A 60,948-nucleotide genomic window follows, 5' to 3' on the forward strand; every position below is an offset into this window, starting at 1 on the left:
TTTGTGCAAACTAGAGGAGGTAAAAAGTATTTCATTACTTTTATCGATGACTGCACGAAGTTATGTTATGTATTTCTTTTAAGAAGTAAAGACGAAGCCTTAGAGGCGTTCAGAACCTATAAAATAGAAGTTGAAAATCAACTTGACAAACGAATTAAAATCATTCGTAGCGATAGAGGTGGAGAATATGGTGCACCGTTTGATGAATTTTGTTCAGATTCTGGCATTATCCATCAAACAACGGCACCTTACTCACCTCAATCAAATGGTGTTGCTGAACGTAAAAATCGAACACTAAAAGAGATGATGAATGCCTTGTTGATAAATTCAGGCTTATCTCAAAACTTGTGGGGGGAAGCAATATTATCGGCAAATCACATTCTCAACAAAATCCCTCATAAGAAAAGTGATAAAACTCCATACGAACTATAGAAAGGCCGCAAGCGATCGTACAAATACCTAAAAGTGTGGGGGTGCTTGGCAAAGGTCGAAGTACCTAAACCAAAGCAAGTAAAAATCGGACCTAAAACATTCGATGCGGTATTTATCGGATATGCCCATAATAGTAGTGCATATCGTTTCCTAGTTCACAAATTAGACATTCCTGATATTCATGTGGGAACAACCTTAGAATCTCAGAATGCGATATTCTTTGAAAACGAATTCCCAAATAAGAAGGAAAACGTTGAAAATAATAACAACGGAAGTTCAAACGAAAATGACGTTACCGAACTTAGCTGTTATAAAAGGACTATTGACGATCAAAGCGAAGGGCCACGTCGTAGCAAACGGGCTAGAGCTGAGAAATCGTTCGGGCCAGATTTCATGATTTTCATGTCGGAAATGGACCCAAGAACATTAAGTGAAGCTCTCTTTAGTCCCGATGCTCCAATGTGGAAAGAAGTTGTCGACAGTGAAATCGAAGCCATCATGAATAATCATACTTGGGAATTAGTAGATCTTCCTTCTGTTAATAAACCATTAGGTTGTAAGTGGATACTAAAACACAAGTATAAAGCTGATGGATCAATTGACAAGTATAAGGCTAGACTTGTAGCCAAGGGGTACAAGCAAGAGGAAGGCCTTGATTACTTCGATACCTACTCACCGGTGACAAGGATTACGTCCATACGAGTGCTAATAGCCATTGAAGCACTGTATGACCTTGAAATACATCAAATTGATGTTAAGACTGCGTTCTTAAATGGTGAGTTGGAAGAAGAAATTTATATGGAGCAACCCGAGGGGTTCGTGGCTCCAGGAAATGAGAAAAAAGTGTGTCGACTTGTTAAGTCATTATACGGACTTAAGCAAGCGCCTAAACAATGGCACGAAAAATTTGACAAAGTAATGCTGTCAAACAAATTCAGAATAAATGAATGTGACAAATGCATTTATGTCAAAGACACACCTAAAGGTTATGCAATCATCTGTCTATACGTAGACGACATGCTAATAATGGGCAGTAATCATGATATAATCATGACTACAAAGAAAATGTTGACCAAAAATTTTGATATGAAAGATATGGGTCAAGCAGATGTTATATTGGGAATTAAAATTCTCAGGACATCAGAAGGGATAGTTCTGACACAATCCCATTATGTAGAGTCAGTATTGAAAAGATTCAATGCGTACGATCTCTCTACAGTAAAAATACCTATGGAGCTAAGTCAACACTTAGCGAAAAACCATTGTGAGACCTTATCGCAGTTGGAATATTCTCGGATAATAGGCAGTTTGATGTATCTCACAAACTGCACACGTCCGGATATTGCCTGTGTGGTCAACAAGCTGAGTCGTTTTACGAGTAATCCAAACGACACCCATTGGAAAGCATTGATGCGAGTTCTTAGATATTTGAAATATACTATAAACTATGGATTACATTATGGAAAATATCCCGCTGTGCTGGAGGGATATTGTGATGCTAATTGGATATCAGATACAAAAGACTCCAAATCCACTAGTGGATATGTTTTCACGATCGGTGGGGGAGTAGTATCTTGGAAATCCACTAAGCAGATGTGCATTGCTTGGCCAACTATGGAATCCGAGTTTATAGCACTAGACAAAGCAGCTGAGGAAGCTGAATGGCTGCGGAATTTCTTGGAAGATATTTCGAGCTGGACGAAACCTGTGTCTGCCGTACTGATCCACTGTGATAGTCAATCAGCAATTGGAAGGGCACAGAGTAATATGTACAATGGGAAGTCACGACATATACGTCGTAGACATAATACCATTAGACAGTTGATCTCGAATGGAGTGATTGCAATCGACTATGTTAAGTCCAAAGATAATTTGGCAGATCCTCTTACGAAAGGGTTGAGTCGAGATCAAGTATACTGCTCGTCAAGAGGAGTGAGATTAAAAATCTACAACTAAAAAACGACTATAGTGGTAACCCAACCTTGTTGATTGGAGATCCCAAGATCTTGGTTCAATGGGACAATGAAGTTACAGAAGTTGTGTTACAGCACATGAGATATTTTATCTCTATCCAAATCCTAGGATGAATTTGTGTTGTCCTACCTCATGTAGTGAGGTTAAGCTTATGCTTTTAGTGACTTCTATACCTTATAAGGTGGAGTATGGTAGGATACTTCTGATAGAAGTGTCACCTATATGAGTGTGAAGACAGGTCGCTTCAATGAAATACTCATGAATCCAAGATGGTGTCCATGGCTGAAACGGAACCAACCATGAGAACCTAAAGTAGGTAAGATAGGTCTCTGTGTGGGTGTTATTGTCTCAGTATACACCAACAGCTGAGCAGTTCAAGACATCACGTTCACTACGCAGCCTAGTATACACGATAGCATTCCATTACGAAAGGTTCAAAACCACAAGCTACCTCCCGATGCAGTGACTTATCGATTAGACTCTTGTAAACTGTCAGCATGCATACACGCATTGCATTAATTTCCATTCATGTGGGGGATTGTTGGATATTGGGGTCTTAATAGACCAATATGGTTTTGTGGAAAAATCGGAATGTCATCAATAGATAAAAGTCGTAATTGACTTCAAAATTGAAATCTACATTTCGCGTAGATAAATTTAGACTATTAATTTGCTCAAAACCGATTAAAGGTGAATGAGAAATTAATTGTTTAAAGTTGGCCCAAATAAATATTAATTATTCATTAATGATATATATATAAGGAAATACATGGGAGAATAGTCCCACATCGAAAATTTTCGATGTGCATTCTTTGCTTATTAATGATGCTGTGTTAATGGAGTTAACTCAGAAAAAAGACCAGGTGCTCTCTTCTCAGGGGCGAGCAGGTGCTCGCACCTGTGAGCCCGCCACCCGCCACATGCGCAATGGGCGCTTTGTGGCACTCGGGTAATGTATCAGGCTCGTATCTGACATGGCAATGCCTATGTGGCATCCACGTGGGCAATAAGAGATGACTGGACTATTGATTGGGAAAACAGATGGCAACCGTTGATCAAAGAGGTGTGATGGATCACTTGTGATGCGATCTAGAGTGTTGGATCGCGAAGAGTCACGATCTGACCGCTTAGGATGAGACTTACTCTGAAGCGTCAGATCGAATGGATCAATAGATCCAGATCTGATGGCTGATGACAATAGGCGAGATCTGAGGGTCACAACTCTTCAGATCTGATGGATGAGATTAAAGTGGGATATGTGAAGGGTTATAACTCTTCAGAATGGACGATCCAGATTGATCCAGCCCAAAGAACACATCCTCTCACCCAAAAAGGCATTCAACCTCTTCATTTGGTATAAATAGAACCCTCTAGATGCTGGAAATATCAATCGAATCATCGAATTCATCTATTCTACTCTCTCTTGAGCATTCATCTCATCTTGTGCATTTAAGAGTCCAAAAAGCCTACGAGAAGGTTCGCTGGTCTCGGAATTCGGAGTGCTAAGATTCTGAGACGTTCATCGTTGTATCTTGGGAACGAATTGCTGTTATCCGTTAGCACCGTAGCGGAGCAATATCGTTTACGGAGATAGTGTTGAGCACTAGCCTCGACGATCAGTATCAGTTTGCGCACTCCGGGAGATACCGGTTCCAAGAAGTTCAACAAATTCAAAGACTTCATCAAAGGCTCAACTTTAAATGGAATTCCAAGATGGACTTAGATACGATACAAGGGTGCCTCGACCATTCACAATGACAAGCTTCGATTCTTGGAAATCAAGAATCAAAAATTTCTTCATGATGGAGATAGAGCAATGGTTTTCTCTAATAGAAGGTTTTGAAACTCCAAGAGATTAAAAAGACAAAATTCTCAAGAAAAGCAAATGGAGCCAAGAGAAAATTCAAAGAAGCGAGGCGAATGACAAGGTAACCAAATTATTGGTTAGTCTATTGCCAAGCACAATCATTTGCAAACTTAGAGAATACAAGGATGCAAATGAACTATGGAGAAAATTAGCCAAGCTTCATGAAGAACCCTCCACTGCACCAAACTAAGAGAAATCCAAAGAGGACGACTCATTAGAGCAAGACCAAGAGGAAGAGGACTCCAAAGTTGAGAGATGCTCAACTTCCGAAGAAGAAGTCCAAGAATCTTCATCCTCAAAGGAGTGCAACCAAAAGAGCAAAGAAGGAGTATACTCTTTGTTTCATGTGCAAGAGGATGAAGATGAAGAGACCTCCACCTCTAGGATTGAGGGAGAGCATTATTCACTAACACCGGAGCAAGAAGAGGCTTCCATCTCCGGGTCAAATGAAGAAGAAGAAGATGGTGCCACCTCCATAAATCAAGAAAAATCAAATAGAGGATTATGTGTCACCCCTACAAGCAAAGAAGGCATAACTATTTCAATTTTAAATAATAAAAGTCACATTATATGCTTTGAGTGTAGGGGAAAAGGGCACTACAAGAGTAAGTGTCCCAAATTGGCTAAGAAGAAGAGCCAAGTGGTACCAAAGGGCAAGGAGAAGCCCAAAGAGATCACTCCCGTCACAAAGAAAGCAAAGAGCACATAGTGTGCTTCTTGTGCAATCAAAGAGGGCATTACCGGAGTCAATGTCATAAGGGAAAGAAATGGGTCAAAGTCAAAGTCAAAGGATGAAGCTTAAGTCAAGGGGATGCTTCTAAAAGGAAACTTAAGGTATCATTTGTTAAACCAATTTCTTTGACACATGATAAAAAGCATGCTAGGTCTAGTTTATATCACTTTAATGCTATTTATTATGAAAATAGAAGGCATGATAGAATTAATGAAAATCATGTGGCTTATCATGCTAAAACAACTCAACTTAGGGCTAGGAGGGTAGAAAACAATTTGTTGGTGTGGGAAGCATCCGACGATCGATCGTTATTTTGATAAGGGCAAAGGAATTCAAAGTTGAGTTGTTTTCTGATCTAATGCACTTAATTGAGTGTTTCAAGAAAGTCCTAGTTGCGGTTAGGCAGGTGGAAAATCCTAGGGGGTGGTAACCCTAGGTCATAGGAGGTGGTAACCCTATGCAGAAAGTCTTGGCGGGTCGAGAGCTTCAGGCAAAAGTCCTAGGGGGTAACCCTAGGACGAAAGTCTTGGTGTCACGAACTAGGTGAAAGACTGGACCAGCCGGGAAGCAGAAGTCCAGCAGAAAGTCCGAAAGCTTCGAACGCTGAGCAAAAGTCTAGTCGATCTGGAGGATCGCACTGCATCAGGTAAATCTCCTGAGTGGAGTAGGTGAGGACGCGTTTCCCGTAGAGGGAACAATAAGCGTCGGGTCGACCTAGGGTTTCCGGTTGGAAATCCGAAGTTAGACCCGGACAGTCCGACTACTGTCAAGTATGTCTATCATATTGTTTCTATGCTAACTTTGTTTTGCAGGGTTTGTGTTTGGAACTAATACATTTTGCAGGAATAAAGGAGCAACTTAGACCTCGGATGAATAGTGTCTGAAGCGCCTCCATGGGGCTTGGAGGCACCTCGGGTGCTAGCCGAAGTCAGTTGTCCAGAGACGTTGGAGGCGCCTCGGAGGTCACTGGAGGCGCCTTGGACCAGGCGTTGGAGGCGCCTTGGAGCAGCTTGGTGGTGCCTTCAGTGGGATAAGGCGCGACCAGAACAGAGCTGATCCACGCGTGCGACTCAGCGGCCTGGAGGCACCTCGGACAGGCTTGGAGGCACCTCCAGCACTGTTTAAAAGGGGACTTCGAGCAGCAGCTTAGCACAAGAATTAACAAGAGATCCTTCTGCGTTCAACTGCTAACGAGTTCATCCCGAAGTGCTGTGACGACATCCCGACGACCCGGAACTCCAGATTTTGATATTCTTACTGTCGGTATTGTTTTCTTTTATAGTTCTAATTGTAATAATCTTGTAACAATCTTTCAAGCTTATAGTTGTTGCCCACCGAAAGCGGTCAACGACCGCGGGCCTTGGAGTAGGAGTCGCCACAGGCTCCGAACCAAGTAAACGATCGTATTATTGTGTTGTTCCTTTTTCTTTATTTCCGCTGCGTGTTTCACTCCGATAGTTTTATGAAAAGAACGAAATAGCCACGAGCGTTATTCACCCCCCCCCCCCTCTGGCGCTTTCGATCCAACACAATTTAGACAATAACTCTAAGGATTCTAGATATTTTCCTAAGAAAAAGAAAAATCAAGGCTTTAGTGAAAAATCTAAGGTTGAGGTGTTATGGAAGGAAAATCAAGTCTTGAGGTCAAGACTTGATAAATTAGAGAGACCCCTTAGAAAAATCACACTTGAAAAACAAGGGTCCAAAAATAATAACTTAAGTTTAGAACAAGGGGCATCCAATGGTCATAGAGGTTTGGGATACAAATCTAAAACCAAGAAGGATGTAGCCTCTTATCATAAGGTTCCATATAGTTATGGAATCAACCCTAGGTCTGGCAGTCAAGTCAAAAATACAAGGGAAGTTATCCTTAGGAGTATTTTTGGAAAGACTAGTGTGACTAAGATTTCTAAGAAGTCCAAGAAAGTCACTAAGAAGGTCACAAGGGAAGCAATCCTTAGAGTTGACCTAAAGGAAGTGACCAAGGCTTCTAAGAAACCTAGAAAGATCATTAGGAAAATAACTAGAGAAGTATCCCTAATGAGTACCTAGAGCATCTAAGGAGCACCAATAGGTTTTGGGTTCCGAGGAGCATATTCTCTACACCTTAGATGAGTTTAGAAAGTGTCAACTCTAAATGAGTAGGGTGGTTAACCCAACCTTGATAAAGTTGGCACTTGGAGGCATTTTCAAGGTCTTTGTTAAAATTTGAAAATGAAAATGATTAATTGATTACTCTTTGGAAGAGTAAAATGTGTCAAAATTTGAGGAATTGGACTTAATTTTAATTGACACAACTAAGAAAAGGTAAAAGAAATGTCAAGTTCTATGATCATCTTTAGTTTAGCTAAGGATTTAAGATACTTAGATAGATTATCTAAGTATATTTTATTTATGCTAATTGCCATGATTATTTGCCCATTATATGCAATGACATCATATTTTGCATTCATGCCTGTTATGAAAACAAACAAAAATACCATGTCATATCATACATACATCAGGTTAGCTATAATATATTTTCTTTTTAAAATTACTCATTTTAATGTATGTCATAAATCATCATGCATCATTTTAACTTCCTTGTAATTAAGGACAATGGCATTTACTAACAAGTAATATTCTAGATAGATGTTCATAATTCCTAAAATGCCTAGATAGATGTGCATGATCCTTAGTTTAGGGCAAAACCAAAATCAACATCTCACAAAGACTATAAGTTGACTTGTATATGTTTTAGTGCACATTAGATACAAGTGAGATATTAGGATGATGAACAAGACTCAAGATGCTGATTTAGTGCATGTATTTGAGTTTTGATTTCATCAAAACAGAGTGATGTATACTCCAATCATTGGGAAAGCTAATGTACAAGTCATATGTATTGAGCCCAAAGAAGATGATTGGAAATTAATTTTGAAAATCATTTTAAATATACTTTGGAAAACATTGGCGAAGGCTATCTTTTGATAGTAATTATCATTGAAAAGTTAAACACAAACTTGGAAGAAACATTGAAGGTTTTACAAGTTTCCAATTTTATGTCAATCTTTGAAAATAAGATGTATTTTCTTAGAAAACTATTTTTCTGTGATAGTATATACCCTAAATAATGTCTACAAGAGTTTTCATAATTTTTAGAATTTTGTAAAATTTTTAGGGTATTTCTAAATTTTGCTAAAATTCACTTTCAGAAAAACAGAACCCCAATCGATCGGTCGGTCGATTGGAGGGCCCCAATCGATCAATGGATCGATTAGGATGTGTTTCCCGTGAGCAAAAGCTCACTGAATCGATCAGCCGATCAATTCATTTATGCCTGGATCGATCGAGCAATCGATTTAGAGGCATTTTCTATGAACAGAACCTCGTTGAATCGATCAGTGGATCGATTGAGCAAGTGGCAATCGATTGAGCCCCAACCCAATCGGTTGAAAAGGCTGATTTTGGCTGGAAAAGTATGTTTTCCGTACTTTAAGCCATTTTTAGTCCCTTTAACCACTCATAGCCCCTTAGAATATATTTATATACATTTAAGGGTGGTTTTCATGATGAAAATAAGGAGAATTGGTTAAAGAACATTAGATTGAAGTTTAGGATGAGGTTGGTTTTAATATTGAATCTTTTAAATCTCAAAACTTCACGTTTTTGGGTTTCCTAAAGGTTTAGGGATTTCAAATCATTGTTGGTGCAATAACAGAAGTTTGGAACATGTCTTTAGGGGGAGTCACTCTTTAAGGACATGAAAATTATCTTTTTAAACCATGGAAGATGGTTTACCTTCTTTAGAGAAAATGCTCTAGGATGAGCATTATGAAATACTCAAGGTTAAGCATTGGACATAATGAAGGGTATGCGACCTTTATTGTGGTGTTGTAAATAATGAGTGAAGTTGTGAACAACGTATGAGTAACTCTTCAGGGGGAGAGTTTTTTATGTGTGCCACAAGGGAAGAATGTAGGGTTTAAGTTAGGCCGTCATTACCTTAAGAGGGAGTTTGTCCTCTAGGAAAGGGAGAGAATGAAGGAAACCCTCATTTATGATTTGGCATGAAGAGAAGTTGAGACTATAGGATTAGCCTAACTTAAGGGTATTGTCAAACATCAAAAAGGGAGAGATTGTTGGTGCAATATCCCCTAGGTCAAGGTTGACTAGGTTAACTAAGCTTGAGCAAGGTTTGAGTCTCGATGTTTGAGTTTCGATATTTGATAATATATGGAGATTGCATGAGCAATTGTCCGATTGAGGAGATTGTTAATACAATTCCCCTCTAGTCTAAGACTGATCAGTTAGATGTGAAGGAGAGTCAAGTAGGTCAAAGACTTGATTGGATACTTGACTGGGAAAGTCCTAACTGGAGGTTAGGCAGGTGAAAGACCTAGTGAGTGAAGCTAAGCAGTTGGAAAATCCTGGCGAGTGAAGCCAGGTGAAAGACCTAGTGAGTGAAGCTAGGCAGGTGAAAGTCCCGGTGAGTGAAGTCGGGTAGTGAAAATATCCTAGTGAGTGAAACTAGTTGAAAGCCCTGGTGAGTGAAGTTGGGCAGTGGGAAAGTCCTAGTGAGTGAAGCCAGATAGTGGCAAAATTCTAGTGAGTGAAGCTAGGTGAAAGTCCTAGTGAGTGAAACAGACAGTGGAAAGTCCTGGTGAGTGAAGCCAGGCAGATGAAAAGTCCTAATGAGTGAAGCCAGGCACGTGGAAATCCAGGTGGATTAAGTTTAACTAGACACCTGGTGTTGGGAAGTCCAAGTAGGTCAAAGGTGTGACCGGATACTTGGCACAAGAAAATCTAGATGGGTCAAGGGTGACCGGACATCTAGTGGAAGGAAGTCCAAGTGGGTCATGGAAGATCGGACACTTGGCACGAGACGGTAAGTCCAAGTGGGTCAATGTTGACCGGACACTTGGCACGAGGAGAAAAGTCCAAGTGGGTCAAAGGGTTAACTGGACACTTGGTGAAGAAATCCCAACAGGTCACGGTTGACCGGATGTTGGATTTGGAAACCTTGGACTTGAGTTAAGCAAGTTAAAGGAAGGTCAATCGATCAGCCGATTGATTGAATTGTGATTCAATCGATCAGCCGATAGATTGAAGGTGGGTTACGATTGAAGGTTGGCCCAATCAATCGATCGATCAATTGGGAAGCAAAATCGTGAGCACAGTATGTTACCCAATCGATCAGTCGGTTGATTGGGCACTGCCAATTGATCGGTCGATCGATTGGGGGCTGGTTTTCTCGCGCAATCGCGAGAAAATTTGAATCGATCAGTCGATCGATTCTGACATTTTCCAGCAGAGCACAGAGACGCTCTGAATCATTCAGCCGATCGATTCAAGTCTTCCCAATCGATTGGTCAATCGATTGGGATGTGACCGTTGCAAAGGAAGCGTCGAGTTTAAAGTCGTCTTCCTCACAGCGACTCGACATCTCTTGAAGCTCTCCTCTCTTATGATTCTCACAGGTTCTCATTAGTTCTTGAAGTTTCTTGGAGCAAAGTGTTGTTGCACTTCCAAGGTCAAGAGGTGTTCCACACAAGAAGAAGAAGGTAGCTAGGGTTTCATTTGTGTAAAATCTTATAAGATTTTCTTTGTATTTGCTTTTTCATTTCTTCTTGTTGTATTGTGAGCTTGTATGAAGCTTCTCCGCCTCCGGTAGTTACCAAGAAGGAGTTATTTCATAATAGATGAGTGAGTGAGGGTCGGATCCTTGGATTAGTCACATCTTCTTGAGGTGAATGTCAAGTAATCCCTTGTGTTAGCGTTGTGAGAGTTGCTTGAGTGTTTTCCGCTGCAACAATATCATCAAAGCAAGCAACTGAAGCACGACGAGCTATTCACCCCCCTCTAGCTACAAATTGACCCTAACAGTTAGATCAGAGGACTCAGAGTACATCCTGCAGGAAGTGCACCAAGGATCCTGTGGAAACCATCCGGGTGGTCGTTCATTGACTCTAAAGATTCTCTTGGTTGAATACTTTTGGCCAACTCACCAAGAGGATGTCGCTCGGACAGTAGCCACCTGCCTGTCCTACCAAAGGTATCACAACATCCCACATCAAGCAACCGAGAAGATGAAGACATCCATAGTGTCTTGCCCGTTCGACCAATGGGGCATGGATATCGTAGGACTGTTTCCCATGGCGACCGGTCAGCCGAGGTTCCTGCTTGTCATGGTGGACTACTTCTCAAAGTGAGTGGAGGTCGAGCCGATAGCAAGGATAAGTGAGCAAATGGTCATCAAATTCATCTGGCAAAATATCTTGTGTCGATTCGGCATCCCCCACTGGCTCTTCTCGGATAACAGGAGGCAATTCGTGGGCCGGAGGCTCAAGTGGTGCGAAGGCTATGACATCCAACAGGCCTTCACCTCAGTAGCCTACCCCCGAGCAACGGCCATGCGGAAGTCACAAACCGAGAGATCCTTAGAGGCTTACGAGTTCGACTCGATCACGTAGGAGGCAGCTGGATCGACAAGCTCCAAGTGTCTTATGGGCACTTCTTACGACTCCAAAAGAAGTGACTGGCGTAACACCATTCCAGCTGGTGTATGGAGGGAAAGCAGTGATCCCTGTGGAGGTTGGAGTAGAATTCGACCGGGTGCAACTCTACGACGAGGGAAACACCGAGCAGAGGTTAATGGAACTTGACTTGGTGGATGAATCGCTGGATAAAGCCGCCATCCGACTAACGACATACCGACAACGGATGAGGCAGAACTACAACCGAAGGGTGATCCCGAGGTCTTTCTAGGTCAAAGATCTGGTGTGTAAGAAAATCAAGCTGGTCGACGATGTCACCAAACTCGAGGCGCCATGGAGAGGACCTTACAAGGTCGTATAAAAACTACGCTCAGGGGCCTACTACTTGGAGGACGAAAACGAAAGGTGGTTCGAGCGGCCATGGAGCACGAATCATCTCCAACCCTATAGGGTTGGGTGAGAGGTGCGTGAGCAAATACGAATGTACTTGTGTATATGCCTTTTGGGTGTAGGATAAACATGAATAAACGATGAAAGTTTTACATACTCTTGAGCTTATCGTCCAAGTTAAAAGTCTAGCGGCGACTATAAATCCTTGACGCCATCAACGGTTGAGCGGCGATCTTAAACCCTTGTCTCCGTCAGTGGTTGAGCGACGACCTTAAATCCTGGTCTCCGTCAGCGGTCAAGCGGCGACCTTAAACCCTCATTTTCGTCAGCGGTCGAGCGGCGACCTTAAACCCTTGCCTCCATCAGTGGTCGAGCGGTGACTATAAATCCTTGTCACCGTCAACGGTCGAGCGACGACCTTAACCCCTTGTTTCCGTCAGTGGTCGAGCGGCAACCTTAAACCCTTGTCACCGTTAGCGGTCGAGCGACGACGTTAAACTATTGTCTCAGTTAGATGTTGAGTGATAACCATGATTTTACTGCATTATTTTGATTCATTTATGCATGGTTTTGATGTTGGTTTCATAGTTTAAATCATGGTTACATTACATTTTTATGCATTGCATAGATTTTGGACTTAATTGCAAATTATATTATTTTTCGTGTTATTTGATGCTAATATTTGATTCTTATTTTGTAGGCATCAAAGGATCTTAGATTTGGATCTATTTGGACCGGAATTGGGCTCGAATCGGAGTTCAAAAGACATGATCAAGCTTTGGGTCGATTTGGGCTGTTTATCAAGAATAGGAGAGATCTAAACCATCTGTTGAAGATCTGGCCGATCCAACCTAATGGAGAGCAGATCTAAGCCATTGATGAAGATCCAGAAGTTTTGATCCAGATCTGAGTTCATCCAGCCGGATTAATCTGGACCGTTCAATGAAGACTAGGCGGATCTGGGCCATCCAGTGATGATCTGATCGATCCGACCTAAGGGAGAGTAGATCAAGATCAGTACCTTCAGATATGATTTTGAGCAAGCTTTTACCGTTGATTTAGCTCCAAATTGATCCCAGCCGTTGGTTCAAATCTGAGATCTGTTTAAAACAGAGAAGCTACAGTGCCCAGCTTCTTCGTCGATCCCCTTCACGCAGCTCAGTTCCGGCGCGTGTCTTCCAGCGGATTTCGACCACCTTTCCTTCTCCTTTCAACCTCTCGAACTTCAATCTCGGTGGAGGGCTTCTCGGCAGCGTCATCCCGATTCTCTGGAGCCGTCTTTGGGTGTTTCCTCCGGCGGAATTCAGCTCCCGGAAGTTCTCTGTTTTCTCCAGATTTGGAGGTGGTCTTCCAAATCTGCGCTCCGATTCCATTCAGTGACGCTTGGAGGTGGTCCGCCGGCGTTATTGAGCTTCATCCGATGCCATCCGCGGTCCGCTACATCATATCAGATTCAGAGAGCTCCGGTAGCAGATTTCTAGTATTTTCGGCCGTTCTTGGGGTTTTGGCTTGTTCTAGCTCGTCGGGGGTGGTCCGTCGGCGTTCTTGAGCAATCCTGGAACTGATACGCTGTAGAGAGTCTCCACTGAGGTCCAGAGTTGGGTGGTCTCGACTTTGGCACTCTTGTGTGACGGCTTGAGTGTGAAGTTTGATGAGATTGGTTGCGAGTTGGATTGGTTAGGGTTTAGTTCACTTTTATTATTGTTTTGTAACTTAGAACATATTACTTTTATGTTTTGCTATATTTTTATGCAAGTAGTTAGCATTTCTTTCCTTGTTGAAGCTTAGTTTAATTTTAATTTGTTGCTTGGTTAAGTGTTTAGAGTTTAAATTCAAGCTAGGGTTTAATTGGTGTTGTAGATCAGATTTATTTGTGTGTCAATGATTTAATCTCAACGTAGGAGTGACAATGCGTTAAGGTTTGATTGTTGGCACATAGGTAGGTTTTAGTTATGCTTTAGATTAATTTCTTTACTGCTGTGTTTTCCTTTGTAGATTTATATTCAAAGCTTTAAAACTCCCAACTCCATTTTTATATCGTAAACCCCAAAAATAGGAATAAAAAGACAATCTTAAATTACATTCTACCGTTGGTTCCTCGGATCGATCCTGGGCTCGTTACTACAACGTTATTGTTTAATTAAGGGGTTCAGTGGAAAAATACATTTGTACAATTTGATTAGCGGATGTGACAGATTCGCTACACCATCGAGCGACAACCTTAAACCTTTGTCTCTGTCAACGGTCGAGCGACAATTTTAAACTCATGTCTACGCCATTAAACAGAGCAGCAGCGACTTGAAACCCGGAACTAATCGATCGGCTAAGAAAATAGATAGCCAGTTGTCGATCGGAAGAGCACGAGGCCATACAGGTATCAGCAACTCAGTTTCGATCAAGTTTTTGCGACAACGCGTAAACTAAAATGCAAGTCGAAAATCGAAAATGTCGAATGGTGAGAAGGGATATAAGGGTTCACCGAACGAACAAGCATTCATTGATACTTCAAAAATTTACAGAAGCAAAACTCACATGAACAGGCTCACTCTAAAAATCCAAAACATCGTCGGGCAGCGACTCAGTCAACTTGTCCCAACTGATGACCTTGCTTGTCAGAGCAGAGGGGAGGTAGTCATCTTCCTTCAATTGATCGAGTGCCCCATCGATGGTAAGGTTGAATAGAGGGAGTGCCCGATAGGCGACCTTATCGTTAAAAGCGATCGAGCGGATGTAGGCCTACTTTATGAGATCAAACCTACTCGACTGAGCTCCCTGATAAGTCTCTAAGGTCACACAGGAGACCTTCAGCTCTTCCTTCAACTTGGCAAGTTCTTCATCTTTAGCGTCGAGCCGAATCTTCACTGTGGTCTGCTTGGTCGATCGTTCATCTCGTTCGGCCTTCAATGTGGCCTCAACCTCCTTTAGGTTTTGGGCCAACACTCGAGACTCTTTATTTTTGATCTCCAAGTCCTCAATGGCCCAGAGCTTCCTGGTGTTGGCCAAATTGAGTTTGGACTCAAAGGAGCTGACTTGTTTATCAAGCAGAGCCAATTGTGCAGCTTACTCGGCGCCTTTGCTTTTCTCCACCCCTAGCTACTCGGAGCTCTTATTCAGATCGGCTCATAATTGGGTGATCTCAGCATTCATCTGCTCCAGTTGCACTTGAGAAGCAGATGATTAGCCACTCGGACCACGAAGCTACTGGACTTCATGATTCAGGTAAGTAAGCCTGTGGCACATGGTCAGACTTTCCACCCAATATTGTAAAAAATGCTAAGCATTATACAAACCGAGCGAACAAGAAAAGGGAAAAAGGTATACATACCCCAGTAGACATCTGGTGTAGCTATTAACCAGTTCCCCTGGAGCTACAATCGCCACACGGGCTCGGGCATTAGCCCATATCTGTGTGAGCAGCCCTTGTATTCTTATTTGATGTTCGGGGAGGAGGGACGTTGGGTCGTCCGAATGGCGATACTCGTCGGTTAGCAAGTTGATGATTATTGTTATTGATCTCTGATCGCTTGGGACAGAAGGTGTAGAAGTTGTCCTGTTGGTGGGCTGTGAAGAGACTGGCCGGATGCGGGACACCTGTGCCGACGGCAAAGGAGGGGACATGAAGGCGGCCGACAGTGCGCAGATCATCCCTTGATGCAACCCAGACAATGAAGGTGTCCGGTTGGAGGATAGGGACTTAGGGAGTTCCCCAAGGCCCTACTTGAGAAGTGGAAGAAGAGTATCACCCCGCTCGGATGGGGGTCAAGAGTTGACCGTGGTAGGAGTCTGTAGGGCTGAAGTGGCAGTTCAGGAGGAACTTTTCGCTTGACGCCTTTTGCGGTGTTGCAGTGGCACGTTGAAAGTTGTTGACTCCTAAACAACAACGATCGGGACCATGGACGACTGTTTAGGCAGAAGGTCTGCTCTGGCATCCACTGTATCACTCGCGGCTGTCTGACTTCCTCCAACGCCTCTCCCTAGCACTGGAGTTCCCTCCTCCTCGCCGAGCGGATCCTCGTGGGAACCGACCAACTGCAGACCACGGCTCTCCAATTTGGCCACGATCGTGGCGTTAATGTCTGCATCCACAAGCTTACACTTGCAGGCCAAACACACTCGTAACATGATTCGAGTTACACAAAAGGAAGAAAAATCAGTTAGATTCAAAGGTTGAGGAAAAAAAAGAGCATACCTAGGCTGGACGGAAGCCTTGTGTGGATCGGGCTCAGGCCAAACACGTAGAGGACACCCTCTAGCGGTAACTTGTGTATATGATATTTCTGACCGACCAAGCTGGAAGCTGCATGAAGGTAATCCGAGCGGCTCTTATATTTCTTGAGCTTGGGAGGGTTCGACACCTCTAATTGCCACCTGGTCGGAAAATTCGGTCGCTTGGGAAAGCGGACAAAGAAGTAGTAGTCCTTCCAATGCTTGTTGGAGGACGACATCTTATCAAAGAAAACTAGGCCCACTCGGGCTTAGAAGAGAAAAGTCCCCGGCTCGGACAATTTAGGATAATAGAAATAGTGGAAGAGATGAGGAGTAAGAGGAATGTCGCGCAGGCGGAACAGAACGACGACCCTGCACAGCAGTCGAAAGGAGTTCGGCACTAGTTGATGGAGAGAAATACACAAATATTTACAAACGATAGAGAAGAAAGTGTGGGTCGGGAACCGCATACCGATGGTAAATTGGTCCATAAAAAAACAAACAAAACCTGGAGGTGGTTCATTCGGGTGGTCAAAGGCCGAAGGAAGACTGATTTGATAATCGGAAGGAATTTCAAAGGCAACTCTCAAACTCTCAGCATCACTTCCATCGAACCTGGACTTGATGAACATGTACCAGAGCCCAGGGACGGAGACAGGAGGTTGAGAAAAGCTTACCATTGAAAATAAACGTCGACAAGAAACAACAAAGTTGTTCGATTGAAAGGACGCTAAGAACAACGAACAGAGTCGATTGAAGGGTACAAAAAACATACTAGAGAGATCACTACGGCTGCCAGAAAAGAAGAGGAACGCAATGTCACCGGAAAGTTCGAAGATGAAGACGAAGACGAAGACACAAAGTGAGGGAGACGAAAACGCAGAGTGAGGAAGACGACGACGCACGTGAGGTTTATAAACCTCCCGACCGATCAACCTCAACCGTCTGATCCAAATCCACATAAACCTAAAAGTAGATCCCATCGTTGATTTTGCAAAGGTGCACACCTTGTTACAAGGGAATACTCGCCTGTCACGTCGAGCGTGCGGTGGCAGGGAAGGACACGTGTCCTTCAGTCATCGGGTAGCATTTAATGAGCTTAATTAAAAAGGTATGGTTGCGTGCTCGGTCATAATTATCAGGGATTTGCACGGTCTTCAAGAAATTTGGATGATGTCAGTCACGATCGAGCTCGCCTGAGGACGCGTAGGGAAAAAGAAAAACATGTGCCAAGTGTTGTTGTGCATCGTCCCGATCGGCCCAAAGAACGGGTCAAAGGGCTGAACCCGACAATGACAGAATGAAGCTAAAGTGGCATGGGCTTGTAGGTCGATCAGTGATTACAGACCAAGAACAAGCCGATCGGCATATGTGCCGAATGGACCTTGAAATCGCTGAAGACATATCTTCTTGTCCAGTTAGTCGGACTTGCAACCTCCTTCAACTAGACTTAAAGGGGAGGCTTGTGATGCAACGATAAGGAGGAGCCTACCTAGCACGAGTCAATTGCCAATGTGTAGGTCAAAGTTAAGGCGCTCAACGTCAGGGCATAAGCAAGACACAGCCGCACCTGGGCTGGAAGCGGTTCATCTGACAATCGGAGGGATCATCGTCTGGTCGGCCACCTGAGTAAACCAGTGTCTGGTCAACCCGGTCGACAGGAGAGCAAACTGAGTGAGACAGGAGCCCAAGCCGAGTGGGCCACCAGTCTGGTTCGAGGTATGGCGTTGGAATTGTACACATAATGAACCGATAAAATAATAAAAGAAAAAAAGACAGATAATTAATAAGGGAAAAAGAAAACAAAAGAAAACACTTCATCTATCATTAAATGAGAAGAAGTCAAGATAAAGATGTCTTCCGTCGGTAATTAATATTATCATTAAATAGGGGAAGATGGAGGGTCACTGAGAAAGATATAAAAGAGTATGTCAGGTATGAAGAAAGACAAGATGAATCTCTGTCCCTAGAACTTTCACTCTCTTCTTCTTCAATTTCTAACTTGAGCGTCAGAGGGCCAACGTCAGGAACTCCTTCCCTGGCTTTGGTTTTGTTTTGTAGAGAGAAGCGAGGTCTTCATCCAATCAGCGGAACTGTCACCTCTCCGGCTTTCCATCTTCGCACCTTCGGACAAGACCAAATTATTTTTTTAGAAAATGTATTAAAAGGAAACTTAAAATTAAAATGATTATAATTATACTCATAATTACTAATAAATATGTGTTGTAATTACTAGTACTCTAAACATAAATTATAAGTATAAAATCTAATTATGAATAAATAATAGTTTATTATGTGAGTTTTTTTTTAAGTTTATGAGTCAAGATATGTATGATTATTTATTTATTTATTAGAATGACACCCAATCTTAATATTGGTTTTGGATCTTATAATAGTCATTATCAAATATTATTACAAAATTAGTCATCTAATTCTGAATATCTTTCATTAACTTAATCTAATAAATATCTATATGGACAATTTAATACTAACTTATATAGACACTCATATGTTGAAAATCAATTTAATCAATATTCAAGAACAATGTAATCAAGATTTAGTTCTTCCCATCCCTCTTCGTGATATTAGTTCTAATAAATAAAGTATAATTTTTTATTATATTTTTTCTTATTATATTATTATTGTATGATAATTACATCAGGATGTATCAATTTTTTATGACTTGTATTTTATTTATTTTTTATTACTAATGTAATATTTAAATTTATGTATTATGTGAAATGACATTGAAATTGAAACGGTAGAGTCTGCCACAACAATTCTATTCTTCCAAACTCTAGGAGAGATTCAAGAAATACTCATCGACATATCTAGGCTGATGTGAGATTCATTTGAAGACATCGGCAAGCTTGATGCTAGTAAAGTGGATGGAGAGATTTTGATGAGGTTCAAAAATGAGATGACCAATGGTTTTGGTGTTCTTAGAGAGTGGATTTGTTTGTTATGTGTCTGTTATGCAGAGAAATTTTTAATCCAAAGTACCCATTTTTCCGGCCATGCCCACACGATCAACGGCGATTCTTTCCCAATCCCTGTAAGTTGATCCACTCTACATTTCCAAATCTTAAATGAATCTAAAGGTTCAGTAAACAAGGAATGAAACATAATATCAGAGCATTAACCTTAAGCTATGTTTCACTAACTGATTCCTAGGCTATGATGAATAAACGTTTTAGGAGAAAAAGCACAGTCCAAAGCAAAAAAAAAAAAACCTTCTAAAATATGAAGAACGATCATGAACACACTAAGTCAGATCCATACATGTTATCGAGCAAGTCTTCCTTGTTCCTAAAGTGGATTTGTGAAATTATATGTAAAAGTGATATGAAGAATGTTGATGTCCTATTCTTCCCTGAATTGAAGAAAATGAATTCTATCATCTTGTTCTATGTATCAGTCTGATTCTGAAATGCTTGTGGTAGAAACTTTCAAGAACTTGTTTACTAGCAAGGAGTAGATAATATGAACTACATTTGTCATCCATTCTTTTTTCTTTCTTTCTTTCTTTCTATTTTGTTTGTTGTTCTCCAGTTAATGCATAAGCAATACTTTTTGTTATAGTTATTGTTGTATGTGTCATGCAGCATCTGCAGATAAATTTCAAGTCCTTATGATCAGTTGATCCTTAGCTCCCCAAAGTGAACCTTCACTTCGATCGTTTGTAGATCGTTTGCCTGCTGATGGATTTCCTGGCTTGTTTTCCAAATTGTCCATATGCAAATCATCAAGATCCCAAGGGTCTCTGCCGACATCACAAACAAGTTTCTACCGACTTAACCTGCCTGCGTATCAAACTAAAGCCATTATATGAAAGAGACGCCTCAGCTGATCGCCCAAGAACATCTTAGCTGCAGTTTCGGTAGCAATTAGGTCATAGATAAAGGCAATCTAGGGGCTGTACAGAAGTGTCCCTGCTAAAGTTTGCTGATACTAGGGTGCAAAACATGCATTAGAACTCAGTTTTCCTTTTGTTTTGATTGAAGTGGAAAATGGGAGTATAGAAAGATGTCCATAAGATGTTTCTATAACTAAACTTGTCCCCGGGGCTATGATGCTGCGATAGGATATCCAAATTATCACTGATAGCCACGATCTGATTCTCAACTATGATATATTTGTAAAAAAAACTTCTCCAAATAGAGGCGCAGTCAAAAGATGCTGAACTTCTGGACTGGTTGTCATGTGCACTTCTCGATTTATCCTGATAATCAATGAAAAACTTTCATAAAATCAAATCGATCATCCAGAAATAATCAATGAGACTAATTAAAATTATTATTATTATTTTTTTTTTTTGTTCTTCCTTTGTTTTTCTTCGTTTCTTCTGCTGCCTTTCTACACTCACAGGTTGGCACTGGCAAAACTGATTAAAAAACTGCTATTTTAAACCATGTCCGAAAGAATCATTCCTGTTTCCTCGTTTCTCCTCCTCCTTCCTCTTCACACTACTTCAGGTCGACACTCAAAAACTGATCCAATCTGTAAACAAAACTGATAGTTTGAAGTTTGAACAATGACCAAAGGAACCCAAAAACAGCAGTTTTTTTCTAACAAAGGTAAGATCCATTACATCTATCGTTACAAAACTCTAAATAATACACACCATCTTTCAAGTGCGGGTGGAAGCCATATTAGATCAATTAACACAGCTAGAGAAAGAAAGATTTCTCCGGCGACTGGGTGAATGACAATATGCCTTCTCCAAACAACTGAAACAGTGACGATAGGAGGTTTCCTGCATCAAGATCCTCCTTCCAAGCTTGGGCCAGGACCACCGATCCCTTGGGTGCTCCGCTGCCGCCCTTCTCTCTTCTACTGCCAATTGAATCAATCGATACCTGACCTGGGGCAGAAGATTGTGCTGTACCAGCACCAGATGATTGCGGAGCAAACCCATCCTCTGCTCCTTGCAGGTTGGCTGTTGTTGTAGCAATAGCCTGTATTGTGCCTGCTGGTCCATCAACTGCCATCTTCTTGAAGGGTGGCTGCTGTGATGAGTTATTGGTGCTCAACTTCCGCTTGACTGATTTGAGGAAAAATGTATCAGAAACTATAACCTGACATTTGCTGATATACATGTGCAGTGACATTTCTCTAGTTTAATGAGTCAGAAGTATCAGTGTGCTAAATCAAGAACCCGACGCATTTTCTTTGACTTAATTTTATGTTACTTGGACTTGAAAATGTGTATCCAACATAAGTATGGATCCAAATGCCAGGCACAACTATTTAAAAAAAAATGTCAGGCACAATATAAGTATGGCTCCAAATGCTCCAATTATTAGACTATATATTTATTGCTAAAACAGAAGGAAATGACAATGAGATTTCCACAAGAAGATTGTTTCAAATGATTCCAGAAATATTAAATGGAAAACTGGTGAAAAGACTTGAATTGGGGCTTACTCCTGCTTATTGCAATCCTTGGGTTAATCCTCCAGACACCATGTTTTGGTGGAGATAACAAGGTAGGCATCATCTTCAGCCGTTCATACAAACATTTACCAGTGGCACACTAAATATGCAACCAAGGTAAGTGATTATTTATGAAACAATTTTGATTTGAGTAAATGAACAAGAAATACCTGTAAAGCACCATACACTCGCCACGCTTCTTTCCTTTTCATCTCATTCTTCTGCTTTTCTAGTTGCATCTCGGGCTCTAAAAGTTGCAAATACGGTTCAAGATTTGGCAGAACAAGAAGACGTATCTAGCAAAGTGGTATAAAAGTCAGACTAAAGGGAGAAAAGTGACATGAATGACAGAGAAATAGGGTGTTAAGAATTACCACACTTGGTCCCAGTGCAGCAAGCCCTTGAATGGCACCATAATGTTGTGTGAGTGCTTTAGATGGATCAAGAAAAGCATTAATTAATGTCTTCGTCAATCGCGACTGAAGATTGTGGTACACGTGACCGTATCTGTTGAAAAAAATTATCCAGTAATTATAAACATCAAGCATAAAAATAAAAAACACCACTGTTCAAACCCCAAGTAGATGTCACTTATTGATATAAGAATTTTCTCAAGCAAAATGAAACTGGAAACTGTTATGCATGCAGCGTGAGATAATCGTCGCAATGATAAAGGAGGAGTTTGAATAGAATTTCTTATTTACTTTTCTAGAAAAGAAGCAAGCTTTTAAAGAATGAAGTTTTATATTTACAGCACGATTTCTAACCTTCTACACACTGATGCAGCTAGATTTGCTGAGAAATCACGGAGTTCCCAGTGGTTATCTGCTATTCTACTCCCCAACCTTTTGGCAACGACGCATGTAATAATTGATGGCATCAGCTGATGCAACTGAAGATGATAAATTTTTTAGTTAGAAGAAATGTGAATGGCTGTACAAAATTTTCTGTAATATCTTGTGTATTATTGAATAGAAAAATGACTCACATAAGGTTCTATGTGAATGTGCGGATTTTGGAGAAGGCTTCGAACCACACGCATTAAAGCAAACAAGATAGGAAGATCATTTAAGCTCCGAGCAACCTGTGATGGGAAACTGTCAATAGGTATGGGAACTAAGAAGAATTATTCAATTAATAAGATTGACAAACTTAACCTCATCTGCAATGAAGTAGGAAAAGTATGGAACCAACGGATGAATTCCTGAATCCATTGCTAAACTCACTAAAGCTTCTTTGAAAAGGTTGGATTCAGGTCTTGTAACTGTAAGCTCAGTAATTTTGTCGAAGTAGAGCTGCAATGATCAGTAATAAAAACTAACTACATGGGCAATTTCTCATAGAAGCTCAACAACTTGGGCAGCAAAACCAAGAAAGTTCATGAAGGGACTGTTGGGGAAAAACCTGTAGCTCCCTAGATAATACGTGCTTAACAGGCAGTTTGAGATCAACAAGCAGTCCATCTTCCTTGGTGTTCTCAGATTTCTTATTTTCAGACGGGGATACAATTGCTGGAAAAAAATATTCATGTAAATCAATTTCTCTCAATAAGTTAACATTACTAACAAATGATTAAACCAAAACCAGAGTATACACCAACATAATGGTTTCGAGCCTATAGAAGTTGTGACGCCAATAACACAAAAAAACACAATTGACATATCTCAAATGACTTTGATGAATTAACTAAGAGCACCAAATAGAAATTCATAGTCTTATTCACACCACACCACAAAAGTTTCTTATTTAGAAATAAATAAGTAGCAATTTTACACCCTTTCTGTCTCAGTATATACCAAAATACACATTATCATGTATTGGCACACAGGAGTAGTTTTGGTTTTGAGAAGGCATAAAAATTTAGAATATTTAATGATAACTGCACAATTGAAGTTCATAGACAAAAGGAGACATATCATATCCTATTTCAGGAACTATATTGTACGTCTATAGATTGTGAATAAGATATATTCTTGGTACATGTAGTAATGCACTTATATCCCCATAGCCATTATCAATTGGAACACAGAAGACCTACAGCATATCTCAGTTAGAAATATGGTATGTGCCAAAACACCTTTCTGATTTGTGTGCTATCCAACCAAGAATTACTTATTTGGAAGGTTTCATTTATTCTTATGAAGAACGGCAGTCTACTCCAATAAAGATAGAACAAATTAATTGTCACATAAATAAAACCTTCAACAGGAGAATTTTCAGGAATTGCAGGTTGCACCCCTTCAATAGCAAGCCAGTGAGCCACAACAGCAGTTTCAAGTGGCGCTTTGGGTAATGGTGAATCAATGACCTATATGTTGCAAACAATAGTAAATACAACCATGTTATACATCAAAGAAAATTACACCCAATAAAAACTTCACAAACCTCCTTGAAATCCAAATCTCTGTCATCAAGATAGAACAGATCCTTGTGCCCTACTGCCTTCTTGAACCGCAAGGGATCAGTTGATGCAAATCCATAAATAGGCTGAAATTATAAAACAAGCAACCAGTAATATATTGACTTGAGATAGCTGGCAACATAATGGAGAAAAGAACTATACAAGTTTCGCATGATTTTATTGTGTTTTCCAACCTAACTAGGATCTTCTTAAAGCAGTGCTTCACTCCCATATAATATAAACATAATTCATGGTTCAAGAAAAAAAACAAAATATTATGAAATATTTCTTAATTCTTCTTGAAGAAACAAAAGAAAAGACAGATATTTGAAAAGGGGCTCAAACTAATGTATAATTTTGAATTTCAGTTATGGCCCAAGTTCGTGTAATTAAAGGAAAAAAAGACTCTACCATCTCCTCCTAATTGCCCCTTTAGGATTTCATTTCTTACGTAAAATTATTGTCTTAACAATTCAAAACAGAATGAAGGCTTTTTAAAATATAAACTACATTCAAACAAACTTTTACAAGTAACAGATCTAACTCTATCAATCCTGGAAACAAATACAAGTACAAAACCAATTAAAGTTAGAAGTCGCAGACAAAGGAAACCTACCTCGACATTCCTCAGACTGAGAGCACTATCCACATCTTCTGCCGTCAAGACCGTCCTTTTAGAGTGGCGCATGCACTTTATTGCCTCCTGCACTTCCCCTTCCAAAGTCAGGGATCACGGAAACCAAAACTAACGAAGAATCAAACTTCAAAGCACCGAAACGTCTCAGCCCCGTAAAAACCCTAACCCGATAAAGAACACAAGCACCACCTGCATGATCTCCCGAAGACGGTACTCAACATCGGGGGCGAGCGCGAGAGAGACCTCAGGGGAGAGGTTAGAGATGCCAATGCTTTGCGCAACCACCTCGATCGTCTCCTTCGGGACGATACTCATCGTCGCCTCTTCCTCTTCTCCGACTACTACTCAACACCACTTCCCTTCTCTCTATCTGTCGGTCAGACGGTCACGGTAAATTTTGCTACAGTGCTTATTTTTCCATTGATGACTTGTCAAATAATAACTGATTTAAATAAATATTAATAATTGCATAAGCTAATAATTTATATAAAATTAAAATTAGTTATTAATTATCCATAAAAATTACCACATTTTAAAAATCAGAATAACTTACCACTAATATATATTGATCCGGTGGTAAGAACAGAGGACCTCATTCGATGAGGTCAATGCCACGTGGGAGTCAAAGTGAAAGGATGCCCGTCCGGAGTTGGGAGGTCCGAACGGCCGACCGGCCATTCGGTGGAGTCAACATCCGTAGAGGGCTGGGTCCGACCGGACGGCCGTCCGGCCGGTGTCGGGCTGATGGTTAAAGGTGCCCTGTAGGAAGTCAGGGTTCTGGCGCTCAGGGGGAAAGATCGCAGGGACGAGCGGACTGCACGCTCGGCCAAGGCCATAAGGTAACATACTGCTAATGGTCTCCACAAAGCACGTGATGGAGAATCTCCCCAAGTAAATCACCGCATACGTCCAGCCGGATGTTGAAGGAGCAGGCCGACCGGACGACATATCTGGAGCAAAGGGGAAAAGGTCAAGGGACGTCTTTTTCTGACAGCAGGTATGTTTCACGCGCAAGCCATGCTCCAAATCTGTAGCAGTATGGGTCAGGGAAGCTCACTGACAAGCCCTTACGGGGGTATGGGCCATGGACACGTGTACACCTCGGTAGGTGTACACCCACTTCTTCGCTGCCCTATATAAAGGCCCTCTTACTTCGCCTGAGGTACGCAACTTGAGCGTCGGAGGGTCGCCGCCGGGAACCCCTTCCCAGCCTGACTTCTGTACAGGTTCGCCGGAGCTTTGGAGGCCTACACCATCGACTAGGAGAGCGACACGTGCCCATCGTCCTTTGGTTCGGCGATTCGGACAGGATCATATATGTAAGCTCATCCCTATGTAAAAAAAAATATTCTAAACTTTTTTTTATAATAATTTGTTTCCAATGAGATATAATTTCGATATATTTGATTCTGATTTAGTTAAATTAGGTTGAATTTAGATAAATTATAATTTAAATATGCTAAAAGAATTATACCTCATTTTAATTTTTTTTTAAATATATATATATATTAGATGTATTAAGGAATTGGAAGAGAGTTAAAGTAAAGAAAAATTTATATATAGAAAGAGAATAATTTTTTCCTCAGAAACTAAACACAAAATTAAATTTGTGTGCAGGAGTCTAATCATCCACCATGATCACATGTTGATAAATCAAATTGACTATTTTTTTTTTTTTGGAGTTTAAGATTTAAGATAGATAAATTTTGCTCACTTTCAATTCTGGAAGTGAATTTAAAAAAAAATACCGAGTCAATTTGAGAGTTACCCATAGATACACAAAATCACAATTAAGTTTGGCGTTAACAATTAGTATTTGTTCAAATCGAAATTAATTTCATTTTTGTATCTCAACAACTATTGAAACACGAATCCATCAACAACTTACAAAAAGCTTCCTCATCTTTATTCAGTACCTGTTTAGTTAGCTGTAACATGAGGAGATTTACAAGCAGTATTTGCCTGTAAAATCAAATCATGTAAACGGCAGTTACATTCAAATGATAGATTTCATGCTGAGTGTTCTGGCCAATCGATCAAACTTCACACGCATCTATTGGTCGCATAGCATTTAGCAAGGGAAACAGATCGACAAACATGAGTGGCTCGATTGCGAGGAAGGAAATGATGTGATTTACGCTTCGTGAAGAAGACCTGCATCCTGATAGTACTTGATGCTGTCGACAAGGGTCTCCTCTAGCGTCCTGTGATTCCACCCTAAGTTCTTCAACTTCTCGGAACGCACCACACTACTTTCCTCTACCTCTGTAAAACTGTCATTTAACACGTTTGAATCCATAACTCATGTGTCACAAAAAATCTTGCAAAAGCATGAACTCTGTGCGAAATGAAAGAAATGGTTTTAGTTGTATTACTTTTCAATATATTTGTAGTTGGGATATAATCTCTTGAGAACATCCACCAAGTCGCGGAGTTTCAAAGAATGAGATGCACAAATGTGTCGTCCGGCTGCCTTTGACTCCTTGTACACCAGCAGCAATGCGTCGGCTACATCACGAACATCCACAAGATAGATGTCTCGATTCTCTGCAGTTCGACGAACACCTGTAACAGGGGAAAACGGTGACTTGACACATGATAATATGGAATTTGCAAAACATGGACTGACTTGACACTAATCCAATTTAGACCTTATCTTATCACAAGTATGGTATGCAGGAAAATGGAGATATAAGACCTATATAAGCAACTCAAAAAGTTGAGAGTTACATGAATTTACAATTAGAATACATGCCAGCATATTGGAGGTCACTACAATATATGGCTGGAGAAGACCAAATTTTCATCCTCTATCAGCCAGGCAGAGTAAAAACAATATGTTGTTTGTGACATACTTCGATTGAAAATGATGAACTACTAATAAACCGCACACACTAGCGAGCGGAATGTTAAATCAAGGAAACCATAACTATGAACTAAGTGAGGATTCCAAGTGTAAAGAAATTGAAAAACATGAAAATGAGCATCTGCAAGTAATGCATAAAGAAATTTCCTTGCTCATGTGCATGTGTGTGTGTATATATATATATATATAACAAAGATTCATTATCAACTATTCAAACATTTTTTTTATCAAACATGGAACTTTCATGATTTACTTCACAATTTTGTATAATGTGTCATTCTTAATACAAGAAAAAAGAAATACAGTTTCTCAACTCAATGGAAAAGCAATGCAATCTAAAGTAATGACCTTTTATGAGATTGATGAGATACAAGCTTGATGAATTCAGAGTGGAATGGAGCAATGGTCCAACAACCAGAGACGGGCCAACTGTAACGACGTCGAGTTCATGCTTCTCTGCATAATCCAGTGCCTCATGCTCCGCAAGTGTTTTTGAAAGATAATACCAATCCTAAAATTGCAGGAAGCAGTGAGAACATGAAATGCCAGGTGCACAAAAGTGAAACTCGTAAGACGCTGAAGTATAAGGATATATTTCAAAATAATAGATTATCATCGCCCAGGGATGAAATATAAAACATGCCGAGCCAAATACAAAGAAAAATTAAGAGAAAATATATGGCAAACTACCCAACTACAAACTATCAGAATTATTTGAAGAACTCTGAGAATGAACAACTATCACCCACGTAACTGATGTCCAATTGAAACCTTTATTTAAAATTTTTCTCAAGCATAGTACATTAATTACCTGAGATTTACGACAATGTTCTGCATCTGACCAGCAACTCTCATCCTTGATCTTACCACGTGGCCAATTAGGGTTGACTGTCACAGCAACAATTGATGATACCACTACAACACGCTTAACTTTGGCCTCAGAGCTTGCCTTCAGTACATTCACAGTGCCTCCGACAGCAGGAGCAATAACCTCCACCTGAAAGTTAGAATGATTCAAAAAGTTATCAACCAATAGAGTATCTATATAAGAGGGACGCACATGGGTTCTACTTCATCATATATTGACTGCAAAACAAACAAGTATAATGTTGTCGGATAATTATCTTAATACATTTGTGCTCATTTTAATGCAGTGTTCCAAAAGAACACCCTTAACAGATAAGATATAGCAGGAACAACATAAATGTAATTCATAACACAATAATTGAAGGTCGGTGTTTTCCCTCAATAAATGTAACCCCAACTTTCTCTCTACTGCTCTTGATATAGGTTAGGTTTAGTAGGTCCCCGGTGAAAAGGGGAAAAGAGATAACAGAGTTAAGCAAGTATGAATATAGGCTGGGATAATAGACTTAAGGAAAATAGGCCAATATCGGCCGAGAGAATATACTTAAAGAAAATAGGTCAATATCGATCGGGATAATATGCTTAAGGAAAATAGGCAATATCGGCCGGAATAATATGCTTAAGGAAAATAGGCAATATCGACCGAGTATAAACGTTTAAGATAGATAAACCAAGATTGTTTAGATTAGTACATCTAGATATATATTAGCATTGGGCGGGCTTATATGATCGCCTGGGTGTGAAAAGATACAAGGTCTTACAAGATCTATAATCGAACGATTAGGACATATGTTGCCCAGACATAATTTAGGTTCAATTCCATCCAATACAAATCATAGTATAAGATCGGACTGTCTATAGCATAATAAAAAACAAAGTAAGCAGGTAGGGATGATAAATATATCTCCATATAGTTTATAAGACAGGGCGAGAACAAATATTTCAAGAATATTCACAAATAGCTTAATGAAGATATCTGTAGTATGTGATTATATAACAAGTTTACTAATTTGACGGGAAGAATGTTTCTAGACTCTTCTACAGGCACTAGGCGACAAAGAAGGTACATCTGGGGTACAAAAAAGATTCCTTAAAAGTTATTTCTGCAAGTACATGGCTTACGTCATTTCATAACAAATTCTAACAAACCGGGGTGCACTTCATGACTACGGAGGTTATATGAAGTGGTATAAAAAGGGGAATCCTCTCCGTTGGCCAGGTATGCTTACGCTCACCACACTCACAACTATCCATTACAAATCCTAATTTCAATCACTGTTCATCTTTTTTCTTTCTGCCTTCCACACTAAGAGAGATCATTGACTTGAGCGTCAGAAGGCCTAGCCAGGGATTCCCACCCCGGTCTTAGGTCACTGACGATAGTGTTGGTTGGTCTCTTGTGCGCAAGAAGTCATCGGAGCTCCAGATCTTGGTATTTTTCACAGGATTCTTCCTTCTATCTTTGGGTCTTTGCACAAGGAGGTGTTCTGTGACTTTATTCTTCCGGATCCGCTTTGGTTTTCTCGGATCGGGAGTCCTCAGGTGTTCTTCTTCATCAATAGTAAGTCCTCTCCCTAGCTTTCCATTTTGTCAAGCTTCTCAGACAGGATCAAATTTGGCGCCGTCTGTGGGAAACTTCACCTGAATCTGAGATTGCGAGATGGAAGACGTTGGAAAATCGAACCTACTGACTATTAGTCGTGAAGATTTGGATTTCATTATTAATACATGTCCAGAAGGCTTTACAACAACAACAGCAAACTCATACTGGAGCTACTCTGCCAGTAGCTCATAAGCCGGCGATCTCGACTACTGATCATCGGAAGGGAAGGGATTTGGAAGAAGAAGATCGAGTGTATATTAATCCAGCCAATGCTTCTCTGACTAGACGCCCTCACGCCTTCCTTCGTACCCCTTTTGAGCAGGGAGGGCAAAGGCTTATATTTCAGGAATCCTCTGGCGAGGCACCAGACAAAGATAAGCGCAAAGCTAAGATAATGGTAGCTAGTGATAGCTCACCAGAAAGAATTATTTCTCCATTTTCTCAAGGTGTACTAAATGATCCACTTCCTAAGCGATATCAAAATCTTCAAATCGGCGAATACATAGGAACCACAGATTCAGAGGATTATTTATTAAAATTTGATAATGTAATATTATTACAACAATTTTCTGATGGAGTGAAGTGTCGGATGTTCCTTACAACACTTGGAGGAGCTGCTCAACGTTGATTCAAAAGATTGCCGGAAAATTCTATCCGAAGATTTAAAGATTTCAAGAAGGTTTTCTTACACCATTTCTCCAGCAACAAGAGGTATCATAAAACTCCCTGGAGCTTATTCTCAATTAAACAAGGATCCAAAAAGGTCATTAGAGCCTACATCAAAAGATTCAATCAGGTAGCCATTGATGTACCCAATGCTACCACTGAAATATTAGTAAGTGCTTTCTCTCAAGGCTTGAATGACAATAATTTCTTTAAAGATCTGGTGAGGAATCCTCCAGCCAATTTTGGCGCAGAAAAGAAAATACCACTTCTTCTCCTGCTCTATTAAGGAGAAAGCTCCGCTCTGTTCCTCCACCGAGGGGCCTCGAGTAATCCCTCCACCCCATCGTCACATAGAGTATCGTCCACAAGTCATACAACACTTATCACAAGACCAGCAGTCATCATACAGAAGACTGTTTTGTTTTGAAAAATAAGAAAGCGAATAGGGATCGTTATCAAAAGCGAAACTACTATCAATATCCCAGGCAGCAAAGTCCACTCAAGATAAAATACCGCCCGGTCGAACCTCAACAAGGGGTATTACCAAACCCGGCCGGTACAACTCAGGCGCTTGAGAAAATTCAGCCGGAGACCATGACAGCCCGACAAGAAGAGAACAGGGCACACGCAAGAAGACTTGAGATCCATGCTGTGGGATGCAGCATGGAAAGAGCAGCAAGGCCGGAAATTAGTTTTGGGCCCAGAGATCTTGAAGGGGTAGAAATACCCCAATATGATGCGTTAATAATTAAGGTTGTGATAGTCAATTACACTATTTCTCATACCTTTATAGACACTGATAGTTCCGTCAATATTATTTTCAAAAAAGCTTTTGATCAACTGCAGATTGATCCAAGTGAACTTCAACAGATAGTGACGCCTCTATACGAATTCACTGGTAATGAGATACAACCGCTTGGCCAGATAAAGTTGGTCATATCTTTAGGGGAGGAGCCCCCCTCATGAGAACAAGAAGATCTTACTTCATGGTGGTGGATGCCCTATCTACCTATAATGTGATACTGGGTCGATCGGCCTTAAATGAATTTAGGGCGGTCGTTTCTACTTTTTGCCAGAAAATCAAATTTCCTGTTGAGGACCAGGTTGGGGAAGTACGTGGTGATCAGAAGACGGCTCGTAAGTGTTATGTGGAGATCGTCAGAACTGAAGCGAATGCCGCCCGAAAAATGTAAAAAATGGAGGTTAATGCCGTTCAAGAGAAGCCACCTGTCCTGCTTTATGAGGAAAAGGAAGAGGTTCAGATACAGACTGGTCAACCTGAAGCCACCACCTATGTCGTAGCCGATCTTGATCCTGCCCTGAAAACAGAGCTGATTTAATGCTTGAAGAAAAATAAGGATGTCTTCGCTTGGACGACCAAAGAAGTCACGGGCATTTCTCCTTCAGTAATGGAGCATTTTTTACATGTCTTCCCAGATGCTCGGCTTGTCATGCAAAGAAAGGAATTTCAGTGCAGAGCAAAATCAAATCATTAAAGAAGAAGTGACTAAACTAATGGAGGTCGGTTACATTAGGGATGTGCAATTCCCTAACTGGTTAACTAATGTCGTCCTGGTCTTTAAATCAGGAAATAAATAGCGGGTATATATTGATTTCCATGATCTTAACAAGGTCTGTCCAAAGGATTATTATCCACTACTCCGGATCGATCAATTATGGATTCTACAGCCGAGTGTGAGTACATTTCTATGTTGGGCGTCTATAAAGGCTATCATCAGGTCCCTCTCACTAAGGAGGATCAAGAGAAGGTCAGTTTTGTAACCTCTGAAGGTACTTATTGTTATAATGTTATGCCGTTCGGACTAAAAAATGCAGGAGCAACCTATCAAAGACTTATGAAAAAGATCTTCCGGAAGCAGATTGGAAGAAATATGAAAGTATATGTTGATGATATTTTAATTAAATCTCTTCAGGCTACTGATCTCTGCAGAGATGTAGAAGAAACTTGCGAAACGTTGAGACAGTATGGGCTCAAGTTGAACCCGGGCAAATGTTTGTTTGAAGCAAAAGGTGGAAAGTTCCTGTATTATATATGGTGTCCAAGCGGGGAATAGAAGTCAACCCAAGCAAAGTCAAAGCACTTCAAAATATGGAGCCACAGCACAATATGAGGGAAGCTCAAAGACTCACCGGCCGAATCACAACCTTGTCCAGATTCATTTCAAGATCGGCCGATCATAGCTTTCATTTCTTCAAAATACTCCGGAAGGCTAACAAATTTTAATGGGATGAAGAATGTGGCAAAGCCTTCCAGGAATTGAAAGATTACTTGTCCACTGTTCCTGTGTTGGCTAAGCCTGTAGTAGGAGAAACCCTATGTGTATATTTGTCGGCCAGTGAAAATGCTGTAGGCTCTGTGTTAGTCAAACAGGAAGGAAAAGAACAACAACCTATGTATTTTTCTAGCCATTTATTAAAATGAGCTGAGTGTAGATATACTACACTCGAAAAGTTGGCCTATGCATTACTGTTAACTGCCCGGAGGTTGCGTCCATATTTTTTAACACATGCAATTATTGTATTGACCAACAGTACTCTCGGGTGGGTGTTGCTTAACCCAGAGGCATATGGTCGATTGATCAAATGGACGACCGAATTTAGTGAGTATGACATACAATACCAACCTCGCTCGGCCATCAAAGCACAAGCTCTAGCAGATTTCATCATAGAAGTTCAAGGTCCTGAAGAAGAGAGTGGTTGGAAAGTTTATGTGAATGGATCTTCAACCAGACAAGGTAGTGGAATTGGTATTCTCCTCGTATCTCCAAGAGAAGATAAGCTTCAACTTTCTGTCAGGATGAATTATAGGGCCACTAATAATGAAGCAGAATATGAAGCATCGATAGCATGGTTACAGGCCGCTCGGCATGTGGGAGCATCCCGGGTTTATATTTATTCTGACTCTCAGTTAACAGCCCAACAATTATCAGGTAACTTCGAAATCAACAATAATAGACTCAGGTTATATGCTGAGGCATTTGATAAATTGAATGCTCAGTTTCAAGAAGTAAATATACAAAAAATTCCTCGATCTGAGAATCAAGTAGCGGATGAATTAGCTAAATTTGTCTCTGCTATAATACCATGGAGCTTGGATCGGCCAGTTGAGCAGACATTATTAGTATCTTGTATTGAAAGACAGGCTGAAATAGAGATACAAGATGATTGGAGAGCACAAATCATAGTATATTTGCAGCAGAGCATTCTTCCGATTGATGCAGAACAAGCAAAAGTATTTAAGAAGAGAGTTTTCCAATACACCATGATAGGGGAACAGTTGTATAAAAGGACTTTCTCTAGACCTTTACTTAAATGTATTGGAACAGAAGATATACAATTTATCTTGCAAGAGGTTCATCAGGGCTCATGTGGCAGTCATATAGGAGGAAGATCCTTAGCCCGCAAGATTTTACTAGCAGGATATTTCTGGCCTACTTTACATGAAGATGCTGCCAAATTTGCAAGAACTTGCATTTCTTGTCAAAAACATCAGAATATTTCACATCATCCTACACAATTATTAAGAACCTCTATAGTTTCCTGTCCCTTTGATCAATGAGGCATGGATATAGTTGGTCAATTTCTTATGGCAACTGCACAGAGGAGATTTTTATTAGTAGCAGTAGACTATTTCTCTAAATGGGTAGAAGCAGAACCACTTACTCGGATTATTGAAGACGCGGTTATTAAATTCTTGTGGAAAATATTATTTGCAGATTCGGTATTCCCCATAAATTAGTCTCTGATAATGGAAGGCAGTTTCAAGGAGACAGAATCCTAGATTGGTGTAAAAGCTACGGAATTACTCAAGCATTCACCTCTGTGGCGTATCCACAGAGTAACGGTCAAGCAGAAGTAACCAACAGAGAGATTATCAGAGGTCTAAAAACCAAACTGGATCATGTCGGAGGCAGCTGGGTAGATGAATTGCCCAGTGTTCTTTGGGCAAATCGTACTACACCCTGAGAAGCTACAGGAATTACTCCCTTCCAACTGGTTTATGGAGGAGAAGTTGTAATTCCTATCGAGGTGGGAGTAGAATTCGACAGAAGACAACTATATGACGATGACAATGCAGGTAGACAACTTATGGAGCTAGATCTGATAGAAGAAATTCGAGACAAAGCTACAACTCGTCTTATATCATACCGACAACGAATACGACAAAATTATAATAGGAGAGTCATCCCGAGATTCATTCAACTGGGGGATCTAGTATGGAAGCGTACCAAGCCCGTTGGGGATGTTAACAAATTAGCACCACAATGGGAAGGACCCTACAAGGTGGTAGAAAAACTTTCATAAGGCTCATATTATCTCCAAGGAAGAATTCTCGGGCGCCCATGGAGTGCAAATCATTTACAGCCCTACCGAACTTAACAAGCTTATATTTCTGAACGAGCGGACTAACGCCTCCTCAGTATATTCCAATCATCCAATCATGTGAAACTTAGCACGTCCGAAAGAACAAATCAAGTTTACTTTAAGCAATTTCCCTCCGTTCGGCCCTGCGAACAGATAACAAATATGCTCATAATTTATGTACTTCACTTAATTTGGTCAATTCAATGCAGGTCGAGTATCGCCTGAAAAATAAACATGGTTTAAACAGCGTGGTGATTACCGGACAAACATTTTTATTCTGCTCAAGCGGCCGTCAATTGGGAGCTTTAAGGAATGATCGATCAGGTTTCCTTAAGGAATCTCGAAGACGTTAAACCATCACAAGGTTAGTGAAAGCATTTTTAATTTCACTCAAATCATAGTCGATCGGAAAATCTCTTAAAGTAACCCGGACGGGTCTTCTTGAGAGGAGCCGGAGACTTTAAACTAGCATAAACATAGTCGATCGGGAAATCTCTTGAAGTAACCCGGACGGGTCTTTTTAAGAGGAACCGGAGACTTTAAACTAGCATAAACATAGTCGATCGGGAAATCTCTTGAAGTAACCCGGACGGGTCTTTTTAAGAGGAACCGGAGACTTTAAACTAGCATAAACACAGTCGATCGGGAAATCTCTTGAAGTAACCCGGACGGGTCTTCTTGAGAGGAACCGGAGACTTTAAACTAGCATAAACACAGTCGATCGGGAAATCTCTTTAAGTAACCCGGACGGGCCTTCTTGAGAGGAACCAGAAACTTTAAACTAGCATAAACACAGTCAATCGGGAAATCTCTTGAAGTAACCCGGACGGGTATTCTTAAGAGGAACCGGAGATTTTAAACTAGCAATAACATAGACGATCGGGAAATCTCTTGAAATAACCAGGACGGGTCTTCTTGAGAGGAACCGGAGACTTTAAACTAGCATAAACATAGTCGATCGGGAAATCTCTTGAAGTAACCCGGACGGGTCTTCTTGAGAGGAACCGGAGACTTTAAACTAGCATAAACACAGTCGATCGGGAAATCTCTTGAAGTAACCCGGACGGGTTTTCTTGAGAGGAACCGGAGACTTTAAACTAGCATAAACATAAACGATTGGGAAATCTCTTGAAGAAACCCAGACGGGCTTTCTTGAGAGGAGCTGGAGACTTTAAACTAGCATAAACACAGTCGATCGGGAAATCTCTTAAAGTAACCCGGTGGAGCTTACTTGAGAGGATCTGGAGACTTTAAACTAGCATGAATGTCGATCGAGAAATCTCTTAAAGTAACCCGGACGGGCCTTCCTGGGAGGAACCGAAAACTTTAAACTATCATTAGAAAAGCCAAGCACGATTGAATACCTGATCAAAATATGATAGAGCACAGGACTCTATTGACTCAAATTAATTGAGATTACACGCCCGACCGAAAACTCAAAGGTTGATGTAATTCTTCATATTAAATCGATCAGTATTACACGCCCGACCGAAAACTCAAAGGTTGATGAAATTCTTCATATTAAATCGATCGGGATTACAAGCCCGACCGAAACTCAAAGGTTGATGAAATTATTCGTATTAAATCGTTCGGGATTATACGCCTGGCCTAGATTCAAAGTCATCTGGATTTCTTTATAAAGATCATGCGATATTACACTCCCGACCAGAATTCAAAGTTCAGAGAGAATTCTTTATATATATAATCCTTTGAAATTGCATTCCGCATCAGAAGTCACATTCATATGAAGTTCTCTATTTAAAATCGCTTGGGATTGTACGCCCGACCAAGAACTTATAAATCCTATGAAGTTCTTCATATAAAGTTGCTCGGGATTACACGTCCCTCGGAAGCATTGAGGTCTTTGGAATTCTTTATATACAGTCATGCCTGAATAAAGATTAAGGAGTTTATGGAAAGCCTTATTGTTCAGAGCCATATGATCAATTAAGATATCACAACAGGAAAAGCTTGAGCAAGATAGTACTTATTCTCAGGAAGCATAATAAAGGTCGGAAAAACAGGTAAGTACACATTTTTACAAAAATTACAAGTCTTTTATAAATACACCATCATGCTCACTTAAAGTTGCTTGTTAAATTTTCAGGTAATTCCTAGTTAAGTCTACGACGGTTTATGAATTGAGAGGGGGGTTCGCGAGATAGATAACCACCTTCCCTTAGTTGTTGAATAACCCCGGTCACAGAATGATTTAAAGTTCCAATGATACGGCGGACATATTCGTTAGTAAATTCCGGGGACCTCGGATAAGTTAAGTGTCTATCTTCCCATCAGTCTTCCTCATACTCCTTATAACTTTGAAATTCAGTTTGTAATTTAGCAGCTTGGCCTTTGAAAGTGTTTCTTACTAATTTAAGCTGCTCTAGTTCCATTCAGAGTGAGGGTATCTCTGCATCTTGAGCCTTTCTCTGTTCCTGCTCTTGCAGAAGAGCAAACTCGCTTGAGGCTGAATCTAGAGCCTGCTCAGAGAGGAAGATATTGTGAAGTCTCTCCACTTTCTCTAAAACAGTGTTCTTATGAGAAACATCTGAAATAGCTTTGTCTTTTAAAGCAGTTTCCACCTGGAGGCGAGAGTTTAACCGATCCACTTGTAACTCCAGAGTTTTCCTTTCAAGCTCTTTGTTTTCCAATAACTGCTGCTTATGCTGCAGTTCCTTCTTTATAGCCTCCAATTGTTGAGTCTGTAAAGCTTGTAGGACCGTTGCGGCCGGCTGGAAAGGGGGTTGTTGGATATCCTGCAAAATCAAAACAAGCGACCCTTCCTCGAACTCTTTAAGCTAACACTTGCATAAATAGATTAAGTAGTAAATTAAAAACATTAAATAAGAGGCACGAGTGTTTACTTGGTTACAACCGATGTGGTTGTTAATCCAAGGAAGATTAAGCCCAATATCAATCTCTTTCAGGCGGAGAAGCCTCTTACAGCGTTGACGTACAAAAAGAAAGAAGCTCAACTAAAGCTCTAAAGCGCACAAGCGTTGGATTTACAGTTCTGAGTTTATTAGAAAAGCTTCTGAACCAAAGCTATATTTATAGCCTTGGTCGGGAGGCCTGGAAGGGTTCCGAGCGCCCTGGGGGGATAAAACTTTATCCCCCAACGTTCAGAACGCATTAGACACGTTCTGGTCAAAACTGCTGGTCCGGGCGCCCGGAGGGGTTCCGGGCGCCCCGGGCTGGTCCGAGAGCCCCGGACTGCTCCGGGCGCCCCGGACCCTAAGTCAACTCCGATTGACTTTTTTTGCCTCAGTTGGGTGATCTCTGCCATCCGGAAAAGGGCTCACCCGAACCCAACTTCCGGTCTTCTCGAGCGGGCTTCCCTCCGGCTTCTTGTCCCTCGGAATTGCTGCGTGTTTCCTTCTCGTCCGTCGGCGTACTCATCAGCAGTCTTTGTCCCTCGGACGCACAACGTGCCTTCTTTCTCGCTAGCTGCGTCTCTTGCTCACCGAGCAATCTTCCGCTCCGGCTTTCGTCCCTCAGAACCACCGCACGCTTCCTTCTCATCCGCCAGTGTACGCTTCCGCAGCACCTCGTATCTCGGGCTGCCGTCCTTCTCGCTAACTGCGTCTTCCGCTCGACTACCTGTGTTCCTAAGCTCCTGCACACTTAGACACAAGGTTAGAACAACACAGGACCTAACTTAACTTGTTGATGACACAAAAACAACATTGGGATTCCAACAATCTCCCCTTTTTGGTGTGATCAACCCAAATTAAGCTAGGGTCAAAATAGACGTAAAATAAAACTAACTTAATTTGCAATTTAGTGCGAAAAGATAGAAACATTAAATTTAAAAAATTTGCAATCTTCAATTTTCTACCTCCCCCTAGACTTATACTTTTTCTTTTCCCCCTTTTGATCACATAAAAAATTAGGGTTGTAAGAAAAATCTAAGGGTTGACACTTAGAAATTTTATAAGAATCTATTTCAATGATTTTTTGGAAAATATCTAAGTCAAGATAATTTTCTAAATCAAAAATAACGTTTGAAAAATTTCTAGGCATTCGTTATCAAGAAAAAAACTTCCTAAGCCGAAAACTTTATACAAGAAAAAATTAAAACAAATTTTGAAAATATTTAGAAAAATTTTAAAAATTCTATGCATTTATTTAATTTTTAATTCTCATGATTTTATCAGAAAGTTTTAAATTTTCATTTTAATTTATCATAACTTCTTAAATCACAATTTTTCAAATTTAAGGCAACACATATTAACCATGCTAAAAATTTTATTCGATCTTTTAACATGTCATTTTCTGTTATTTTTTTATTTTCTACTTCACAAAAATATTTCAATAACTTAAATTCTAATTTGATAAAATCTTTCGACAATATAATTTGTAAAAATTATTTCGGCAATGTGCAAAATTCGTTTGAAGAAATATTTTGTAATTTGCAAGAATTTTTTAACAAAAATTCTAATTTGCAGGAATCTATTAATAACAGATTTCTTAATCCGAAAAACTTTTTCGATGACTCAATTTCTAATTCGCAAAACTTTTTCGAGAAAGTAATTTGTAATTCGAAAAAATATTCGAAGAAAGTTTTCGACAATATTTCTGATTTGCAAAATTCTTTTGACAAAATAATTTGTGATTCCTTAGAATCTTTTGTCAAAGCATTTTGCGATTCGAAGAATTCTTTCGATGAGTTAATTACTTGTTCAGAAGGTGAAGACCATACCTGACTTACCTTGTCAGCAGTTGATTCTCCCCCTATCGAGTTGCTTTCTTCTGAAGTCTCTCCCCATTTATCGGTGCTCATCTGGGATTAGCTTTCTGTAGCTTCGGGATGGAGTTCGGCTGTCTCGGTAGTTTCTTCATTCTCGGACTGTTCTGTGCTTGATGTCCATTGAGTTGTCGGCTTCCAAATGTTCTTCGTAGAGCTTTAAGAACTTCTCCCAAAGTTCTTTTGCGCTTCTGTATTCTCCGACTCTATTAATATTTTCATTTGGTATTACAGTTAGAATGTGAAATTTAGTTCGCGCGTTTGCTATAAACTCCTCACGTTGCTTGTGGGTCCAGAGACGTGGTCCAGAGACGTTTATCGATTTCTTCTCCGTAAGCGTTCTTCGGTTCTTCATAACCAAATTTCATTATTAAAGAACTACCAAAATCTAAATTTAAATATACCTCCATTTTTTGTTTCCAAACGGTAAACTCCCCCTCGAATGCTGGTGGATAGTCGCTAGCTCCGGCCATCGTTTTATTGCTTCAGACGGCGGTTAGTCCTTCTGAGACGTCTCGGCTCTGATACCACTTATAGGACCGTTGCGGCCGGCTGGAAGGGGGGTTGTTGGATATCCTGCAAAATCAAAACAAACGACCCTTCCTCGAACTCTTTAAGCTAACACTTGCATAAATAGATTAAGCAGTAAATTAAAAACATTAAATAAGAGGCACGAGTGTTTACTTGGTTACAACCGATGTGGTTGTTAATCCAAGGAAGATTAAGCCCAATATCAATCTCCTTCAGGCGGAGAAACCTCTTACAGCGTTGACGTACAAAAAGAAAGAAACTCAACTAAATCTCTAAAGCGCACAAGCGTTGGATTTACAGTTCTGAGTTCATTAAAAAGTTTCTGGACCAAGGCTATATTTATAGCCTTGGTCGGGGCGCCTGGAAGGGATCCGGGCGCCCTGGGGGATAAAACTTTATCCCCCAACGTTCAAAACACATTAGACGCGTTCTGATTAAAGCTGCTGGTCCGGGCACCCGGAGGGGTTCCGGGCGCCCCGGGCTGGTCCGGGCGCCCCGGGCTGGTCCGGGCGCCCCGGGCTGGTCCGGGCGCCCCGAACCCTAAGTCAACTCCGATTGACTTTTTTCGCCTCGGTTGGGTGATCTCTGCCATCCGAAAAAGGGCTCACCCGAACCCAACTTTCGGTCTTCTCCTGCGGGCTTCCCTCCTGCTTCTCGTCCCTCGGAATTGCTGTGTGTTTCCTTCTCGTCCGCCGGCGTACTCATCCGCAGTCTTCGTCCCTCGGACATACCGCGTGCCGTCCTTCTCGCTAGCTACATCTTTTGCTCCCCGAGCAATCTTCCGCTCCGGCTTTCGTCCCTCGGAACCACCGCACGCTTCCTTCTCGTCAGCCGGTGTACTCTTCCGCAGCACCTCCCCCCTCGAACTGCCGTTCTCGCTAGCTGCGTCTTCTGCTCGACTACCTGTGTTCCTAAGCTCCTGCACACTTAAACACAAGGTTAGAACAACACAGGACCTAACTTAACTTGTTGATCACACCAAAACAACCTTGGGGTTCCAACAAAGCTATCCTCTCTCGTGATTGAGTAAGATCAATATGAGAAGGAGGAAGAGTGGTTTAAACCTCTACTTGAGCCCTTAATTTGCTATTGTCCCTTTCCAAAGTAATAAGCAGCTGCTCTAGATGAAAACTTGAGGCAAAGAACTAAACAAAATAATAACGTAATTAGAGGGAATAATAAGAAGTTAATAATATATAATTAAAAATGCTTACAGCATTAGCTTGACGGCTGTGACTGTCAACGGGATTTGAAATACTCGTGCCCCTTAATAGCTCTTGGCTATGTAGCCAAGATTCGGCCAATGGGCCCTGAAGCTGTATAGAGCCGAAATTAGGAGGATCCGAAGTTTGTCCCGATTGAGAGGGCAGACCAAAAGCTTGTCTAAAAAGAGAAGTAGGGACAGAAGGTGAAGGAGGTCGGGTAGAAGAGGAAGGAAGGAAGTAGTAGAACTGGGAGCAACAGAGGAAGAGCCAGATGGAATGGAAGATGGCAAAGCAAGGGTAGTGGAGTCAGTTGTTATGGCACGAACAGTTGATGGCAATGGGCTCGGAGAAGATCTTCTGCAGGGTATTCTTTTAGCTCGTGGTCCATAGGCCAGGGGAGATAAGGTCAAAGGAAGAAGTTGAGAGGATGCAGAAGCAGTAGTAGCCACCTGGGAGGCAGAAGTAACTGAAATAATAGTAGAAGAGGAAGGAATAAGTAGACCCAGTCTCATCATATTAAGAGAAAGGTTGGAGATAATATGGGTAGGGAGCATTGGTGTCTTACCTCTCTCATAAGAAATAGCTGAAGGAACAATGGGGATTTGCACAAAAGTACCAAAAGTGTCACGAAAGGGAACTTCCTCAGTAAGCCAGGGTTTCTTGTGTATGGCAACAAAAGGTTGTTCCTCTTCCTCTTCCAGGGAAGCAGCAACTTCCGCTGCTTGTTCTTCCTTAGATAACAAACCCAGAGGTAGTAGGATTAGCTCAACGAGCCTGTAGCAATTTTTCTCCAAGTTTATTCAAAAAAGACTTGGTCATAATTGTATTCTTGTACATGAAAGCAGGTAGAAGAGCATCAGCTGAAATATGAGAATTAGGTGTTATTATAAAAAATAATTAACAAATGGATAATAAACATAGTCAAGAATATCTAAACATACCAAAAGAGACCTCCAAGGGGGTTTCGATGGGGCTTATTCCAAAAGGAAACATTAGACCCTCCACAATCAAGGCCAGTAAGCAAAATTTAGCCCCCTTTAGCTTAGATAAGGCGAAAGAGACAGAAGGATCAATGAGAAGGTTGTAGAAACCGGGGGGGAGATTATGTATCCAGGCAATAAGAAAAGGGGGAGGAGAAGGGAGACGCATAATGAAAAATTTGTGACGTCATTCCTCCTAAGGAGGAATCCCACTAAACAAAATAGCATTAAGGCGAGAACGAAACTTAAAAACACCAATGTCTACTTGTTGAGAAATGAAGAAGTAACGAAAAAGACGAGGGGATAAATGGAAATCTAGTAGTTTAGATACCCCAACAAAACCCACAAGGATAGAAAAAGATTGAGGAATAAGCTGATTAAGGGGAATATCAAAATAGATACTAACATCGGCGAAAAAAGGACGAAGGGGGAATCGGAAACCTTGTAAATCTTGAGCCCAGAAGATCAATATACTTCCTAAAGGAGGAAGATGCGGACCATTCTGAGGAGTAGGGCGAACCATATAGGAAGGAAAATCATAGTTCGCTTGCAATTCCACTTCTTCTGAATCGATAAGGCTAGAAGTACACGAAATAAACCACGCTGGGGAAGGAGTGGCCATGGCTGAATAGCAGAAGGAAGGTGAACAAAGGAAGAAGAAGGAATAGTCGGGAAAAAAAAATGAGCGTCTTAAACCTTTGCCCTTCTTCTGTGCCCTATACCAAAAACCCTTAAAAAGATAGGGGAAAACTGGAAAGAGAAGAAACCCGAAGATCAATAATAATTTGTGAAAAACTTTGGTACAAAAAAGAAAGGGATCAAATTCAAAAGAAGGCTGAATCCCAAGGAAAGGAAGGTAAGCTTAGCAATCATCCTCGGAAAACGCGACAAGTTTTTCTCTCTCTCTCTGCACTGGATTCTTAAAGAATCAAAGAGATATGAGGAAAATCGGTCAGGTATAAGGACGATCGAGTAGCTCAAAACTTTTTGTTTGACTAAACAATAACCCCCTACGAGTATACCAGATCGGACGAAATCTGGTTAAGTATAAAATACCGAACGATATTTGTAAACATAAGGGTAAATCGACCAGTTATAATAAACCAGTCGAGATTGAGAGTATTATAAGGGACTATATTAGATCGAACAAAATTTGGTTAAGTATGAGGCACCAGGCGATCATTGCAAACATAACAGTAAATTGATCGGTTAGAATAGACCGGTCGAGATTGAGAAGGTTATAATAGACCGGTCGAGATTGATGATGCTATAGTAGATCGATCGAGATTAATGATGCAATAGTAAATCGGTCGAGATTGGTGATGCTACAGTAAATCGGTCAAGATTGATGATGTTATAATATACTGGTAAAAATTAGGTCCTTGTGTAAATAATAATAGATCAGTAAATATGATAAGGATATGGATGAAGAGCTAGTTATGAAAAGGGGATAAATTTAGGAAGGGAACAGCAAACCACCGTAAATTTAAAAAAAAAAAAACAGGTTTGATAGCAGAGGAAGAATAATTTTAACACAAATATATATATATATATATATATAAAAGCATGAAATAAGCATACAAACCAATTGGTCAGATGAATTCATTAACACAAAAAGATTAACCTTTCACAAATAAACCAGTTTATGATAAGAATTGTCATAGCAAGTCATAGTTAACTTTACAATAATCAGAATTAAAGTAAAAAGGTTACTCTATAGATAGTTGAGGAAACAGATCGTCAGGCCTATTAGCAATTAGCTTGCGTCGATTCAAGAAGTTCGGGGGAGGATCACGAGATAGGAAGCCCTGCTCCTGTAACTGCTTAATAGCTCCCTCAACTCCGGCAGTATAAGCTGCCAAAATAGATTTTACAATAGGTTTGTTGAATTCAGTAGATCTGATTAGGGTCGTGGCCCGATCCTTAAAGCGATCATCTTCACCAGCTTTGTACTCAACCAGAGTTGTTTGGGAAGACCTCAGTTCAACATCTTTTGTGGAGGCCTTTGCTTTAGTTGTATTCAAGGAAGTGTTTAGAGAAGTTATTTCATCATCCTTCAACTGTAGAGCTTTGAGTTTGTCAGCCAAGGTGGACTCGTAATTAGATTTCAGTTTGTTGGTCTCAGCAATCTACTTCTCTAATTTGAAAGATAATTCAGTGTTGAAGTATGTAGCCGATTTAAATTGAGACTGAAGGCTCTTAAGTTGAGCTTCATATTGTTTCATAAATTCTTCTGAAAGTGTGGTAGAGGACATCTCAGCAACTTGTTGTTTCAGCTTCTCGTTCTTATAATATAAGTTATGCATTAGTCGAGCCATACCCATATTAGCTATCCATCGCTAAGAATATAATAAGGGGTCATAAAATAATCAAGGATAAATAATAAATAAGTAATAGCAAATATACCTTGGTTTCCTCATGAGAGAATTGATCGATTGTCTCGGGAGGGATAAGCTCTTCAAAGAGAGGGTGAATTTCCTCCCGAGCAGTGGTGAAAGAACCTCCCAACAATATAGGAAGAACGGGGATAGAAGATGAAGTTGTGGAAAAAGAGGAAGTTGGAATAGAAGGGGGAGCAAAAACCAAATAAGAAGAGGATGAAATAGGTACAGACCCCGATTCTGAAACAGATACGGAAAAGGTAAAAGAAGTACTGCCAGGGGCAGTATTGCTAGAAGAGGAAGAAGAAGAAAAAATAAGTGAAGGGTAGAAATCAGCCTAAGTAGACTCGGCAGAAGAAAGAGTAGCGGAAGCAAAACCTTCTGAGAGTAATTCCTCAGCAGGAAAAATAAGTCTCCTTTTAGAAAGGGGGCTCTAGTGAGTTTGCGTCATGGGCGTTTGCTAAGGGCAATTTCAACAAGGGATTTTCCTGAGCTTATAGGGGATGTAAGCTGGATAACAGGAAGGGAAGTGGCTGGTGAAGAAGCAACAGCCACTGATGAAGAAACAGTTGGCAAAGGGACAGCAGGAGTTCCTGCCGAAAGAACCTCAGGAACTTCAGGAGCCACTTGAGAGCTAGAAGCTTCAACCAGAGGAACCGAAGCTCCAATTGAAGATGGCGGATTGATTGCAGCAATAAGCTCTTGCTCTTTAGCATGAAGTTCGGCCTCTTCCAGACGTAGTTCTTCATCAATCAGAGCAGCATAAAAATCAACCACTATACAAAATGGAAGAAAATGTTTTAGTTAGTAAAAATTTATAGAAGAAGAAACAGAATTTTACTTAAGGAACCGTGTATCTTATATTTGACTGGGCTCAAACCAAACAGATACAGAAAATCGCTCCGCAGCTATTTAGTGATAGAAAGACGACGACATAGCAACTTTTCACAATAAAGAAGAAAAGAAGGGTGAAGATGAAACTCCTTGATATTAGGTAAAGGAGGTAAAGAAGATCTCCAAGCATGGGACCAAGGAATAGGTCCCGGAAACTTTATAAAGAAGAAGCGAAATTTCCAGGCTTTAAGAGAAGAAGGCATATCATTAAAAAGGACCATCTTAGTCCGAGATTGGAAAAGAAAAACACCTGGCTCTGCTACCTTTGGATAGAAAAACATGAAAACATTTTGAGGAGTAGGAGGTATATTAAATGTACGAAACAACATGTATATGCGACACAAAAAACGAAAGGCATTAGGCACAAATTATTGAAGAGGAATGTCAAAGTATTGGCTTACATCGATCAAAAAAGGAGGAATGGGAAACCTTAAACCCCCTATCAACTGATCCCTAAAGAAAGTTACACAGTTAGTAGGAGGATGGTGAGGATGCTCATCTGGTTTAGGAATTATGATGTCATATTCCCTAGGAATTTCATATTGCCTACGAATAACAAGTCGAGCATCCTTGTTGAAAGAGGATGAAATTTGAGTATACCAAGGGGGCAATCGTTTCTTCAGCCATAGATAGAAGTAAGGGTTAACAGAACAACAGGTTACTTAAAAGTTAAGAGAGAAGATCACGGGAAGACGTGAGCGCGAGGATTGATCAAAGATTACAGCGAAGAAGAAACGCTAAGGTAAGGAAAAAGGAACAAAGTCGACAAGAAGATGAAGGATTTAGGGTTGAAAGAACATATAATAACCGTCAGATTAGAGTACCTTTTTGCAACAAACATCGTTGATTATAAAAGCGTGCAGACGCTGGTGTTACACAGAAGATGAGAAAAGACACGCGTCATATGACCATAAATGGGCATTTATGATGGACGCGACAAATCGAATCATGTAGGGGTTGATGGCGCCTCGTCGCGCGCCTCCAACATTCTCTTACCGTTGAAAAGCCAATCATAATCAAGGAAAGTCTAGAAAAATGGCGTAGTTTACTATGTGTAATAAAGAAGGATGGATTGGGTTTGACAGATCCCGGGTCGAAGACAGAAAATAAGAAATAATAATAGTCAGTCATGCGTGAAGCACTGTCTGAATTAATATAACTATAAAACGCAGGCTAACATTGGTCGGGGTAACACGTCTATAATAGACAGGTTAATATCGACCGGGATAACATGTCTATAATAGACAGGCTAATATCAACCGGGATAACATGTTTACCATAGACAAGTTAATATCAACCAAGGTCAAAAGGGTTTGATTGAGTATAACATATCGATTGCATTTGAGGCATTTAGCCTTTATATAGCTCGAAGTATATCATCAATTAAGTAAAAAACAAATAAGTTTCACATATACTCAATAGGCAAAGCCTGATCGAGCATGTAATATTGCCCAAACTATGCAACTCAACTAAACATAAACTCATGTCTAGTTAGTCGGCTGACACCTCCTTCGGCTAGACTTGAAGGGAAGCCCGCTGAAACATGAGCTCTCAAACTTCTTAGAAAACTTCAACCCAGCTAAAGGTAAACCCCACCAAGTCGGAGAAGTGGAAATATTTTGCCTGGTACGAGGGTAGGATCAAAAATCTATCATCCAACGGAATTGCCCTCCCCCTCCCCGTTTAGAAGAGCCAATGCGTTCAGCTCTGCTTCCAGAGCGTCCACCTTAGCCTGCAGACAACCTAGGCCTTGCTGCCATCGTGACGCCAACAGGCTAGTTATGTGAACCTCCCTGGTTAACGTGAACACCTCTGAAGCCTGTTGAGCCTGCAAAGCAGTCATTTCTTTGGCTTGAAGTTCTAGATCTCGACGAACTTTGTTCCTCAAGGTCGTTCCCGACCGTACCTGAAACTGGGTGACCTACAGAAATACCTCCAGCTCTCGTGCAAGAGAGTTAACTAGATCCAAAACTTGGGCAGCTTCATCTATAGATTTCGCCTTGTCCAACAAGGATTGCCCCTAGAAAAGGGGGTCTAAAGCCATACTCTACGTAAGGGGAGGCGAACAAGGAGGAAAAGAACTGAGGCAAGTGAAGAAGGAAGGGAGGATCACAGCCCTATTTAAAGGGTCAAAAGACTCATGGGATCACTGTACTTGGGTTCACGGGACTGTTGTACCAGAAGTCACGAGGACTACTATAGAGAAGGTCACGAGTCTACTGTAGTGGTCATGGCAGAGTCACGATTAAAGATAGGCAAAGAAACAAAAATAGACTTGGGTCTAGTCAGTCGGCTACACCTCCTTCGACTAGACTTGGAGTGAAGGCTAGTGATATGGGTTAGGTTTAGTAGGTCCCCGATGAAAAGGGGAAAAGAGATAGCAGAGTTAAGCAAGTATGAATATAGGCCGGGATAGCAAGCTTAAGGAAAATAGGTCAATATCGACCGGGATAATATGTTTAAGGAAAATAGACCAATATCGATCGGGATAATATGCTTAAAGAAAATAGGCAATATCGGTCGGGATAATATACTTAAGGAAAATAGGCCAATATTGGTCGGCATAATATGCTTAAGGAAAATAGGCAATATCGGTCGGGATAATATGCTTAAGGAAAATAGGCCAATATCGGTCAGAATAATATGCTTAAGGAAAATAGGTCAATATCGACCGGGATAAGACCTTAAGAAAGATGGATCAAGTATCGACTAGGTTTACACGTTTAAGATAGATAAACCAAGATTGTTTAGATTAGTACATCTGGATGTATATTAGCATTGGGCGGGCTTATATGATCACCTGGGTGTGAAAAGATACAAGGTCTTACAAGATCTATAATCGAACGATTAGGACATATGTTGAACAATAGTAGTAACTCACCCAGACATAATTTAGGTTCAATTCCATCCGATACAAATCATAGTATAAGATCGGACTGTCTATAGCATAATAAAAAACAAGGTAAGCAGGTAGGGACGATAAATATATCTCCATATAACTTATAAGACAGGGCGAGAACAAATATTTCAAGAATATTCACAAATAGCTTAATGAAGATATCTGTAGTATGTGATTGTATAACAGGTTTACTAATTTGGCAGGAAGAATGTTTCTAGACTCTTCTACAGGCACTAGGCGACAAAGAAGGTACATTTGAGGTACAAAAAAGATTCCTTAAAAGTTATTTTCTGCAAGTACATGGCTTACGTCACTCATAACAAATTCTAACAAATCGGGGTGCATTTCATGACTACGGAGGTTATATAAAAGAAAATTCTATAGCAAAACCCAAAAATCATGTCAAATTTGACTTTCAGTAGGATGCAAGTTACTTAACTTACTTGATGAGATAAAGGCTTTAGCTCATGCAAGGTAAAAAAGACTACTTTACATCAAGTAATAATGTGCAAGGTTGGTCAACTACTTGCCATCAAAAAGTGCTTCGCAGACCTCCTCTCTTGGTATTTTCAGCGCTCTCAAGGGTCTTGCAATGTTCTGTGACTTCTTCGGATCTAACACTCCCTTGGTTTTCTTGAAGGGGAGAGCGCCTTGTCTTCTTCTGGAGTCATTAGGAAGAGTAGTTGTGGAATTGTTGATGAAGAGAGTTTCCATTGCGTCCTCGTTCAGTCTGACAAAACGAAGAAATTAGTGCAATCATTCGCAGTTGGTGGCTTTTGAAACTTTGTGAAATTGAAAATCTTACTGAAATGAGCTCGATTTCCTTTAAGTTTTAAGGTTACTCTACAATTACATAGAACACTCGAAGTTTTCCTCTATTTCAATCATCCTACTTGTATTTTATGTAAAACATTTCTCTCAATTCCTCCATCCTTTTACAAAAATAAACTTAAATACTTAAAGTTCTCAATTCCAGGCAACTCATCATCTTCTATCTTAACAATTATTTCATTATGTCTAATATTATTAAAAATTTCATATATTCTATCTTTTTTACAACTAAGCCTAAAATCTTTCGCTTCCCATGTTCCCGTCAAAATTCGAGATTAGCATTTACTCCTTCACATGTCTCATCTAACCAAACAATATCATCTGCAAACAGCATGTTCCACGGTACCGTGTCTTGGATGTGTCGAAATGAGTTTGTTTATGATTAGCGAAAAAGATAGAGACTTAAAGATGATCTGTGATTCTATCTTTATGGGAAATGTTTTGATTAATCCGCCAAAAGTCTTCACTCTTGTTGTTATATCCTCATGCATATCTTTGATTAGTTCAATATATGTCACGCTAACACCTCTCTTTTCTAAAATTCTCTATATAATTTCTTTTGAGACTTTATCATAAATGTTTTCTAGGTTAATAAATATCATGTGTAAATCTTATTTCTTTTAATTAGTCGAAATTAGTTGGTTGAGAAGATGTATAATACCAATCCAGGATATAAGGATGGTCCTTTGATTACGATTCATTGAAATAAATAACTAGTTTATGACAAAAAGTATTAACCAAATATGTACTTAAAATGCTAATTCCAACAAAATGTGATTCCTTATTCATAAGAAATATTTATTCCTTATTCTATTTCGGAAGTAGTTATTTCTCATTTATTCTATTCGTCAAATAATAAATATTCTTACTTTACTCGACCGCTTAAAAATATATATTATTAATATGGAGCAAATGGACTTCGAAATGATCGGGCTGACCATCAAGTGTGGCAATCAATCAAGTTAGGTCAGATCAAGCAGGTTAGATGGGTTGGTCAGAAAGATAACCTATTTACGCTGGAGAAACGATTTGGTTCGGTTGAGCTAATCATGCTTAGATGGCCGATAGAGCCAATAGATCAATGGACATGTTGGGCCAAGCAAGTCAAGTTGAATGGACTGATTGGGTTAGAAAGGTCTAGTTGAATGAACTATAACAAGCGCCAAGCAAGCCATTTAAGTTAGTTAGGTCAAGAGGACACATTAGTTGGGTCACATGGGCCAAATACAACAACAACAACAACAACAACAACAACAACCAAGCCTTTTCCCACTAGGTGGGGTCGGCTGTATGAATCCTTTTACGCCATTGAGCCCTATCTCCTATTATATTATCATCTATATTTAAATAAATTTTATCTTGTTTTTTTGTTGCTAACCAAGTCTTTTTTGGTCGTCCTCTTCCTCGTTTGATATGCATGTTTATCATGGTTTCATATCTATTGGTTGTTAGGTACATGTCCGTACCATTTTAAGCGTGTCTCTCGAAGTTTGTCCTCGATAGATGCAACTCCGACTTTCTCTCTAATGCTCTCATTCCTTATTTTGTCCATCTTCGTATGTCCACACATCCACCTTAACATCCTCATCTCTGCAACTCTCATCTTACGCTCATGTGCTCGAGTCATAGTTCAATATTCAGTATTGTATAACATAGGAAATCTAGCTGAGATTATATAGAACTTACCTTTAAGTTTAAGAGGTACTTTACTTTCACATAAAACACCTGCACCATCCTATTTATATTCTATATGTGACATCTCTCTTAATCCCTCCATCATTTTAGAAAATGATCCTAAATATTTAAATCTCTCGATTAAATGACTCGTCCTCTCTATCTTAATGATTGTTTCATTACTTATAATATTACTAAACTTAAATTCCATATATTATCTTTAATCTACTAAGCTTAAAACCTTTACCTTACAGTGTTTCCCTCCAAGATTCAAGCTTAGCATTTACTCCTTCAGTGTCTCATCTACGAAAATAATATCTACCACAATATTGTGTCTTGAATTTCTGAGTGAGTTCATCCATAATTAGTGTAAAAAGATAGGGACTTAGGGGTGATCCTTGATATAACTCTATCTTTATTGGAAATGATTCGATTACTCCGCTTGAAGTCTTTACCTATTGCACATTCATCCTTAATTAGTTGATATATATTCTAACACCTCTCTTTTCTAAAATTCTCGAATAATTTCTCTTGGGACTCTATCATAAGCTTTTTCATACCATATGTAGATCTTGTTTTTGCTCGATATTTTCGATTAATTGTACAGGAGATGTATATTATCGACCTTGAGGCGTGAACAATTGATTTTCATCTCCTTCCTTAATCTTTTTTATTACTTTTCCCAGTTTCGTAGTATTCGTTAGTTTAATATAGTTTGCCGAATGTCTCCCTGTTTTACATATAGGAACTAGAGTACTTATCTTCCGTTGATCGAGGCGTTCTTTTCGTTTCGATATCGTATTAAATAATTTTGTAAGTCGTTCAATACCTTATTTCCTAAGCACTTCCATACCTCTGTCGGAATATCATACGGTCCAACGGCTTTTCCATTATCTTGTTCTATTTATAGAGTTTGAATTCTACGATAAAATTAAAATTTCTATACTCGTTTGACTAATTAAATTACCTAAGTTAAGTTAGTCACTAAACCTTCATTAAAAGTTGATGAAAATACCTCTTCCATTGTTCCATCATTTACTAATACCTATTACATTCATCTTTAATACATTTTATTGCTAAGATCTCTTGTTTTCGTTTCTCTCACTTTAGCTAGTAGTCATATTATAAGAAAGACTTAGTAATCCCAATTGTAATGATTGAAAATAGGACTTGGACATTAAGGTAGACTGTCTTCTTCAAAACAACATAGGTGTATTTAATTCATTAGTTGAAACACATTTAGTGGTGTTATCTACGAACACGGAATGTGAATATGAGATGACGTTAATCGTGTCCGATTATTCTGATTCGGAAATCCGCGATTAAATGAAAATTAAAACAGTCGCGTATTTGTAAAATGGTAGGCATTGCGATGGGAGATGTTTATCTTTTGATAAGAATAAAACATGGATTTTGAGTAATTGTCTTTACCCGAGTTTAGAAAGAACTAGTTTCGGTTTAAAATATTGAAAGAACTTGATATTACGCCTCTTTAATATGAAGTTGTTATTAAGAAAAGAGGAAGTTATCTGCGCACGTTGGTTGACAATTTATAAATCGATAACTCTCACGATGCAACAAAATGTAACACGTCTTCTAACTTTAAGATAAAGTAACCTTGGAATGAACCATTATATCTTTGGCGTACAAGGCTAGGTTATATTAACTTGAGTATGATTTTTGGTGGTGATGAACTTTTGGGTTCGTTAGTAGTGGAAATCTTTCGACCCGCGGGTCTTACTTGGAAGGAAAATAACCAGCTTTCAAGGGGTATGGAGTCGAAGATATGTTGAAATTGGTTCATTCTAATTTGTGATCTGTCATCCGAATAAGAGGTAGTATTGAATATTTCGTCATTTTATGATATTATTCAAGATCTGAATAAATTTACTTAATGTACCATGACCAAGTACTTTGATTGGTTCGAAAGTACTTGGTGATGTGAGAAAGCGACAAGTAAAAGACACATGGTGAGATCGTAGTGGCAAGTACTTGGGAGAATTTGGAGTCACTTATCGAGTAGGATTCATCCAACTAAGCGCACACTCGGACGAGAATGGTGTGGAAGGTATAGGACTCTTGGAAATAAGTAGATTGATGAGTTATTAAGAATATTATCAAAATCATTTTAAGGATATACTGAAGCGGGAGTGAATATAGTATTCTAAAGGTCGAACTCTCTCTCATATAGAATTCTTTGAATAGGCGTAAGCTATTTGAGCATATTCGGATTCTAGTACAAGCGTACGAGAGAAGACGATGATAAGTTGGATAGAATTCACTTGTTTGTGGTTATCCGATAAAATGAAAGTAGGTTTATAGTCTTAAAAATCGGGAAGGTCATTCAGCAGTACCGATTTTAGAAATGACTATGTAATAAACCAGTGCCCATAAGAAAATCTGTTCTTAAGGAAATAATAAAGCGTATCAATCTAGTACCAGTATACAGATGAGATACCACGAATAAATGGAAACACGTATCACAAATGATCGCGAAAGTGCCTTCGTCAGTGGGAGGTTGTTAGCGACCTAAAAGATTTATCTTTTGGGAGAGTTTTGGACTCGATCCCTGGAGGACGTGAACTTGATCTCCTGGACATATGATGAAACACTCCAAGATAAAGATTGGCAAAGAGTAATGAATAATGAATTAGAATATATGTATTCTAATAAAATCTGGAAGCTTGTAGGACCACCAATGGTGTAAAAGCCTTTGGGTGTAAAAGGTTTATAATAGGAAAAGAGGATAGAAAGGAAGGTAGTAACTTTCAAGCAAGGCTTGATGAAAAGGAAACTTTTCACCGGTAGCACGTGTTTAAGTCATCCCGATTCTTTATCTATTTGCAGTGGATGTCGAGACGTTCCTTAATGGAAGTCTTGATGAAAGCATCCATATAAAGCACGCGAAGGGTTCGTTCTGAAGAGGAAGCGTCTTGTGTGCTGCTCAATGGTGGTGAGGAAAAGCTTGAGGTCTTGGAACATCCGGTTTATCAAGTAATCCGGACTCATGGATTTATTGAGTAAGCGGATAAGTCTTGTGTATACAAAAAGGTGTGATGGAAGCGTGGTGGTATTTCTTGTACTATCGTAGATAACATTTTGGTAGTTGGAAACAATATCAAAATGTTGTCAGAAGTAAGGTATGGTTGTCCAAATAATTGATATAAAGGACTTGGGAGAATGTATATATTTTTGAGATCAAGTAATAAGGGATCGAAAGAAAAATATATTTTACTTATCCCAAATACATCGGAAAATCCTTGCTCGTTTAAGCACGAAACTCCTCGAAAGTTTCTTACCTTTTAAACGTGAGTGTCTTTATCTAAAGATGTCTCGATGACATGAAAGGAGATTGAGGGCGTGTGGCGGTTCTTTATGCTTGTGGTTAGACTGACCTAATGTATCTTGACGAGATCAATCTATTTTGCAGGCATAGTTAGCAGAATTCAAGTAACCTAGACACGTTGCATTGGGATCGCGTATATTAAAGTACCTTAGATGAGATTATATACTAGCTTACAAGGCGAGCTTAATTTGGTCTCCGTGGGTTTGGTTTTGACTTCAATCGAGATAGGGATGATAATAAGTCGACCTCGGGGTTTTGTGTTTACTTTAGGAGGAAAAGTCATAACTATGGAAGAGTGATAAGCATAGGTATTTTTCGAACTCCATGTGTTTGAGTATACGGAGCCTCGAGGTAGCCGTAAAAGTGAATGACTTAATTACCTCGAGATAGACTTAGATATGATTTTAGTTTATCCAAGATTATTACAATTTATTGTAATAATAATGGGATAACAACTCGAAGAAACCATGAGTGCATAAAATGATAACCTGATAAAGTCAATCACGAAATTGTATAACGAGGAGAAGTTGTTGCTGATTGATGATGATAACTGGGTCCTTGGCGAGAGCTTTTTGAAAGGCGTGGGAATCGGATGTATGGCAGCAGATATAGCGACTTAGTCTTTTAGTATAAGTGGGAGATTGTTAGGTGTATCTTAAAAGCCTAGCTTTTGGTATAAACATTTATCTAGAAATAAGAATCACGTTGGTCAAATGTCGACATTTATGATAGATGTAGTTGCTCAATTAATTTATATTGTAGATAACGTGGTGTGTGGTGTCACGCGCGAAGATCGTGTTATGGTTCGCTTATAAATTATAAGCGGTTCGACCCGAGATGGAAAGGAACAAACCATTGGAAGGTCGTAGTGTAATTAGGTATTAGTTTATCTTAACTATATAATTACACTAATAACTTGTGTATTGAGTAGGATCGTTTGAGGTCGTTCCTTTTATCTTGACTTTATGAAACAAAGACCTCGATTATTATGGAAGTGTGTACTCTTAATCCTAATATAATAAGCACGTATATTTGATATTTATTTCTTTAATTTATCAATGGGTGAGATTTAGTTCGATAAATCGATAAGCCTGATAAGTTGGAAATGATATCACTTATAGTGTGTTGTTGATTATAGAAGGAAGCGTGTCCTAGTGATCCAGGTTGAGAATGTCCCAAGAGAAGCTTCATAAGGATTGTCGTGTTAAACCCTGTAAGTCCAACGTGACGATGAAATTGAGTGGTACTACTCTTGGAGCTAGATATTAATTAAGCGAGGTCAGTCACTTACTTAATTGGTGGACATTTGTTATCTTAAACACGGAGACTAACACACTCATAAGTGAAAATGTAATTTGGGATTGGTGCGATGGTTGATAATAGTTCTTTAGTGGAATGAATTATTATTGATGAAATTAAGTTGTGTGTTAGGGCGAACACGGGATGCTTATTTATTCGGAGACCAAAACAATTCCTCCTCGGTCACTATCGTAGCCTCTGTATATGAGATTTATACCCATGCACCCGTCCAGTGGGGTTCGGCTAGCTTGGAACCCAGCTAGGGTCGGCGAGACCAGTGGATGAGTCGTATGGTGGGTAACTTGGGTCCCAAGCTTGGGTGGCGACCTAGAATAAAAAATTTTTATTAAAATTATTTCTTATGTGGATATCATGATTTTAAAGAGAGTTTAAAATTAAAATTTCCTTTTATAGTTTTCTACATAAGAGAAGAGATTAATCTCTTTCCTTATTTGTAATTTAAAAGGATGGTTTTAATTTTGGTAAAACTTTCTTTATTTGTAAATCATCGTTTTAAAGAGAGTTTAAAATTTGAAATCTTTCCTTATTTGTTTAAAGGAGGATTTTAAATTTTAAAACTTTCCTTTTAACCATGTTCGTGATTTAAAAGAAAAGTTTAAAATTAATAATTCTCTTTTATTAGTTTCTACAGATTGAGAAAAGATTTGATATCTTTCCTATTTGTAGATTAAAAAGATTTTAATTTTTAGAGATAACTTTCTTTTATCCACGTGTTTAAAGAAAGATTTTAATTTATTAAATTTCCTTTTATAAACCATCGTGAAGGATTAAATTATTGGAGAAATTTTATAAACAAATTAGGAAGTTTTAATTAATTAAAACTCTCCTTGTTTGTAACTTTTATATGGCGAAAATAAAATTGAGAAAGAAAATTATTTTAATTAAATAATTTTCCTTTTCGATGGAAAAAGAATTAAGGAAATTTTATTAAATTTTCCTTATTTGCAAGACTAAGGATTATAAAAGAGGGGTAGAGGAGGCTTCGAGTAACATCTATTCTATTTTTCTTCTCTTTTCTCCTTGGGTGTGGTCGTTTCTTTCCTCTCCTCTCCTTTGTGTGGCGGAAACTCTCATGGTGGAGATAGCTTTGGTGGCGGATCTAAGAAGGAAAGGAGAGAAAAGAAGCCTCTTTCTAGCATCCCTTGGAGCGTGGTGGTGGTGGTGAACCTCTTCATCCTAGAAGAAGTTTTGATGGCGAAAACTTGAAGGAAGAAGAAGGTGTTTGATGGTTTCTCATCTCGGAAGATCGTTGCCCACACTGGTTAGAAAAAGAATACGGTGAAGATCAAGAAGTTTTTCTAAAGGTATAACTAGTATTTTTCTTTCATCATACTAGTTATTTTTGGAAATAATACTAAATACAAGAGACATACGATTCTAGAGTTTCGAATTTGTTTTCGATATAGTGTTCTTTTGTTTTTCTTTTCCTTGTGATTTGATTGTTCTTTTCGGTTAACCTAAAGTTATTTTAGGAAATTAAATATTAGCTTTCCATAAAAGGTTTTGTCTAGTCGGTGGTGGTTGCTCCCATATCCAAGAAGGTCATGTGCCTCGCCACGTCAGTACTGGGAACCAATTATGGAAATTAATATTTAATGGAATTAATAACTTAAGGTGACTTGGGTCGAACGTGTTAAGTTCCGCAGAAGATCCAAGTCAAAACCTAAAAGAACAAATAGATTAAGTTTTGGATCAAACGTGTTAAGTTCCGCAGGTGATCCAAAATCTAATTTAAAAGAACATATGGTAGCTAGGAAAAGGTTCAGACCTTTGTACAAAATTTTTGTAGAGTGGAACCTCTAGATATTCCGAGTAGCAACCAACAATTATAACATATCATCAATGCAAAAGCATGTCATGTTAATGCATTTTTAGTGTGCTAAAAAAAGCTAATAGAGTGATAGGAGTCAATGAATATAAAAAATAAACTCACATCTGGATTGAGTGATCTCGTTGAGGGAACAGGGCAAGCAACATGGAAGACTCCTTCACATCCAGCTATTGCTGATCGTACAGAATCATAGTCTAACATGTCTGCCTTAAATAATTGCAGATTTGCAGAAGCATTCTCCAACTCCTTCAGGTGTGCATTTTTTTTATCACCTGTATCGAAATTAAAATCAAAATTTAGCCATAACAACTCAAAACCAGAAAGGTAAAACAGCTACTTTACATAATTGCATACAGGGAAGAAGAAGAAGCAGCTCGACACAAGCATTAATGCTAACAAAAACTGAAGAAGTTGATAAAAGAAAATAACTTGGTAGATTCTGGAATTGTTTGATCGAGGGCTATTTAGTAAAGAATGAAAAATGGAGAAAAATATAGCTGGATAGATAAAAAGGTTAGTTGTTGTTTATTTTATTTTTATTCATTTCTCTTTCATGCACTTGAATAAGCATGAGTTGAGTTGAGTTGAGTTGAGTGCTCACCACACCCAACTAACACGATTGGCTGATCACTCGTTCACTTGATCCACCTACTCAGTTCGATCCATTTGATCATCATGTTTGACCAAATAGGTCTGACTGATCAACTCAACGTGTTCAACCCAGCTGGCACAACCAACCTAATCTGTCCATGTGGCGTGTCTCGCACGACAACTCAACTTATCCATACAACCCACCTAGCCTTATCGGTTTGCTCAACTCATATGACCCAATTGGCTCAACAAACCCGATCGACTTTGCTGTCTTGACCATCTCTTCCAAGTTGATCAAGCTAACCAATCAATCACACCCACTCAGCCCCATACAATTAGTTTAGTTTGGTGAATTGAATCAACCCAAATAGGCCACATTGCTCGCCCGGTCAGTTTGTGCACTTGCAACGGTCCAGCCACTCGACCTAACCAGCTTGTCTAGCCTTCCCTGCGTGCTTGGCACGTCTAGTAAAACTTTGCCATGTTGTCTATGATTTAAAAATCAGGGGTGATTATTATTTTGAACAAGTTACCGTTTGATATTTTGACTAAGAAGAGTCAGTTGATTTCTGCCTAAATTATTTGGAACTAAAATGGCGTTCAAAAGGGATGTCTGATTAATCCGGTTTCCCATATGTTCTTAAGACTGCACAACTAAGATCCGAGTTGGTATGTGACGAGTGTTGCCACAATGAGGTCGCAGGGTCGATCCTCGGGGCAATTAGGGAATAAATATTCTATCCTCGTATTACACCCTATCCGTCGCATGTTTGCTCGGATGTTGCGATTTACCTCCTTCGTGATGACCTTGGGTCGGGTACGGCGGGGGCGCTGGGGACGAGCGTTTCGCCTTTTACCACAATCCTTTTTAAGATATCTATCAATCTAAATAAACAGATATCTTCCTCCTGGGCTCCTCTAACATCCTCACCCATCCGCTCAGTGTTTCCACCCAAATAAAAAAGTGTCCAATCGAGCTCAATATCTTCCGGAACAGCGACCGATCGTCCACTAAGGCACCTTGTTCCGTACCTTTTTATTCCCTCTATCAAAATACCTAGCACGAAGAACCCTAAATCGAAGCGTGCAATAAGAGAGAAAGGGGCGTACCTAGGTCTCGCACTGTGCCATGGACGATGTAGCCCTTAGAGAGGAGAAGCTTCACCAGCCACGAGGCGATGAAACCACCGGCGCCAGTCACGCAAACTCTCCTTGTCGCTCCTGCTGCCGCATCCATTCTCCGCCTCAGTCTACTCTCCCTCGATTCTTCCGCCCACCATCCACGGACTCGCTCCGTGTGTGTGGCGCCCGGTGACGTCTTTATTAGCTGGTAATAGTGAATTGGACATTTTTTTATTATTTATTTTTTTTATTCGTGGTGGACATTCAATTATTGATTTTTAATACTACTTTTTAGTCTTTTGTCCAGATTAAATGACCTTGTATTATTTTTTTTTAATTCCTATTCAAAATCGAGGACTTTGATCTTTTATTTTTCTTTTGAATATTTTATTACTTGAGTACGCTTACTAAGCGTACCTTATGCTATGTTTATCCGGAAATGTAAATGATGGAGGGATAAAATAAATCTAGCGGTAGGAAAGAACGGAAAGGGAAAGTAAATTTTTTTCGGGACATTTAATTAAATGATGGGAATTATTATGGATATGAGTTTGATAGTAGGATGGAATAGGAATAGAAATAGGAATGAAATGAAACTCATCAAATTATATAGATTTAATTGATTCCCATAAATCTAGTAATCATTCCCAAAATATCATTTTCAAACTCACAATACAAACATTATCTTTTACTATCATTTCATTTCCTCATTCCAAACTCATCAACCAAATACCCTTTTATTTTAATTAAAGATAGACGTGGTGTAAGTTTTTATTATCGAAAAAAGATACCTGTGTAATTTTTTTTTAATTACACAATATAATTTTAACAGTTAAAAAAAATACATACCCCGTTTTTATATATATGTAATTTTATAAATAAATATATATATATATATATATCATTTTTTTATCTATCATTTTCAATCTAATTCTAAAATAATCAATTTTAACCTTAACATCATCCTAAATTATATTTCTCTTTCCCTTAAAATTTTAATAAAATAAACAATAAAAATTTTCCACTACCAAAATTTTTCATTAATACTTTCAACACTCTCTCTCTTACAAGTAAACATAAAATTATAATTTGTCACAAATATTTCTACGAACTTCTTAGTAAGTGATACATTAATTGTCGGATAAAATCATGGGGTCAAATTATAGGGCAGGCAGGATGTAAATCTCTGTACTCCATGTAAAAATCACCCCACCTATCACTTATCTGTTGAATATAATTATCCCTATTAAATGGACTTATTTGTAAGTTGCACGTGAATACGTCCGACCCCTTTAAAATGATCTAACTTATGTCTAGTGAGTTTCGGATAATTGAATGTGGATCTCATATGTGTAGAACTTAAAGTCCCGAATTTATTATCATCTATTTACTAATAATAGATATTCAGTATATATATAGACTTATAGTCTCATATCTATTATTATCGATGGGCTGATAATAGATGTTCACTATATATAGGGTTGATCCCCAAGAGCTTAGGGAATAATCTTGACATAGTTTCTTATTCTCCATTGATAGAAAGTTTTACGGCATCGTCATCCCCTAAGTCTCTTGGAAGACATTCCTTTCCGCTACATCTTCTTTAACAGAGATCAAATCGACGATGCTAAAGATAAGGATATGGCTCTTTAATCA

The 60,948-nt window shown here is 39.6% G+C and overlaps 2 protein-coding genes across 2 annotated transcripts; both read right to left on the reverse strand.

Moving 5' to 3' along the window:
* Nucleotides 1–20,623: 20,623 nt before the first annotated feature.
* On the reverse strand, nt 20,624–24,957 carry LOC122024689 (transcription initiation factor TFIID subunit 6-like). The gene is made up of 12 exons (XM_042583360.1): nt 24,742–24,957; nt 24,532–24,618; nt 23,900–24,001; nt 23,714–23,822; nt 22,919–23,025; nt 22,672–22,809; nt 22,503–22,598; nt 22,282–22,406; nt 21,889–22,021; nt 21,685–21,810; nt 21,506–21,614; nt 20,624–21,122 (listed from the first exon to the last, which is right to left on the reverse strand). The coding sequence occupies exons 1-12, from the start codon at nt 24,865–24,867 to the stop codon at nt 20,749–20,751; spliced, it is 1,632 nt and encodes a 543-aa protein (XP_042439294.1). The 5' UTR covers nt 24,868–24,957; the 3' UTR covers nt 20,624–20,748.
* Nucleotides 24,958–26,436: 1,479 nt separating this feature from the next.
* Nucleotides 26,437–59,487, reverse strand: LOC122023794 (cinnamoyl-CoA reductase 1-like). The gene is made up of 6 exons (XM_042582140.1): nt 59,281–59,487; nt 57,682–57,851; nt 28,230–28,415; nt 27,767–27,929; nt 26,928–27,117; nt 26,437–26,825 (listed from the first exon to the last, which is right to left on the reverse strand). The coding sequence occupies exons 1-6, from the start codon at nt 59,405–59,407 to the stop codon at nt 26,687–26,689; spliced, it is 975 nt and encodes a 324-aa protein (XP_042438074.1). The 5' UTR covers nt 59,408–59,487; the 3' UTR covers nt 26,437–26,686.
* Nucleotides 59,488–60,948: the final 1,461 nt, after the last annotated feature.

Source organism: Zingiber officinale, chromosome 9B, assembly GCF_018446385.1.
Source record: "Zingiber officinale cultivar Zhangliang chromosome 9B, Zo_v1.1, whole genome shotgun sequence".
Lineage (NCBI taxonomy): Eukaryota > Viridiplantae > Streptophyta > Magnoliopsida > Zingiberales > Zingiberaceae > Zingiber > Zingiber officinale.

Bases quoted from the DNA above. Each gene is read 5' to 3' on its own strand.
- LOC122024689 (XM_042583360.1), bottom strand. From the start codon at position 24,867: ATGAGTATCGTCCCGAAGGAGACGATCGAGGTGGTTGCGCAAAGCATT. The intron at 22,022-22,281 runs GTTAGAAATCGT...TTTTTTCAACAG, and splicing joins GCTGCATCAGTGTGTAGAAG to ATACGGTCACGTGTACCACA. The intron at 21,811-21,888 runs GTAATTCTTAAC...CCACTTTGCTAG, and splicing joins CTGCACTGGGACCAAGTGTG to ATACGTCTTCTTGTTCTGCC.
- LOC122023794 (XM_042582140.1), bottom strand. From the start codon at position 59,407: ATGGATGCGGCAGCAGGAGCGACAAGGAGAGTTTGCGTGACTGGCGCC. The intron at 57,852-59,280 runs GTACGCCCCTTT...ATTTCGATACAG, and splicing joins TGGCACAGTGCGAGACCTAG to GTGATAAAAAAAATGCACAC. The intron at 27,118-27,766 runs GTCATTACTTTA...CCCCTGTTACAG, and splicing joins TCTCATCAATCTCATAAAAG to GTGTTCGTCGAACTGCAGAG.